Genomic DNA, 56,035 nt, shown 5'->3' on the forward strand with positions numbered 1-56,035 from the left:
ACTTGAATATTTCATACACAGGTGGAATACATGCTCAGTTTCTTTGACTCTCTGTAACAATACACTTTAGTCTTTGCAAAAAACCATTAAAAACAATTCACATTTTTAGCAGGCTGTGGCCCACTTTCAAAAGCATTTAAGCACTAAGACCCGTCTGTGTGTCCTTACTGACAGCAGCTGTGCTTTGTTGAAACAAGGAAGGGGTTTGCTGTCTATTTTTTGTTTATATGTTGTATGGATTCACATGCTGATGTATTGTTGCCTGTTCGTAGTGCAGAAGTGCTTTTGGGATGCCAGGCTTTGTTACAGCAGAGCTCTTTTCACTCAGTTAACAAAAATACTTCCTTATCTATCTGCAATCCTGACAAGCATAAATGTCATGTGAACACACATCCGTTCATTTCCAGTGCAAATGATTAAAATGGAAAACAGAATAAATTAAGAACACAACAGCAACTGAATGTATGTATTCATCACTCCTTGAAAAACAATCATGAACACTCATTGTCATGAGGAACAATAATAAATGCTATGTCTAAAATGTACTGTATACTCTCAAATATCATACAACTGTGATTTTTAGTGCAATTTCACTTATTATACACCACAGCTTGCTTTTTCTCCCTTCTCCCTAAAGTATGCACTGAGAAAGGAAGGTCTGTCACAAAATGTTAATCTGTAGGGGGCAGTTTGCATTAGCTTTTTAATTTGGCAAATTCGGTCAATCTACACAATATGAGCACTTCTTTCAGTTATACAAGATCGTCTTTCTTAGCATATTTCACACTTTTCCTCAGACATGAAAACTTCAATAGCAACCATGTTTACGTCAGAGAAATTCCTTTTCCAACTTTTGCAGAAGCGCACTATACCCAATGTGGATACTAAGTTACAGCATTATGAATTCAGTAGTTCTAATATTGATGATGAGAAAGTTATACTAGTTGGGATCATAATGAATAGTAGTGGTAGTACACAAAAGCTTCAAAAGTACATCATGGAGAAAATGCAGTGCGTAGCGCTTTTCAAAAAGCTAATGCAAATGACCGCCCTGCTAGCAGCAGTATGTAGCTGAGGTGATGAGGTTGCTGCTCTGCTGGTTCAAATCCTTTTGGTCTAACTTGCAGTAAAGAACTAGCAGGACATTTAAATTCACACGGAGCATTTTTAAAGCTGAATTTAAAGTTCTGTGTCAAGGAATCAGGGTGCAACTGCTCACACGTGTCCAAGCAGGTGTCTCACCAAAACTGCAACTACAAGTCGAGGCTTTTGTCCGACTCAGCATAAAGAGCTAGCAGGGCTTTAAAAACTACAGACTAACATTGCCCTTCTGCAGTGCATCTGACTATGGTGTCTTCCAGTCCACCATTCACAGTTGCTGTTTCCTACATTCCCATGGTCATCCATGTATTGCAATCTTGTGAGTTCTCACAGTTCTGTACAGTATTGCACGATTCAACTCATCTCCAGGAAGTTTCCCAGAGGAATATTTAGCGCTAAAGTTAACTTTTAAACTGTTGCCTGCAACCAGTGATGAGGACTCATTTTTGACATTGAATGAATCAGTGAGTTATTAATGATTTTTAGTAATCCAGAGAATGAATTTGCATTTTTCAAGCAGGTATTCATGGTTCTATAACAGATTCAATTCTCAAGCAACCACCCCACCATACATTTTATGAAATGCATTCAACCATACTGAAATCTTTTTTAAAGACTGGCTCCTGGACAGTGGAGTATTTTTTATCTATTTTTTTAAAGTATTAAAAGCAGCATACCACTGTCTTGACTGTTTATCAGAGTTTCTACGTTCTACTCACACTCAAGTCTTAACTGAACGCGTGGCCTTTGTTTCCAAATGAAAACAATAGTAACTTTCAGAGACGTGATGTCTCCAACACTAAATTTGGCTTTCAAGTTTTGGAAAACCCTGTTCTTGAGGCCAGCATCTGTTTTAAACATGCATGTGTAGAGCAACAAAGTGCTGGTCATCTACAAACAGAAAATAAATGACCTGTTGTCATAACTATATATAACTAATGATACAGATTGTGCAAAAATGCAGTGGTGTTCATGGTTTGTCAAATGAGAAGTCTATCTTTTTATATTTCCTTCAAACTTCACATTTAAATGGACAGAAGAGAAGTAACTCTAAGTCTCTGGCTACATGTCAGGCCTGTGCAAAGATACATTAGATGGGTGCTTAAGTGTGTAAAACCTCCTCTTGTGATATGCTTCCAAAAACCAAAGGGTTCTTCATGGATTTTAAGAGTGGCTTGAATCCATATGTCTGCTGGAAGAAAACTTCATATCACAGAAGGCCAACTCACCTCAGATCTATCTCAACACATTTATCATGATTTGAAATGTATGAAGTATATAAGGAGCCCTTTAATTTTCTGACACTCTCACAGACTGAAAAAATTCACATAACTTGTAATATACATTATGCTACATGGCCCCCAAGATGCTTTTTCTTTTTGTTTTCTTTTTTGCCAAAGTTTTCTCTTGTATACAAATACAGCATTTTGTAATAAGGATAAAATAATAAAAATATTCATTTGTACATCCGTAATAGATTCTTTACACAGTAGGAAGAAAAAGTCACTTCCACAAGCAGGAACTCCCTCTCACACAAAGACTAAAGTGCTGGAGCCAAGAATGCAAGTCTGCATCCAGCTGGCTTAATACTGGAGTCTAGATATAATCCTGTCTTAACACACTTGTTTGTTTGGGTAACTGTGAAAAACTTAGACCAGCGTCTTTCCACGTGCAGGTGGCGGTCATGCTCACAGAGCTGGTACCTCATAGGACCTCTGGCAGTCAGCTGACCAGGAAATATAAGGATACAGGCTTTTTCATTTGTAGGTACGTGAATGTAAAGAAAGAAAATAAAGCCATGTGTAAGAAACAGCCTGGCAGGGCCATGGGATCAAACTCATGTAGAGTGGAAGAATGAGAGGAAGAGCAGCTTTTGTGGCCTGAGGAGAGAAACAAGAAGAGATGAGTGTCAGCAGGGAGGCACTTACAGCCCCTCCATATTTACACATAGAGGAATGGAGCTGAGAATACAACAGTTAACTGAATAACCTGTGACTCTTGGATGGATATACATGAAGAACGCTGATTGTCTGATTGTCATCAGCAAAGATCAGTGAGAGTACAGTTTAAATCTCTCAATACGCAAATATAAAAGCACACTTGTTCCCAGTGTTATGCATGTTATTAGTTATCAAATAAGTTAGTTACTAGTTACTTTTCTCAAAAGTAACTGAATTACTTTGTCAACAACTGCATATAAAAGTAATTACAAAGGGAAGCAAATGTGTTATTTTTAAATGTCTATTTCACTTCTCCTATTAATGCACTCAGAGCTATATTATTTGTGTTACTGTGGGAGTAAGAATCCCGACCACTAGAGGGCAGCAATAACCAGTGTTTCTACCTGTAAGCTACGCTTGTAAAACAGTAGGACCAGGCAGAAGAAAAAATGATGCTGGATGTACATGTTAACCGAGCTTCGCTACAGCAGTTAATAAATAATATCTATTTGATCTACTTGATTTGAACCCAAGTTTCTTCAGTTTATATTAGAAATGAACAACAGCCTTTGGTACTGATGGGGGCTGAGTGCCACATACTGAGTGCCACCAAAAATATATGATATCACCAGCTGTATCCTTTTAATGTCTTAGCAATAGTAATGTAAGATGATTATACCAACTTCACTAAGAGGTTAAGTCACTCATTGTCACCTTCCGCTTCAGAAAGGACAGTCCACAGCACAGATCGATCACTGTTCCTCACAGCCTGTAGCTGGAAAAGCCTCTGTTTCCTGGTTCTGGAACATGTACTGTGGAGGAAAACACACACACACATAGACGTTTAACCTCTAACCTGTAATTTTATGACAAATGTTGTGTCTATCCTATCGATATGTTTGATATCTGTTAGCCAAGCTGGCCTGCCCACACATGTGCCAGCAATATCAACACCCGACCCTTGTACAGTGCTTGTGGCTCAACTTTGTTCATACAACCCTGATTCTGATTCCTCAATTGGAAACAGTACAAAGACAATAAATTGAATGTTTTACCTCATCAGCGTCATTGAATTTTGTAAATATATGCTTATTCTGAATTTGATGCCAGCAACACAGTCAAGTCATTGTGAGGGCAAATCACTTCTTAAATAATATTCATTGTATAAAGTCAGCCAAAGGAAGACATAATGGGGCTGGTATATGTTCAGTAAAAGAACCAATGCTTTGCTTCCCATATCAGTTTTGCCTCATGAGCAAAAAGGTCTTCAAGCTGTGCCTAAGCCTCCAAAGATGGTGACTGAATGTCTTCGGGTAAATTGCTCAGAATGTATGATGAATTACAGAACATGAGGCAAACATGGCACACAAAGACTCTGACTGGAAGTGGAAAAATCTGCAGCACTCTCTAATTACTGGGAGTGGTATTGACAGTCAGCTGCACAAACAAAACCAAACAGAGACGTAGGAGAAATGGGCTCTCCTTTAGATGAGACGTTACACTAAGCAACAAGATGCACAACCACAGCTCTGGATGACGGATGGTAATGACTTTTTCTATGTATGTAAGAGCTGTTGATATGTTATGATCCACGTTTCCAGAGCACTCACAAAGACATGAAAAGGAAGACAGCTTTCCCCACACAGCAAAATGTTCTTCTCATCAGATATGTGCACAATGATGCAGAAAAGGATGAATGAGAGATCACTTTGATGGAAAAGCAGGAAATGAAATAGTTGTAAGAATCAAGAATTGGTCATTACATAACCAGGGTGTGACATTGAGAACAAGTTTTTGTTTTCAGGTTCAAAATATCTCTCTAGCTGGTGTTTAACTTCCACCAGCAGGACGCTTGCACCTCTCATATCCTTCTTGCCAAGAGAAGATGGACACTACTTCCATGATTGTCTGTGGACAATGCAGCTAGAGCCAGCGGACAATTCGCTTGTTTAGCATAAAGACAGGAAGAAGAGGGAAACAGTCTGAGCAGGGACGCCCAGACTTCCCTCTCCCCGGACACTTCCCCCAGCTCTTCCGGGGGGATCCCGAGGTGTTCCCAGGCCAGCCGAGTGACATAGTCACTCCAGCGTGTCCTGGGTCTTCCCCGGGGCCTCCTCCCGGTGGGACATGCCTGGAACACCTCCCTAGGGAGGCGTCCAGGGGCAATCCGATAGAGATGCCCGAGCCACCTCAGCTGACTCCTCTCGATGTGGAGGAGCAGCGACTCTACTCTGAGCTCCTCCCAGGTGACAGAGCTCCTAACCCTATCTCTAAGGGAGCGCCCTGCCACCCTGTGGAGGAAACTCATTTCAGCCGCTTGTATGCGGGACCTCGTTCTTTTGGTCATGACCCAAAGTTCATGACCATAGGTGAGGGTAGGAACGTAGATTGACCGGTAAATCGAGAGCTTCACCTTTCGGCTCAGCTCCTTCTTCACCACGACAGACCGGTACAGCGACTGCATTACTGCAGCCGCTGCACCGATCTGCCTGTCAATCTCACGCTCTATCCTTCCCTCACTCGTGAACAGGATCCCAAGATACTTAAACTCCTCCACTTGAGGCAGGAACTCTCCCCCAACCTGAAGGGAGCAAGCCACCTTTTTCCGGTCAAGAACCACGGCCTCGGACTTGGAGGGGCTGACTCTCATCCCAGCTGCTTCACACTCGGCTGCGAACCACCCCAGCGCATGTTGAAGGTCCTGGCTCGAGGGAGCCAACAAGACAACATCATCCGCAAAAAGCAGAGACGAAATCTGGCAGCTCCCGAACCAAACCCCCTCCGGCCCCTGGCTGCGCCTAGAAATTCTGTCCATAAAAATGATGAACAGAACCGGTGACGAAGGGCAGCCCTGCCGGAGTCCAACATGCACCGGGAACAGGTCCGACTTACTGCTGGCAATGCGGACCAAGCTCCTGCTCCGGTTGCACAGGGACTGTACAGCCCTCAATAGAGGGCCTCCAACCCCATACTCCCGGAGCACCTCCCCATTGAATGCCTTCTCCAAGTCCACAAAGCACATGTGGACTGGTTGGGCAAACTCCCATGAACCCTCAAGCAACCTGTGGAGGGTATAGAGCTGGTCCAGTGTTCCAGCTCAACTTTCCAACTTTCTCAATTTCATGGAAATTTTAAACAAATTTCTAGGAAATGGCAAAAAAATAAGAGAATTAATGTATGTGTCCAAAAACAAATGGCAGCCTCTGGGTCTGAAAAATGAAACCAATGTGGAAGTGCCAAAAACTGCAGTTCCTCAGATGGCCACTCAAGGCTGGCTCCAAGAGCCAATTCCCATAGACCCCCATAGATTCCCGCTGCCAAGATGTAAGTTGTACTTTATAAGACAGAGGGAATCGTTGTAGGAACTAGCTGCTGCTGCTCGCACTCAGCAGTCTCTCGTTTAATTGATGCATTGCTGAGTAGATAGACATTTAGGATAATGCATCGGCTTGTCAGAGTGCAGTGGCAACGTTACAAATAGAACCAGAAATGGTTTATCAGGCAAACAAGTACCAAATTTCCACCCTACATCTCTCCACTTCAGCTGTTAAATGCAATCTTTAAAATGCAGATGCAAAGCCTTTTTTGGAGAGACACTGTTTAGTATAAGGCTGTTTTGTAGTCTGCCTGCGACAGCTGCTGGCGGCAAGAATGCTTTTCACAAGGTGAGTCACATTCAAGACTACTTAAGCTCCACAGTGTGTCAAGACAGATTGAACAGCTTCACCATCCTGTCTTTTCAGCGTGAGGGGGCCAGAAAATTGGACTTCAATGACATTATTGATTACTCTGCTAGCATGGAGGTTTATCAGTGGGCTCTGTGACACTGGAGATGCAAACAGTGAAAAGGAGGGTGCTTTTTTATTTTGAAATGTTTTTCTGTCAGAGATTTCAGCCATGCCCATGCTTGTATTGTACTGGATCCTGAATGTAAGAGTCCCATTAATCAGCTTGACCTCCATCCTCACCTTAGCCTCAGATGGGATCTTCTGTGAGCTGTGTGTGTAAAATCGCTCTTCTAGTTCACCAACTTATCCACACTTCACTTCCCATAGGTAGCCACATCTATGTATCGATGCAATCATTGGATCAGACAGGCCTCCTTGTTGACGGCTGTCTTCGGACGGACATTAACACGGCATCAAAATACAAAGTGCCCTCTCAATCACAGTAAGGACACTGTTTTGACAGCTGTGCATTCGCCCGTCAAGCATGTTGTAGATTACTTTGAAGGTTAATGTTGTAATTCTGTTTACTTCACGGCTGTCCAAACTGAAAATAAAATGACTGCCGCCATTACTTTTTTTTTATTATATCTAATGGTAGCGTAAATGCTGTGCAGTGTTTAATAATCCTTGAAAGTCATGGATCTGCTATTCAGAGTCTTAACACAGTGCTTTTTTTGCTCTGGATGACCAAAAAAGGTTAAGATCCAGCAGGCATAGTGCATGTAGGGGAGATGTCCACAGTTTTTCATTTGGTATGGGACATGAATAAATTACTTCTCAGGGAACAGCAGGTGATACAACATTGGCTTTACAAAAAGATGGGCAGGGTTGAGAGTTAATATGCTACCTGCTCAGCACCAACCAGCAGTCAGGCAAGGTTAGTGGCTAGCTGGTGAAGCATTTAGCAGCTAACAAGGAGTCTGTGCACAACAAACCAGAGCTAAAAGGAAAGTGATTATTGACTTCCATTTAGCAGGAAGATACAAACAAAAATACAAATGAATGCTAATGTTGCTCAGTATCAGCTGGATGTGTACACGGGCAACTGTTTGCAACTTGTTCACCATATCAGCTACATAAAGGGATGTCACTGTTGTGTTTACAGCTTGTTATCAATAAGCAATACACAAAGGAAGGGTGCACAATTTAACGTCTCAGGATGTTAAATAATGCAGTTAAGCAGAGGAGCTGCTGATCCATCATGATTAAAGGAGCAGGTGGTTATTTTCTGAGAGGGGAATCATCTTTCTCTGAGCTTGTAGAGGTGTCACATTTTATGGCTTACTGATTTGAGGTTGGACTCCATCTCTGTGAAGTTCCACTCAGTCAGGGGCAGGTTTAAACTGAAGGGCTACAGAGTGAGAGAGAGAGAGAGAGAGAGAGAGAGAGAGAGAGAGAGAGAGAGAGAGAGAGAGAGAGAAGGTCAGCACGAAGGAACTCATTGGCCACTGTGTGCAGTGACAGATACAACTACCACTTGGAAATGTCAAATATCAGCCATATCTGAATCTATGTGCAGTTAAACAAGCTGTCTGCCAGGCTGTGTCTGTATGAGCGTCTATGTGTGGTACAGATGTACTGACGTCCATAACAGCGCTGGCCCCAGCTTCCACAGTGCTCTGCTGATGGCTCCTGAGCAGCAGCTGCTGAAGCTCCTCCAGGCTCATATCCACATTCTCCACGGCATCTGAAACCTCCACTCTGCACACACAGGCACACACACACAGGAATGTGTAACATAAACACAGACACATGGAGTCACAACTTGTATTGTAGTGTGCAGTTTTGTGTGTGTACATTGCAGTCTGTGTGTGTGTCCACCTGCGGTCTTGCGTCTTGCCTACCTGTCCAGGGCGGGTCTCTTACTCCTCCTCTCTACCATAGAGGCCACAGAGCCCCTCCCCTCCAGAACAGACTGGACCATCGCCACGGGGAGGACCGGAGGTTCTGAGGAGCACACCTCACAGGAGGAGGTCAATGCCACGGCCTCTCCTCCACCTACACTGCCTCCTGTCCCTGCTCCTCTCACTCCCGGACTCACAGGCTCCTCTTTGATCAGCATCATGCACTTCTCCCTGTTGGTAGAGTCAAACACTGTCACTTAGAAGTGGTGCAAACTACCTGTAGTATAAGGTGGACTGGGAAAACATGAAAACAAGGCCGGTTTTGTTCACTTTGCCACCAACTGTCTCATTATACTCACTGTTCACAACTCTGAATACACTTCCTCAGCATAGATCACACATTTCAAGGCAGTTATTTCATGCTACACATTACCTACAATAAAAGATTTATGATCCAATATCCATGATCTCTTTCTCAATATTCTTGAAAAAATGGCTGTTAGATGCTGCAGTAGATGTAGAGCTGATTGCAGAGTAGGCTTCTATAAAGGGAGATGTGTTATATTACATCACTTTAGTCCACTCACCCGGTCTCATCAGGCTGCATCTGGAGGGCCATGCTGGCCTGAGACATGTCAGTAACATCTGATATGATTGGCCCTCCTGTCAGCCCACTAGTGGAGCAAGAAGCAGTATCACTGGATGGCTGAGAAAGAAGAGGAGCGGAGTGTGATGAGTGTTTGCTCTCGGTTTTCGTCTACTCATGTAAACACGCTTTTGCAAACATTTCACTCCCAAAAGCTGACGGTAATGTAACATCGCAGATTTACTCTACCAGACTACATGGAAGACATACGTCGTCAAAGTTGTGCAAAAGCCAGAATCTGACTTTTGGATATTTGTTTTAACCATTTAAAAAAATGATGAGACACAGTGATATAACTGCAAAAGCTTGGGTTTGTGCAGCCTGTAATAACACACACTCCAAATCACTGCACACTGCCTCCCTCTAGTGGTAATACAACATAACAGCTTGACCAACGGCAGCAGGTTGAGGGAGATTTATGTCCAGATAATATATTCACTATGATGTAGTGAATATGTCATGTTTCAAGTACACTTTTGAATTAGATTCAAATAAATGTCTTGAACTGCTGCAGTGAGTGATTACTTCTGTATCAGGAATGGTGTGTGATAAATCAGCTAAATCTAATTTAAAACCACAACATGGCCGAGCACTTAGAGAGGACAGCCAGCGCCTTCAAAGCTGATGTTTACTGCCTGTGGCTGCCAGCATCGTTTGTGCTGAATGTGGAGGGTCAGCAGCACAGTAGTTCTCTTATTATACCTCCCATCAAAATGTGTCACGTGTCACCAAAATGAAGATAATTACAATGACTTTTACCTCAATGCAATGCAATGCTTACTGGACTTTAGGGGTTATAAAGCAGTTATGAAGAGCGGTAAACACATTCGGTGTCACATTAGGTTCGTATTTCTCACCGACTGGATGTAGAAGGGCTCATGCATGGGCTCCATTGGGTGACTATGGCTGAACTTTGAGGCGGGGGGGCTGGGAGAGCCATCGTCCAACATCAGAGGCCTGGAAGGAACATTAGTGTTCAGTCAGTTGCAACTCTGGAGTCATGACAGGTGTGCACTGTCAAAGACAGCAGGGCATCATCAGAGCATTAATCAATTAATCTATTAACAGAATCTGTTAGCTGCGGATGGAAGCTTCATCTGTTCAGTTTACCCTCAGCATTTCTGCTGTTTTTGAAGGTGCTGAATGGCACAAATGTGGGTTTTTTGTTTACTCTGTAAGGACTCTACTACATCTTCTCTCTCACTCCTACACTACTGCTGTGTATCACCTCTTACACTCAGTTTCACTGTCATTTCAAATGCATGACAGCACTTTTGAAAGGTCATCAACTCTGATTCCTTTTTTTCTTTTTGTGGCAATTGTACGCTGCAAATTAAAGGTTGTTACATTCAAATTGTCTGACTAAGGTACGCATGTTGGTACACATTAATGCCTAAGTACGGCCTCACACTTTTTTTTTTTTCTGAGCAGTTTTACCTTTATAGAAGTTAATGGGATATATGACAGGGAATGCTGGGTCTGAGCCATGAGACCAGGATGATAGACATTCAGAGAGAGTATGAAAACAAGAAGGCCATACATGACTGCCATTAAAACATGGGGCAAAATTGCACCTTTGCCAGGTAGCACACTGACCCTGAAATACAACTTTCTATGGCACTTTTGTGTTCCAGCATGCCTTTCTTTTCTCGTGTCGGCCTTGTTCACACTCAGCAGCAAAGCTGAACCAGCATTTTTCACACACAGGCTGTAGCAGGGTCATGCACTCTGCTTTGCCTTCACTGTGTGTGAATATGTGTGTGTTTGTGTGTATGTGTGTCTGACTGACTGATTCAGCACTTGTCTCCATTCACAGCGCTTGTTGAGTTAGATTGTTCAGTTTGTCAGCTGAGCCAGCCCTTCCCTCTGCCCCACTGCGGCCCTGTTTGTCTCACTTTTGTTTATTGCTCTGCTCTGTGTGTGTGTGAGTGTGTGTGTGTGTGCGTGCGTGCGTGCATGCATGTACTCACAGCTTTCTCTTTAGGCCCACAGTGCTGGGTGTGTTAGACTGCATCTGGCTGAACAGAAACTGAATCAGCTGGCAAAGAGAGAAAAGGCACAGCATGAATCAGCATCCTCCTCAAACACACACACAGAAAACACACTCTCACTGACCCATTATTTCCTTCTTGAAACATAACAGCGGGAAAAGGAAAGTAAGTTGCATGACCCATAAGTGTGTCATCTTATTCACATGATACACACTGAAACTTTTTGGATTCTATCCAACCTATCCAAACACACCTGGAACAAAGAATGGAAATGACTTTTTGAACATTTTCACACATTCAGTTTGTAGAATTTATGGAGCTAAACAGTGTCATAGCTGCCAGTTCTAGTTTTGAGTCAATAATATAACACAGTTTATGCTTTTATGAACTCGCTCTCCTCTTTGTGGATCAGATATGCTGCAGAAAACATGGAAGTTTTAAATGTCCACATGAAAGTTTCCTGACTACAATCTGAACACTCCAAGACAGGAGCTAATGTTTCAAGTGCCAACCCAGTAAGATGTCCAACACTGGTAAAAGAGTGGGCCATAAAAGTCATGAAAAAAAACCTATTCAGATCTTTTATTTAAGTAGAGGTCTGACAACCACACTGTAAATACTGTCCTGTACTAGAATAACAGTACAAAAGTATTACATGTAAAATCTAGTTAAAGTTAATTAGTACCCAAGCAAATTGCCCCTTTCAGAATATGAGCACCAGAGCTCCCAAAAGTTTGCATCTTTTTATCAAGAGTTAAAGTTTAAAGAAAATAGTACATTTTCTTGACTTCCTCCTAATTTTGTTGCAGAGCAAATAAAACTTCATCATTCTCATTAATACATGGTAACCTCATGCAAATCCCAGCATAGGAAACTTGGCAGAACTCCAACCTGAGTAGACCTAATCAGAAAGCCTTTAATATATAATAATTCATGATATTTTCTAGATTTATCTGATTGCATATTTTCAATTTTAAATCAGTTTTTCCTGCTGTGCAAGGTGTAATGTACTGTAAGCGTTAAGAACTAAGAACAATGGGTGATATGATGGAACACACAACTAAACAAGGTTTGATGGCACACACACGCACGCACGCACGCACGCACGCACGCACGCACGCACACACACACACACACACACACACTGACCTTGTTCATGACTTTCTGTTGCTGTGTGTGGTTCTGTCTCAGTGAGACCACCTCTCGCCACAGTACTTCGTTTTGCCTGCAAACAGCAGGAGGAAGATGATGGAGGGAGTTGGTGAAGAGCAAAGGGAGAAACAGAGAAAACAAAGTCATGTTTCATAGAAATTGTCATTTCTTGTAAAACTTGTTTTCACTTAAAAAAATGAAGTTTATGAGCATTAAAACAAGAACATGGTCAGGTCCTTTTTTTCTATTTCCTCGTGATAAAACATACCGTGCACAAACACAAACTGTTTAATATAATCTAAATCTTTTCCTCTTCACAGTTCTGGCCTTGAATTTCAGTGCAGCCAATCTCTGGGACATTTTTAATACAGCTGTCATCCGCTAACTTGCCACTGACGAGTGTGCCCATCAGCCCTAACTCAGACAGAATACTCCAGCTTTAACACTGCACTCCTCCAACATTGTTGGGCTCATGATGGACAGTTTCAAGTATGAAACTGATCCAGCACAACCAGAGATATCATCTTCTTTATTCCATGGATTCTTCTTCCTTGTCTAAACCTGGAGCCTATGTTACCCACAATGCAACTTGACAGCTGTCTGTTAAATGGGAGTTTTGTATTCTGCTAGCAGTGGCTAATGTTGTCTCAAGTAGCCTGTAGAAGAGATGAGACATGGGCTACAGAGGTCAGATTAGCTCCCTTCTTTCTAACACCACACCCCCAGGATTTATTTATTTTCACACTTGTGTTCAGATCCAGTCAGCACTGACTCATGTGACATCACTTGAGGACATTTATCATACTGCACACAGCTCGCAAACACAGAGTGACAAAAGGCTTTATGCAACTTTCTGACATATGCAGTAGTACTCTCCAAGACCTTTGATGTGTAAAGCCCAAGCTGATACAGTCAGACTTCATCTGTCAGACACCACTATGCAAAGAGTAGAAATGTTTGAGGAAAAGACGGTGTATTTATAATCGTCCCTGTTTTAGCCCTCTACTTCAGCACAGTCCATCCCCAAGGCGGTGCACATGAGTGCCTTTTGTGAAGAGATGTAAAGAATAGGCAAAGAGTTATTTGGGTTTTTCCACTGTGTGATGGCACCATGGTACGTGCAAATGACTCAGCTGCCACAGTAACTGCACCACCTGGCTAATTCACCAGTATGCTATTCAGGCTGTCTGAGGGGCAGCGGTGGAAAAAGGGCACCAGCTGCATGCGGTGGGGCACCAGCATGCAGATAGTGGCGATGCATTCATGGTGAAAAAGTTCCAAACCTCTGTTAAGAATTGAAATTTTTTAATTATGTGACTCACCTTATCATGTGTTATGTACCTTAGGGGCGTCCAAGAGGACACCCTCCTGGATCACAGTGTTTGCAGCAGTTCAGTACATTCTGTCTCTTTTAGAAATGGAGAACTTTAATCAGGTTTGCCTCATGTGCACACTGATATTGTATATGGTAAATACTGTGTAACAGCATATCTGCATATTTAACAACTTGTTAACAACTCCTCTCCAACAGGAAGATCGTGGTCCATAAACCATCCCTGCCTCCACTTCACTGCTACCACTGGGTTAAACAAAGCTGAAGTAGTTAAAGAGGATCTTTACACTAACTTATGATCATTTCACTGTACGCATAATCACGTAGATTAGTCTGGGAGTAGCTCCTAAGGCCTGATTAGCTCTGACCACTGGCTCTATCTGAGTGTTGGTCAGTCAGTTTCCCCCATGTCCCCAACCCTTGGTGTCATACACTATGTAGCCCTAAGGAAATCAGTCATTGCTGGATTTGACGGTGTATTTACTTTTTTAACCTGCCGCTGGACAAAGTTATTTTACTGAGGCTCAGTTAAACAGCAACATTTCAAGTTAGAGAAACTGGTAACAGTTTCATAGCAGTCACACAGTCAAGCAGGGTCCTGCCTTAAGTTTGATGAAAGCTAGACACTAGACTGAAAAACAAATAAAAAATAAATAAAAAAAAATCGATGAGGGATAAAAAAAAAAATCCAATCCCGTAATTGCATCACACTAGTCCAACCTGCTCGATACAGCAGCCTGCATCGGTTTCTCTGTTAAAGCAGATTTAATGGCAAACCCCACATGAGCCCACACCACAGTTTCTTGCTTGTTGGTTTGGGGTAAGTCCAAGGGAATTTAATGTTATGACCAGTTTGTCTCTCTTAGCTTAAGAACCTATGACTGAAATTTCAATTTTATTCTGGTCGAGCTGTAAACAGTTTGTGACATCCAGACATGAATATCTAAACATTTGAAAACGGAATCAATTGTTCCTCTGTCATCAGGAGACATGGCCACATAGAGACATGTGATATTAGCTTATGGAAAGAGATGACATTACTCCTGATGACATCACCAAAGGGTAACATACATTATGTATATAAAAAGAGCTGGCCCTAAGATTGACCCTTGGTGAACCCCACAGGTTATTTTGGAGGTTTAAGAGAAGTTATTATTGAAATTGATTGAGTAAAATTCTGTGAGTGAGCCAGTGAGTGATTAAAAAAATGTGAGGACCTCCCCAGGTGCTGAATTAAAAACATTTTTACAAAATAAAGTTGGGGCTGGGTGAATGGTCTTCAGTGTTGTTATCACTTCCCTGAGAATGTCAGCATCAACAAGGCTAAAACTGTTCAGCTATGAGTTGTAACAGGGTTAATGAGGTGATCGATGATGTTGCTTCTGTTAGAATTTGTGAGGTTAGAAAAATAAAATTGCCTAGTGGTCTGAATTGCTCTCTGTAATCTGTCAGTCTCTCTTGAATTTACATTTAATGTACCTGCAAGTCCAATGAGCTTTGTTGGAGGGAGAAGCCTGCGTTCATAGATCTAAAGTTACATTATTCAGCATGTAACCAGCATTTCTGCTCTTCACTCTGAAATGTGTGTGTCACGTAAAGCAATTTAGAAACACACAATAAAAGTACTTTGGTGAGATGTGTCTCTGGTGGAACATTTTTTAAGAGCATTGTCCATGCCTGCATGCATGTCCGGACATGTGTACATGCACACATCTGCTCACCCTTTCTAAGAATGCCGTTATTGGTGTGTGTATGTGTGTGTGTTAGTCAGGTGAGCAGGTGAACATTCTCTCCTCTCATTAGCAAACAATAGAGCGCACAAAGCAGCTTCACCACACAATAGACACACAGCAGCTATTTTCAGCAACAATAGCCTCGAGAGAAAAAGTCAATTCATCCACTGGGTGATTTGTTCCAACTTAGCAAGAGGAATAATAGACATGCCTGTTGCTCCTCTCACATTTTAGCCTGAAAGTATGGTTGAAAAAAAGAAAAACAAGGAGTGGGCTGAGGGGGCATAAATTTGAAAGCATTGTAAATGTATTTTTTTAACAATAGCAAGTCTAAACCCATGTGCAATTCTCCATTATACATTTTTTTCAATCTTTTCCCTTAGCAATAACATTTTATATACTGCTACATACTTTCTTTCCGATCCAATGTGCAATACTGGAATACACTGTACTCCCTTGTATAGAATGTATTTATACAGTTTTTAGATTTTTTTTATTTTATTTTATTTTATTATTATTGCTACTGCCTGTAACACCCAAATTTTACCTATGGGGGATCAATAAAGTGTAGTTTTGTAGTTTTGTAGTTTTGTTCAGTGTTTTGTAGCTACTACGCAGTAATTCAGTCACATGTCAAATTGAAGTGAGAATTTCTTAAATTATTTTTTTTGTTTTTGTTTTTTACCTTCACACTATAGCCGTACTAAAGTGTAAGGGGGCTCAGGGGCAAACGTTTGTTTGCAGCCCCCTTTTGACCCCACACCCCTCACTTGTGCCCTCTCTGCATTGGGCATATACTCGATCTCATTCAAGTTCCCATCGAGTGCATGTTAAAACTGCACAAGGGGCTGTGTTGATGAGGGTGCATTGTTTCAGGTGCTGGCGAGATAATGAAATAAGATCCAGGAAGTCCAGTTTGATTGCTTGATCTCTGAGGTTGGAGGTTTATCAAAAGGCAAAACACTGTGCAGGACCTGTGTTAGTCCATTTTGCATATTAGCCTTACAAATCCCGAAACAAATTTGCAATTAACAAAATAACATACAACTAAGTGAAATTGAATGTGACCTTGGAACTCCAGTGTAGTTGTCCACTTTGCCAAGTTGGTAATCCAGTCTTGTTTCATATTACCAACTATCAATAGTTATTGTAGTCCTATTCACAGTGTTGTGCCTTAAAGCGTTCATTGAACGATAGTTCATGAACTCGTTCATATTTTGGGCGAATGTGAACTGAACGTACTGTATCACTGCCTGATGAACATTACTGTGAACTTGTTCATTCTGGTGTCTGTGAACGGCACGCTCTCTCACTTTAACTTCGTTCAATAGGGCGCCAGATTTCTATAGAGCCTTCCAGGCGAAAACCCAGCTGAAACACACCGTAAACAGGCCTTAATATGTAGTGGAAAAAACACCCAATCTGGCAACACCAGCCACCAGTGTCGTACTGGTGCATGCGTCATCAAAACAAAAAGCAGCATGTAGGCGACAAAGCAGCATAGAGGCATCGTATGATCATTTAAACAAGTTTTATGACAAGGTCGGTGAGGATGGGGAAAATCTGGCATTTCTGTGCAAACTTTGCCTGCTGGCTTTCAAAAAGAAAATCCACACTTCAGTCACATGGGGTGAAAGCTGCAGCTGCTACTAGTGTGGACTGAATGGACAGCAACAAAGCGTTAAAGCAACATTGGGGAAATGCTGTCCCCCTCAATGCTAATGTAAACCCTGGTTGGATAGGGGTTCATTTTCAAAATTTTGAATTATGAACTATGAACTGAACTAGTTCATTTTAAAATTTGTGAACTGAACTTTTAACTAGTTCATGTAGAAAGCGAACTTTCCCAACACTGTCTATTCAGATGGTTGTGGGGTTGCTTCAGGGGAACAGTTGTGAGTTGAGCACTTTGCTCAAGGGTATTTTGATGATGACTGTTCTACCAATAATGCAAAAACTAGCAAAACCTCCATAATCTACATGGAAGATGTTAACAATACGATGAAAATAGAAGATGTCACTGATGTTCAATTGTGGTGCCCATTGCACCACTGCCCCACATGAACAGCAGATGAAGTGGATGGGCTTTGTTGGAGAGCTGAAGGCTGAGGGTGAGACCATGGCACAAACACAAAACCCCTGTACTCACTGTTTCATGTCCTGCATCTGACACTCCATGTTGTCCTGTTGTGTTCTGAGAAGCTGAACTTCATACAGGAGTTTACTGAGGTCCTCCTGACGAACTTTGGTCTCCTCACTCTTCACTATGGAAACCTGAGCACACAAAATACAGCCTGATTCAGTAATTTACACAGATACATGTACAACCACATATTCACTTTGCTGTGTTGAGACCTCAGTGGAATTTTTAGGGATGCAGTGTCAGGAAAGTCAAAGCCACAAGCCTCTGCTCTATGAAATCATGAAATTCTTATGTTATGACGAAGTCTTCAGCCTATGTGGGGCCAATGGTGAGCTGCTACCCTGCATTTCTCTTGCTTGGTTGGTACTCTTACATTTTCTGTCTGAAATTACACTTTTACATTATGTGTTCCATCTTTTTTTGTTAGATGGCACATTTGGTCTGACTATAATGCAATAAATGCAGGAGTTTGATGACTGAAATCATGATCTAGCAAGTAATTCCTGTTGGGTTTAATTAGCTACTCTGCATGGCTCTTCTCATGGTTGGGAGATGCAGTGTTTAGACACAGAACAACTGCATTCACACAGACTATCATGATCTTGAACCTCTTAACCTCTTTATCCTCAGACAATAGATATACATTTTACTGTGTAAACACACAACGGTTAGTCTCTGACACATTGTGTATGTGTGCATTTTTGTGTGCGTGTGTGTGTCCATACCTTCCTCTTGATGTGTTCTAGCATGTGCTCATGTCCCTGGAGGAAGTACAGATGTTGGAACTCTGTGTCGTCTCTCTCAGGCTTCACCAGTCCGCTCTGCTCAATGTTGACCACCTTACGGAAACCATCTAAACACATACATGTCAGAGCAAACACACACGTAAAGTATAAACATATGCTGTAAATAAGAAAAGAGAAGAGAAGAGAAGAGTGTACTCACACATGTTGAGCTGTCGAACAAAGCTTGCCATATTATTGTGTTTAAAGTATTTTGGCAGAACTTCCTTGGCAAAGCGTCCTTGGTCAAACACATGGAAACTAGTCCCAGTCTGAAATAGAGAATAGTCAGGAATGAAGAGTTAGCTAACAACATCTCATACAGTGTGGAGAGGGAACAGGAGAAAACAGAGCCCTGCAGCCTGTAAATGAAGGATGCAGTCAAACTATTCTTCTGTTCAGTCCATTCTAATGATAGATTGAATGGTTTCACATTCATGATCAGCATAACAGCTTGACATGTGTGGTCACATGTTACTTCCTTCTCATTGCAACTGCTCCGTGTGACTGAAAACACAAACATTAAGATGCAAAAACCTCTCAGTCAATGATGTGTTACAAATACTCATCAAGAAAATCACTCAAACACCAAAAGAATCATTCCTTTCAATAATAAATACCAACTTCTCATGTCGTTTTGAGGTCAAAGGCCATAACTTAGCACAAGTAGCTGCAGTGAGGTTCCAGCTGCTAAAAGACAACTGTGTGGAAACCTGCTGTTTATTTGAATCTGCTTTGGAAATAATGAAAGAAGTGCAGTTTACAAAGTGCGTGTTTTAAGAGATAGACACATGCTTTACTACAGGACATATAGCACTTAGCTTCCAGTGAGGATCTTTACAGTGATAAGATGATGATAAGATAAGATGATAATTCCTGCACAAGTCATTCCTTAACAGAGATAATCACAGAAGGCCACACATGGTCTCTGTTTGCTATCATCTAGCAATGACAATGCCATAAAAAGTCTCTTAGAAAATCAGTTTTGTTCAGGTGAAAGGATTCAACAATGATTAAGTACTTGTAGCCACTTATCCTGAGTCAAACGTCAAAAGTAAAGTGCTAATGAATGCATTTTTAGTACCACTGAATGCACAAAGGTGATAATTAGGGCTGTCAGTTTAATGCGTTAATTAGATTAATTAATTACGCTGCAAATTAACGCGCTATAAAAATTAACGCAATTAATCATGAGTGGCAAGTCAATGCGCAAGCATTTTAAATTTGGCCCTTTGAGTGACCCGTAGGCTGCAGTGGCAGGTCGCATATTACCTGCGCTACTAGTCAAAAGCAGGGTGACAACAGACATGGATGCGACACCGGAGAGCGAGGCAAGCCTACTTGGACCTTTGAACGGCAAGTTTATTTATAAAAAGAACAAAGACGGGACTATTAACAAGAACGCAGTGATTTGTACCTTGTGTAAAAAAGAATTTTCCTATCACCGTAGCAGCTCCAGCCTCAATTATCATTTAAACGCTAAACATGTAGTTGCTGCTTGTGCCGCTAGTGCTACCGTGAGCTCACTCCGCCAACCCACACTTGCTGAGTTAGGAAAACGAATGAGCAAAGCCACGACAGAAAAACTGACAAACGCAATCGCAAAGTGGGTTGCTGCTGATTGCAGGCCGATTTCAATCGTGGAAGACGAGGGCCTAAAAGAGGCGTTTAAGATAGCGTCATCTGACTCTAATTTCCAGCTACCGTCGAGAACTACAGTGAATTGTAATGTCCTAGAATTCAAATTCTTTATTTGGGGACCTTTAGCAGATATGAGATTAAAATGCGATTAATTAGATTAATTAATTACAAATCCTGTAATTAATTAGATTCATTTTTTTAATTGCCGGACAGCACTAGTGATAACACTTCTGCATTTTCACCGAAGAACTTTAACAGCAGAACTTTTCTTGTAAAGAACCATTTCTACATTGTGGTATAGGCACTTTGAAAGGGTCTGAGTAAGTTTACATCTTCCACCACTGTTCTGGGCTTAATGCTAACGGCCGCAACTGATCACCATCGGGTCAGCAAGACGGTGAAACAACCTGCCCTGAAAGCACAGGCCAGCTAATTCTTTATTTTAAAACATCAGTTGTTTTGTGTCATTGATTGCTATATTGTAAGCATTACTGTATTTATATTATGAAAGAGAAGTAAGACCTGCTGGTAGCTTTCCTTTTTCTCGTACACTTAAACATGCAAATTGTTGGTAAGCTAAACAGGTGTGGAGGTAGCAGTTTTCTCATTAGCAAGACAACCCTGCAGCAAAAGCTAATTAGCAAGCTAAACAACAGCAGGGACCCTTGATAGTGACCCCTGAGCAGGGAACAGACGTCCTGTCAGACAGTTAAATTGGTAGCTCAATAAGTACTCACAGTATTCACAGTCATTATCCTCATAACATTTGTGATTTGCTCATTGAAACCTGCGTAACCCATTGTATGATCAGCCCTGTGCATCATGGTCTCATTTTCATCAAAGGTTTCTTCTTCTTGTCATAGCAAATATGGCACTTCTTCTTTATGGGTTGTGAGATAGAAAATTGTTTGGTGCATAGTCACAACTTATTCTTGACTTCTGTAATGCTGTGACATTTGCTGCCGATTACCAAAATGGCCTGTTACTAAATAAAGAACAGCGGGTCGACGATTAACACGAGCATTACATAGCACGAGAGTGTTTTCACTGAGGAAGACGATGATGGCTTAAGAGGACATAGTTCTTGTTAGACTGAAATCACATTCCTCTCAGAGTTGTCATGTACAGTAAGTTCTGAGGACTGACTCACAGCGCTCCAGCAGATGAGATGGTTGGTATCTGGATCCTCCACTAGGGTCCACAGCTTTGTGAGGAAGGCTGGAACATTGCTGGCGTAGCTGCCATCTACACCCATGGCACCTGGAGACTCCTGCATACTGGCACTTGTCTACTGCCAAGACAGCTCACAATATGAAACCAAATGTGTTTGTGTGCGCGTGCGTGCGTCTGTAAGGTCAGTGTGTGTGTGTGTGTGTGTGTGTGTGTGTGTGTGTGTGTGTGTGTGTGTGTGTGTGTGTGTATGGATGTGCAGACTCCCAGACTAGTCCATGTTTGAGAAACTCCACTTCTGATGATCCTTTACTGATAATCCCAAGTTTGTCTCAGTCTCTTTGATTCCATCTCAGTCCTTGTCGACACAAAACCACCTTTTCTCCAATTTTCACTTTGTTTTTTACTTAGCTGCTTCTCTTTTCCCGATGTGTCTGTTTGATATATCCTCTGTTAATCTAGCCGTGTGACCAGCTGTCAGTTTCTTTTTCTCTTTTGCGCTCCTCTCTCAGTCCTCCGTGCCACACGAGTCATCCAACTGAATGCCATGACAGAAGGTCCACGTCAGCACACACACACACACACACACACACACACACACACACACACACCATTCAAGCCCACTCCCCCATCTCTGGCCTCCAGCTGACAATCAAGAGACCGCCCATTAAAACAATACAGCCTCAACACAAAAGCTTGAATAATACACCACAGTCAAACCATCAAAAGCTTACTGGTTAAACTGAATAGTGCATGGTTCAGTGTAGCTGTACCTGTAGCCAGGTAGAAAAGACAGGTCTTTAATCATTTCAGAGAATTATCATAGATGTCTTCATGTTGTTATGAAGTGGACATACTGTACCAGTTGTGGAGTAACACCAAGTCAACCATACTGACCTACTTATTCAACGGATTCCATCACAGAGACGTTAAAATGTCTCACATTATAGGCTCTTTCAATGTGGGGAAGTGTAGGATCCTACTAGAGAGGGGACATAACAGGATAAATTCACCTATGTCTATCAGTCTTTCCAACACCACTAGTCAGTGGTGGAAGAAGTATTCAGTGTCTTTACTCAAGCACAAGTATTACAAGCAGAAAAAAAAAACTTCATTGCAAATAAAACTATACTTATATTTTTTTTCTGATAAATAAGTATCAGAAGTAAAGGTGTTTATTGTGCAGCTTCTGTCCAAGTCATATTATGACACTTCGCTATCATTATTTATGCAGTAACATGTCAGTAGCATTGTAAACTTGAACCATTATATATTTTACTATACTATACTATACTATACTATACTATAGTCATTGGATTTCTTATACATAAAATCTTAATCTGAGAAATACCTAGTACGTACAGCTGTTAGATGTAATATTATACAACAGTAGTGTAATAAAAAGGTCAATATTTATCTGAGAAAAGCAGTGGAGTAGAAGTAAAGCATAAAATGGAAATATTGAACTCAGAGGCACCTCAAAAAATTACTGCATGCAGATCCAGTACAGCATTTAAGTAAATGCATGAACTTGTTACTTTCCCTCACTGACTTTGGTGTAGAACAATCAAGACATCTTTACAACCAAATTTATCTGGATATCTAGAATCCCCAGAGATTGAATTCTGGTGAATTCCCTCTCCCTCTGTCTCTCCCTTGTCTATCTATCAACTCAAACTATGAAATTTCTTGACTGTGTAACCCACATAAAAAATATGGTTACTAAACTCATCCATGTAGTTTAGAGATGTAGTTCCATGCCCGCCAGAGTGAGGTGCAACCACTCTGTACTGTGCCTCTCTCGGCTTGGTTTGTCCTTTCATCAGAGACGATGAGCGCGCATTGAGCAAAGATCCCCTGTATGAAAAACGATGTAAAAATCATAAATCCATGATTAAGCCTCATATATTGTGTGTTAATAAGTTGCTTGTTTGTTATGACAAAGTCCTGTGTGTTTAACTGAAGGAAGGAGCCGCTTTCATCGAGTGAGCTCTCTCACTGTGAACTTCGGTAAGTGTAGCCATTGTTGCTAAGAGGCTAGATCTCCATGTTGCTTGTAATGTTGGCTGGTTGCTTATCACACCATACTGTTGCTGATTGATATTTTCTGTAAACCAATCGAAGTCATAGAGCTTTTGATACCACTGTGGTACAGATTGTATTATTGTTAACTGTTCGAGACGATGAGGAAAAAGATCGCTAATGACGTTAGCCGCGAGCTAACGCTAATCGCACATGGCGCTAGCCATTATGCTAACACTAGCATTACCTATTACATTTGGGTGCAAAAGATACAAATTCATGGTTGTTAGTTGTTGTTGCTAGTTAAAAATATAGTGTCTTTTAAAGGTACATGATTTTATTGTGTCATTAAAATACAGGTTGTGAATTCATAATAAATTAATTTGTTTACACTAAAATACTTTTATTGTGATGTATGTCAGTTCATTTCACAATAATTGAAGCTGTGTAGTTATTTTATATGAAGAGATATGATGAGTGATGAAAGTAATTTGAGGTCATTTGATAAACAGAAAGATAGTAATAAGAGATAGTAATGTATATTTCTACACTGTGTGTGTAGATTGGTTTTTCTTGTGGACTAGGAATTGATATGTCTGATCCTGAACCCTGGAGGGTTCAGTGGCGAGCCAGAACCAGAGAATTGACCGTCTCCTAAGTGAGGAGTTCCAATAATTAAAGGTATCCAGCTTTCCGAGCCTAGAGTCAATGTTGCTGTCATTAGCATTGTTGTAACATCAAGTAAGACTAAGGGCGCTACAGCTGCTTTTGTCTGTTTTTGACAATAAGGGAAATCAAAAGACATTGAACCTTTTCCCAGTCTCTGTCCTCTCTGCTTCAAGTGTGGCACATGTGTCCAGTATTCAGTTAAACTAAATTTTTTATTATCTATTTGATGTTGCATAACTCATGTATTTGATAAAATGTTGCATAATGTTGCAATTTAGATCATCTATGGGTAAAGAAGGAATATTGAGTCATGTTTTATGATTATCATAACATCTATCTGAACAGATGACAAGGCTACACATGATTTGAAGTTGCACAACTTATTTATTTGATAAAAAGCTACATCATTTTACAACTTCAATTTTGTACTGGCAGCAAGGAAACATTGAGTAATAGGGTAAAACTAATAATAGCAGACCTAATATAACATCCGGCTGAAAGTCTGTGAGAGTTTCATCTGATAAAATCAAATCTTGCCTATAACTGACAAACTGTAAAATGCAAATGAAGAGTCTGTAGATTTGTCACTGCCAGTGAGCCCCCTCATGTACTCAAAGTCAGTTTGATCTATTACTCAGAAAAATATTGATGAATGTAACTTATGTTGAAAAGTTGAATTTTGTTCAATGATTCAGTAAATTGTAGTATTAGGCTGATCTCTGCCTGAATTGTTTCTTTCAGTAGTCTATCTGAGTTGGAGCTTGATGGAATACGGTTTGGGGGTCTGGGTCACTCCAAAAACAGGAGTGTAGTCTGGCTCTCCTGCATCCTCAGGCCAGATGAACTTAAACCTCCTCAGCAGAGACACTACGATGAGGAAGAGTTCCATTCGAGCCAGACCTTCTCCAAGACACGTACGAGGACCTGCAGGTAAAGATACTCACATGTATATTTTCTATGACCTAATGATATTTCCTCAGTCCAACCTCCAATTTATCTTTCAGTCTATCTCATGTACTCATTTTCGCTCACCGACAGAAAGGCGTGAAAGCCTCTGGCTTCACAAACTCGCCCTTCTCATTGAGGAAGTTTTCAGGGTGGAATCCGTGGGGGGATTTCCACTGGCCCTCCTCATTCAACACTGAGTGCAGGTTGGGGATGACAACGGTTCCCTGAAGAGCAATAAACAAAGAGGAGACGAAGGCTATTAAATGTAAACACATAACTATGACTCTGCTGGATATGAAAATCAGACACATTCCCTTCATCCTTTCATTCACACGTATTCCTCTTTATCATATGCAGCTGATGTAATATTGCATTGGGTTGCCTATTTACACTTCATCACAGTACTAATTGAACTGTTGTTAGTACTGGACTGTACTATGAACTGTTCTACTGTAACAGCACTGGATTTCACAGTGTTAGTACAAAATTCTAGAAGCTAGATTTAATGTTAAAAATGTATATTTTTGCAGAAGAATCATTCTTGCAAATATTTATTTTTCAGAGATGGTTTATTTCTCAGCAAGTGGTGACAGAAGTGGAGACTCTAGCACAGAACAAACCACGGGGAGGTGAGCATTTCTTACACAGTTCATTTAACTTCTTATACTCTTGATTACACCTTTAAATGAAATGCATTGTTATGGCCAAAATTTCTTTAACTTTTGAAAAGCCTTGGTGGTATTTTGTGGAATATACTTAGTATCTGCTTGTTCTAACACACCACTGAAGCAAAAACAAGATGGATTGATGAAATGAACCTGAACCTAATGTTAATATGTAGTTCTGTAGCTTTGAACAGTGCTTCACAGAATGACATGTAAATATGGTTGTAAGGATGTACTCACCACTGGGTATACAGGAACATTTAGCACCAGTTGTTGTCACTCAAGATCGGGGAGAGAATTTTCAACTCTTCCTTCCTTTTATGCTATGAGGGATATTACATTGACAATTGATATTTCATGCTTACCCTGGGTATGGAGTATCCCATTAGCTCTGTGTCTTTAGTGGTGCAGTGGAAAACACTGAGAGGAACAGTGTTAGCCAACCTCTGGACCTCATGAAGGACGGCCTTGCATGACAGAGACAGCTGTCAGAGCGTCACACTGTCGCAGTGTAACTCCCACATACGTAAAATAACTGATTTCACACGTCACGGGATTTTAAAATTCAAAATATTACACACAAAATAGAGGTCTAAATATTGATTTGAATATGACCCAGTAATTTTTATACCTGCACATAAGGCATCTGGTTCCTGCATTCAAAGCTGACGTCCCTCCCATTCAGAACTTCGTCGATTTCCTGCTGACATCGCTCTGAGGATTACAGACACAGAATGGATGGTGGGAGACAAAGAGTGAGACAACAGGAGAGAACTCTGCAAGATTTGTCTTTATGTGCTACATATCAGCCTGAACTGTTGAGGCCAATGTGAATGGTATTGCAGGTATTTGGTCATAAACCAAAGGAATTGGGAAAATTAAAATAAGTAAATGATAACAATGAAAAAAGATATTTCACTCAAAACTACAAATGTCAGTCCAATGGTGGCGCTAGACCAAAAGTAAGGGTTCATCAAAGTCATTAGAATACATCATCTGCAAGCTGCAAACCACAAAAATGTTAAAAATACTGATATTATTCAGACTGATATTTCAGATTGCTGGACTCATCTGGAGAGCCATGCCTCTTGCAGGGCTGCGTCAAGTGCAGAGTGACAGATGATGGATAGACATACCCTGTGCCTCTGGATAATTCATTAGGTAGAGGAAGGCAGTGAGTACGGTGTTGGCGGTCGTGTCTGTCCCAGCAAAGTGAAGATCCACAAGATATGTACAAAGCTGGTCTTCAGAAAATGATGAGCCATCATTTCCTCTCTTTAAAGACAGGCAGAGAGAAAGAGTGAGTGAACACTGTTCATTCTGTCAGCACCACTGCAGCTAAAATGACTGAACGGTCAACACCATGCTAGACACACACACCTTATCAATTTCATCCAGGTAGCAGTCAATGAAATGTCGTGGTTTACCAGGAACTCTGGTCTTTTTGGTCTTAGCCATCATCTCCGAACGTTTTTCACGTGCAGACTGGCAAGAGAAAAAATGTTTTAAATAAACAATTTAAGGGTTCTCAAGGACACATAGTGATGCGTTGTGAAGCCAAAAAATCTTGATATTCAGTAACATAGTGTTCACTGCAGTACATTCATTCTTTCTCTCCTATTCGTTTCATTAGTCGATGTCTTTTTCCCTTAACTTTTCCTTCATCCTACCATCCGTCCTTCCCATGCTAAGCTTTTCACTGTGAGCATTTTGGCATGCTAACAGTAGCATTTAGCTCAGAGCAGCCTTAAAAAGCCACTTGCTATCAGTTTAACCCATCAGTCATTGTCTGCCTTGTAGCAGACTTTGAAGTGTTTGGCAAAACATACCCTGAACATCTGAAAGACTTTGTTGAAGGGCAGTGGCAGGTTGCGTACCAGGGGAATAGTGTCATAAATCTGTATGGGAGAGATAAATGAAAAATTTAGCTTTAAGTATTAACATGCACTTTTCCCAAGCATCTCACACGTGATTCAAAAACAAGACATTTTCCTGCAGTGCTCAGCAGCAATTGAGAAATTGGTTGATTGGCGAAATGACTTAATAAAAAAAGCTACAAAGTTTTGAAGTACTGAGACCCGAATCCACTTCTTTTTGTTCTTGCACATATTATAAATCTAAGTAAATATCCTCATCAGTAATCAGTATAAATTGGGAGCATGGAATTGTCCAAAATCTTTTGATATCCTGAAGCATTCAGAGTTCCTTTCACTGGAACTAAGGGTCCAAGACAAGCTCCTGAAAAACAACCCCACACTGTAATCCCCCTCCACCAAAATTTGAAGTTTGCATGTTCTTCCCATGCATGCGTGGGTTCTCTCTGGGTACTCCGGCTTACTCCCAGAGACCAAAAACATGCTCATTAGGTCAACTGGTGACTCTAAAAATTGTCCTTAGGTATGAGTGTGAGCGTGAATGGTTGTTTGTTTGTATATGTTGCCCTCTTGCCTGTTGACAGCTGGGATAGGCTCTAGCCCCCCTGCAACCCCAAAAAAGAATGGTCAGGTATAGACAATGGCTTGTCTGACTTTGTAGTCAGACAAGTACCATTCTCCTGGCAACCGTTCTCCATCAGATCGCCAGATGGTGAAGAGTGATTCGTCACTCCCGAGAATGCGTGCTGGCGTGGTGGCGTGCTTTACACCATTGCATCCAATGTTTTGCATTACACTTGATGATGTATGGCTTTGATGCAGCTGCTTGGCCATGGAAACCCATTCCATGAAGCTCTCTTGAGCTAATCTGAAGGCCACATGAAGTATGGAGGTCTGTAGCGATTGACTTGACCTCTGCGCAGTATGCGCCTCAGCATCCACTGACTCTGCTCCGACATTTTACATGGCCTATCACTTTGTGGCTGAGTTGCTGTCATTCCCAATCACTTCCACTTTGTTATAATACCACTGACAGTTGACTGTGGAATATTTAGGAGCAAGGAAATTGCACGACTGGACTTGTTGCACAGGTGGCATCCTATCACAGTACCACACTGGAATTCACTGAGCTCCTGAGAGCGACCCATTCTTTCACAAATGTTTGTAGAAACAGTCTGCATGCCCTGGTGCTTGATTTTATACACCTGTGGCCATGGTGTTCAAGTGATTGGAACACCTGACTTCAACTATTTGGATGGGCCAGTGAATAAATTTGGCAAAATAGAGTAACAGTTCAGTATTCATCATCTGTGTCACACTGTTTCAGGGAGAAAGTTTACATATGATATTAACCAAGATTTATAGTAGTGATGCTTTTTGTCCCATGGTTTTGTTGTCGAAAATGCGACTCACCATATTCCAGGGCCCGTTGATCATTTTGGAGCTGTCACAAAAAAAGTTAACAAAATCCTTCAAGACGTCATCATCATAGTTGAACTGCATTCCAAACAGAACTCCGCAGATGATGTTGGAGGCTGCACTGTGGAACAGCTGTTTAGGATTCATCGTCTTACCTGGTAGAACAACATGAACAGTGTTAGATCCTACATCCTAGAAGATGTCTGTTTCATATGTTTAGCCACATTTGTATTGCGTTCATAGAGTAGACATACCGACACTCTGCTCCAGATCCTAGAAGATGTCTGCTTAATATCAGTGTTTAGCCACATTTGTACCGTGTTCGCAGAGTAGACATCCCGACACTCTGCTCCAGTATCTTCATGATGCGTTGTGTTTCATCCAGGATGCTCTGCTCCATGAGCTGTTTCCCAAGGCCAAAGTTTCTCAGGGTCATCAGACCAAAGCGTCGTTGCTCTTTCCATACATTGTTATAATCTGCCAGAATCACTCCGGGAGCATCAGCTGCATGCAAAAGGGTCAATTTAGAGCTTAGAAGGAAAGACACGCTCGCTTTCATGCACCGAATGAAGTTTCAGTGAAGTTTTAATGTCCACATTATTATTATTATTATTATTATTATTATTATTATTATTATTATTATTATTATTATATGCAAATAAAAAGTTGACTCCAATGAAGTCTGTTTCCGTAGTTAGTAATAAAAGTAAGTAAATGTAACACACTGCAGGTGCATGTGTTTACTTGTTGATACAGTTATATGTATAGGTAAGACAGTGTAAGAGTGGCAGGACACCATATTTATTACAATGGAATATGAATATACATTACATGTATATATTATATATGAAAATGAGAAATCCCTCTGCAGAGACAAACACACAGAAAGTCAAATGGTCCCTCTGTACCTTTCACTTGTGATACATGATTGACCATTAGGTTTTGTGGTCTGCCAGAGAAGTCAGCAGCTTTGTTGACCAGGGCTTCTTTCAAGGCCTGCACCCCACTGATGATGACTGCAGGCCTGGGACCAATGAACATGCTGTAGACATTACCATAGTGTTTGGCCAACTGAGGACAGAGGCACAGGAGAGTATAATTACATGGACATAGGTGATTGACCTTTATTTAGCACGATCATCAGCCCCTATAATGAGTCAATTATTAACAAGTTATCATTAATACGAGTAACAGCAATAGTAGCCATTTTCAATTATGCATTATTGATATTGAAAAATCTTAAGAATAGGCTATCAGAAAAGTATATTTACACAAATCAATGACGTTGATGAGTTGATGTAAATTTTAAACATTTTCTTTTCAGTTGAGTATGTTATCACACTCTATTCTATTTATGTTTAACACAGCAGCCCACCTTTTTAGAATCGGGCTTGTATGTGATAACAGTGTCACCATGACCCAAGTCACCCAAGATGAGTGTCTTGGGTCATTTTGGGTTAAGAGCACTGGTGTGAAACAAAGGCTATTACCTTAAAATTATGCCATGAGTAAAATCCACAATTTTCCCAATCTCTAGCCTAAAAACTATAAAAACAGAGATCATGTAAACAACACATACAGTATGAACACAGAGCAAAAGCACAGAGGCAAAAATAATCACCACTTTTTCAATATGATGCTCTGTTGAATTTTACCAATTCAGGTTATTAAATCTTAAATAATTCTGATGGTAACAATCACTCAACGTTACCCTGTTCAGATCTGCAATGGGGTTCTCCAGGTTGAGTTCCAACAGGTTTCCAATAATGGGGATGGGCCGGGGGCCTGGAGGGAAATTTTTGGGCCTGCGGTTCTGACCCAGGAGCAGTAAGAGCAAAACAACCACCAAGAGTAGAGCCACAGATGCGAACATGATGAAGCTGTTCTCATGATCCTACACTCTCCTCTGCCAGTATTTTAATTCTACAAACACACAACCTTTGCACAGTCATGTGACCTACAGAGAGGATTGCATCAAGTTTATTAGAAAACCTGATTTGACCTGTGAAGTGTTTTTTTTGTGAAACATTGTGATTTGTGAAATGTCATTGTATTTTGACCCTCAGAGCCACCATAAATATCTGCAGCAGCCAGCAGATAAGAGACTCAATATAGCATAACTCTCACCACCCATATCACTCTTTTAAGATAAGATAAGATTTTATTGATCCCACATTGGGGAAATTCAGTCGTTACACCCAGCAAATATTCCAAGGAGCAAGCACGGTGGCATCAAGGGGTAAAAATAAAAAGTATACAGGATACAGAATAGATAAACCACTATGTATGTGTACATTTGTACAGATTATAAAAAATAAAAATAGTAAATGCCATAAAAATTCTTCTGCCATAAAAAAGTACTCTTGCCAATATTCTTATGAGAAGCATATTAGCATTGATAGTAGTAGTGCAAAACAAAGTGGGTTTATGATGTAGAATTGAGAAAGACAGCATCAACACAGCTACATTACATGTGTAGTGTGTACTACCTTAATTTGATGCTGCATTCGTTGATAAAATGACAGGGCACCACCTTCCTCAGCTAAGAAGGACTGCAGAATTTAACTGCTATAACGCTGATAACATACTAACGAATGAACTAACAGTAAACCAGTCTGATAATCTGAAGCTTAAACTCTGGATACAGGGATCGTATATATTCAGTTCAAAAGGACACCGTCTAACCAGGACTTAAATCAAAATATAATTTATTAAGCAGAATTATGGATAATGGGTGATATATCATGAATAATACAACAGAAGATATGAGGTGATGTGACAGAACACAAAAGAAACTTATGGCAACACAATAGGAAAAACAAGTTTGGCGATAGTGAGAAGTAGTTGTAAAGGGAATAATGGGGACGCGAACGTAAAGTTAAGCGATTAAACGAGCAGTCGAGAGAATTTGGATAAATTAGCAGTATCTTAACCTCACGGACCAACGTGAGGTTAAGATATTCAAACCCGCTGAGCATGCCTACTGGTTTGATGGCGTCCCGTTGTGCTCTGCTCCGAACTAACTCGAAGATGCCCAGATGGTCGTCCGTGGCTCGATCTGCTCAGTGGTCTGGTGAAGGCCAAGCGCACCAAGGTGACGAGCTGATGTTGGACGGTGACGTCTCTGGAACTGGTTCTGAGGTGTCGGTTACAGATGAGGGACGGCTCCGGATGGTCGTTAGTCGGACCAAGGATCAGCAGCTGGCTGCAGGGTTTTGGTTCGGTTGAGACCGTGAAGAATTATTTTAGACTGATAGTAACAAAATTGATAGTCTCTTCGATGGCCGATCGAAGAGGGTCTACAAAATTATTATTATTTGACTAAAATTTACAGACTAAAACAAAAACGTGTGGCTTAGAAAAAGGAAGGTTTACGGCAAACTATAGAAACACGTCTTCGGAAAATTAAATCACGCTACTTGGTATGGCTTTTGAGTAGCTGGAAGACGGGAAAAACTTAAAGAGCAAAACGACTGTACAAGACTAAGACAACTAAGAAGTAAAAGACAAAACTAAACATAACGTAACATAACTTAAGACAAGACTGAGTAACGCGCACTAAACTAGAACATAACTTGACAAGACAGAGTAACGCGCACCGAATTCATGCTGCGGCTGCAGACATTTAAATCTCGCTCCAGGGGCGTGTCTAATGGGCAGGCCGTCGAACATGTGAGATGCTTTGTGACGCGCAATCGCCTCAAGGAGCTGAACTAATCAATGATTCATACGAGGGGCTCGTCTGCTTCTCACTATGGTCAATCACATATAATTTCAATGACAAATTTTCAATGACATTTCAACATTGTTCACAGCATGCATTAGACACTTCCTATGGTTGGGTGGCAACATTAAATGATAATCCTGGTACAGTTTCATCCCAACATGTATAATTACTCAATGTATAACTAATACCAAAAAAATAAAGAATAAAGAAATAAAGAAAGGCAGACTATATTTGCCAAAATGATTATCACGATTACGGTTACTTATCGATAAATGTGTCAAGTCAAGCATATTCAATCTGACGGTTAGGAACCTCTGGATAGCAGTATGGTTTTATGGTGACAATTCAGACAAACTTTTATAAAACCGTTAAAATCACAACTTTGTCATACTTCAGGTCAGAGATACTGGGACAACACCAATATTATGCGTACAATGAGTCCTGTAAGGTGAAAACATCAAAAGTTAAGTTTAACATAGTAGTCTGGTTATCCTGGAGTATTGAGAAAAAGCACACAAGCATGTATCACCGGTTGCTTAAATGAATGTCCAGTTTACAACCCATCAGCATTTGCTGATGTTTGTGGATTCCTCTGAGGCATGTCATTTGTCTCATCCAGACAGTTTTATTGTCTTGAGCCCTTAGGGCTATTGGGGAAGAATTAGCCTTAACATGGGACATCCTGGGTAGGAGATGCCCATGAGGTAAAGGCGTTGACCTCTTGGCTCTCTTCCTTCAACGTGTGAGAAGAGTAGTAGTTGAGCCAGACATCCTGTCTCTCGCCGAAATCACATTTCATTATAAGTAAACCAGATGGTCTATAATTCAATCAGTTGGCTGGTTTACACCTCCATTTCTCATGAGAAGTCAGAGAGGGTAAGAGAAGGTCAGTTAGAGGCCAGTTCTGCTACACACAGTCTGACAGCTGTTGGGATGAAGGACCTGCAGTAGCATTCTTTCTTACACAATGGATGCAGCGGTCTGCTACTGAAGGAGTTGCTTAAGCACCACTGAGTTTCCTAAAGTGGATCAGGAGCTCGTGGAAAATTTAGCCAAACCAATCTCAACAACTGTGATCATGAGGGTGATAACTGTTGCAGAGTGGAAAGTCACAGGGTCCAGATGGATTCACAGTAGAATTTTATTAGAAATTTGGCTCACTTCTCTCCACAGATCTATGCTATGTGTATAATGAGGCTTTGTTGCTTGGCTGACTTCCCCCAACATTGACTAATGCTACAATTACTCTTACCCTTCCTACAATCCGACCCATATCATTATTAAATGTAGATCATAAAATTCTTGCCCTCCATCTTCAGCAGGTTCTACCAGATATCATTTCATCAGATCAAACATTCCATAACAGGAGACTCCTAAACATTCTGAATATGCCCAGCTCCAGCACCCCTGAGGTGGTGGTGTCGCTGGATACTGAGAAAGCTTTTTGACGGGGTGGAGTGGGAGTTTCTTTTGGCAACATTCTATCAGCTGAAGCAGAACATTCTGTGGCCTTCTGCACCTTGCTGGCCAGGCGCTTGATTTTGCTGAACTGGAAGCAGGTCAGCGTCCATCCTATGACAGATTGATTCAAAAAGTTCTATATAATCTAAATTAGAGAGGCTAAGGTTTTGATAAAATTTGGAACCCCTTGCTCTCCATCATAGATTCATTTGAAATTTTACCTGATGAGTCAGACATCTGAGCCCTTTTGATTTGTCACTATCCACCAATCCATTTTTTATTTTTATTTTTTTGTATTTTTTACCTTTCACATCATGTTTTGTGTTTTTTCCCCTTCTGTATTGTGTTTGTCATCTAGAGACAAGTGGTGGCTGGGGTCTCAGGAAGGGGATAGGGAGGGTGCATTGAACAAATTGAAAATGTGAACACTGTTTCATGTTTTTCATGTGTCCTCACTTTGTGGACACCTTGTACACTTTGTATTGTTGAGGCTCAATAAAACATCCATCCATCCATCCATCCATCCATCCATCCATCCATCCATCCATCCATCCATTTACTATACCGTCTATCCCTTTTCGGGGTTGCGGGGGGGCTGGAGCCTATCCCAGCTGTCAACGGGTGAGAGGCGGGCTACACCCTGGACCAGTTGGCAGTCGATCGCAGGGCAACACACAAGACAGACAACCATTGACGCTCACACTCACACCTAAGGACAATTTAGAGTCACCAATTAACCTAATGAGCATGTTTTTGGTCTGTGTGCCCGGAGAGAACCCACGCATGCACGGGAAGAACATACAAACTTCACACAGAAAGGCCCCGCCTGACCTGGGGATCGAACCGGTGACCTTCTTGCTGTGAGGCATGCGCGCTACCTGCTGTCCACCGTGCCACCCTCAATAAAACATATATAAAAACACCAAAAAAAAAAAAAAAAGTATTTGGCAGAACTCCCTTGGCAAAGCGTCCCTGGTCAAACACATGGAAACTGGCCCCAGTCTGAAATAGAGAATAGTCAGGAATGAAGAGTTAACATCATCTCATACAGTGCAGAGAGGGAACGGGAGAAGACAGAGCCCTGCTGCCTGTCAATGAAGGATGCAGTCAAACTATTCTTCTGTTCAGTCCATTTTAATGATAGATTGAAGGGTTTCACATTCATGATCAGCATAACAGCTTGACATGTGTGGTCACATATTACTTCCCTCTCATTGCAACTGCTCCGTGTGACTGAAAACACAAACATTAAGATGGTAAAACCTCTCAGTCAATGATGTGTTGTGTGATACTCATCAAGAAAATCACTCAAACACCAAAACAATCATTCCTTTCAATGAAAAAGACCAACTTCTCATGTTGTTTTGAATCAAAGGCCATAATAACCAGAAGTAGCTGCAATGGGGTTCCAGCTGCTGGAAAGAAAACTGTGTGGAAACCTGCTGTTTATTTGAATCTGCTTTGGAAAGACGTGAAAGAAGTGCAGTTTACGAAGTGCGTGTTTTAAGAGATAGACACATGCTTTATTACAGGATATAAAGTACTTCCAGTGAGGATCTTTGCAGTGATAAGGAACTTAGGACGACACTATAAAATGAGTCCAGACAAAGATACCCATGTATTCTGAAGTCCAACAGCTGTCGAGTTTAACACTTCACTGGGACATGCTCAAGCAGAAATTACAGTATTTCTGACAGCATCTGAAGGCTGTTGTTGGTGAAAGTTGGCACAGAAGGACAGAAGTGAAGAAAGAGACGAAATGTATTTGAGATGCATACTAAACTGATAAAGGTTTTATTGCTCTGGCTGGGTTATCCCAGGTTTATGGTCATCTTTTTTCCTTTCTGCACAGGTGTGTTTTGGACTTATTATGTATTGGGGAAGCAGGTAAACAACAAATAGGCAAGGCAAGGCAAGGCAAATTTATTTGTATAGCACAATTCATACACTAGGCAATTCAAAGTGCTTTACAGAAGCATAAAAATCATACATTTTGATTAGAAGAGAACAAAAAAATAAAAATAAAATACAATTAAAGGAAAATTAAAAACAGACACCAGTAAAAGACAATAATTTAGCATTTAAAATGATTAAAACCATTGAGCAAATACATTTACTTTAAGTAAAAGCTGAAGCAAATAATAATGTTTTCAACCCTGATTTAAATGAGCTGACACTTGGTGCAGACCTCAGGTGTGCAGGAAGAATGTTCCACAGGTGAGGAGCATAATAACTGAAAGCTGCTTCACTTTGTTTGGTTCTGATTCTGGGAACACACAGTAGACCTGTCCCTGATGACCTGAGAGGTCTGGATACTTCATATGGAGTCAATAAATCTAGAATATATTTTGGTCCTAGACCATTTAATTCTTTATAGACCAACAGTAAGATTTTAAAGTCTATTCTTTGACTCACAGGAAGCCAATGTAGTGATCTGAGGACTGGTGTGATATGGTCCATTTTTCTGGTGTTTGTAAGGACTCGTGCAGCCGCATTTTGGATGAGCTGTAGTTGCCTAATTGATTTTTTGTTTAGGCCAGTAAAGACTCCATTGCAATAGTCCAACCTACTGAAAATGAATGCATGAACAAGTTTTTCCATGTCTTCTTTGGACAGACAACCCTTGATTCTGGTTATATTTTTCAGGTGGTAGTAGGCTGATTTGGTAATCAGCTTTAAATGGTTGTTAAAATTCAGGTCCGAATCAATAATTACACCAAGATTTCTGGCTTTATCTGTTGTTGTCAGTGACATGGAGTTAAGTTGAGCACTGATCTTTGACCTTTCATTTTTGGGGCCAAAAACAATCACTTCTGTCTTATCTGCATTAAGCTGAAGAAAATTCTGGCACATCCACTCATTGATTTGATGAATACACTCACTCAGTGAAAGTAAGGGACTGTAGTCATGTGATGACACAGAAATATAAAGTTGTGTATCATCTGCGTAAGTATGATAAGAAATATTATGATGCTCCATAATCTGAGCTAGGGGCAACATGTAGATATTGAAAAGAAGTGGTCCGAGAATGGACCCTTGTGGCACCCCACACATCATCTTCCTTCGTTCAGACACATGCTCACCAATTGACACAAAGTAGTCTCTATCTTGTAAATAGGATTTGAACCAGTGTAGTACAGTGCCAGTGAGTCCCACCCACTTTTCCAGTCTGTCAAGAAGTATGTCATGATCATATATACAGTATATTGAATATTGAGGGAATATTGAGTCATATATTTTATGATTATCATAACATTCAATTCAATTCAATTCAATTCAATTCAATTCAATTCAATTCAATTCAATTCAATTTTATTTGTATAGCGCCAAATCACAACAGAAGTTGTCTCAGGACACTTTCCATAGAGCTGGTACAGACCAAGCTCTTTTATCTACAAAGAAACCAACAATTCCCCCGTGAGCAAGCACTCATCTATCTGAACAGATGAAAAGGCTACACATGATTTGAAGTCACATAACTTATTTATTTGATAAAAAATTACATCATTTTACAATTTCAATTTTGTACTGGCAGCAAGTAAACATTGAATAATAGGATTATACTAATAATAACAAACGTAACATAAAGCTGAAACTCTGTCTGAAATTAGAGTTTCATCTGATAAAATCAAATCTTGCCTATAACTAACAAACTGTAAACTGCACTATTACATCAATTAGCAGCTTTATCGCACTGAAAAAAAAGGTCACAGACACAGAACAGTTAGGATTTTCTTTTTCTCTCTGTGATATTTAGAGCTACATTAATAACTTTTGAGGGTTCGCTCACAATCTTGTAATTAGCTTAATGAACCACTGAACAGTAAGTTGACAATAATAACTTTTAGTTGATGTGCTACATTTGTTGTCTAGCAGATGTTTATTGACACAACTGTTGTTGTGTCAATAAGATGTGTTTCTGGTATCCTGGTGAATGTCCAAGTCCAATGCTGACTCTTCTTTTAGTTCTGTTTTTGGTCTCTCCCAACCCCTGAGGGAAATATTTGACTCTTCAGCTGCTAAGTGCTCCACTACATTCAGCAACCAGTTGCTAACTCTGGCTATTTGTTGTCTGGTGCTGGACAAGTAAACGGCTGTAAAGAGCAGCTGTATGCAGTAAACTAGGGTTGATGAGAACCGTGGGACTGAAACAAACAAAGTCATGGGTTGTAAAACCAAAACAACAAGCTGAAAGACACAATAAAGCTTGGCAAAGCTGAAGGAAACTGCAGCGTTGGTTAAGATTCTCTGTAGATTTGTCACTGCCAGTGAGCCCCCTTATGTACTCAACATCAGTTTGATCTATTAATCAGAAAAATATTGATGAATGTAACTTTAATCAAGACTGGTTTTATGTTGGTTCCTTTCTACATTGTACCTGGCACTGTACCAAAGTGAGGCCTTTCTGGTATGATATCTGTTCCACTTTAACCAGGATCACAGGAGTTAGTATCCCACTGGACCCAGAACTGTGTTTATTGGGGAACTTTACATGTACTCGCGGTTCTCTAAACAATGCACAACTCAAATTTATGGAGATTGCTCTGTGTGTGGCCAAGAAGTGGATTGCAGTGTCATGGAAATCTGATTCCCCTCTTTTTATTGACAGGTGGTCTTCTGAGATGAATAGTTGCATCCCCCTGGAAAAAATCACATATTGTCTCGGGAAACAATACAACACGTTTTTGAAAATACCTTACCTTACCTGTTGGTATATTGATATGTTTGTAAATATTGCAAAAATGAAAATAAAATAGTCCAAAAAAAAAAAAAAAGACTGGTTTTATGTTGAAAAGTTGAATTTTGTTCAATGATTCAGTAAATTGTAGTATTAGGCTGATCTCTGTCTTAACTGTTTCTCTCAGTAGTCTATCTGAGTTGGATCTTCATGGAATATGGTTTGGGGGTCTGGGTCCCTCCAAAAATTGGAGTGTAGTCTGGCTCTCCTGCATCCTCAGGCCAGATGAACTTAAACCTCCTCAGCAGAGACACTACGATGAGGAAGAGTTCCATTCGAGCCAGACCTTCTCCAAGACACATACGAGGACCTGCAGGTAAAGATACTCACATGTATATTTTCTATGACCTAATGATATTTCCTCAGTCCAACCTCCAATTTATCTTTCAGTCTATCTCATGTACTCATTTTCGCTCACCGACAGAGAAAGGCGTGAAAGCCTCTGGCTTCACAAACTCGCCCTTCTCATTGAGGAAGTTTTCAGGGTGGAATCCGTGGGGGGATTTCCACTGGCCCTCCTCATTCAACACTGAGTGCAGGTTGGGGATGACAACGGTTCCCTGAAGAGCAATAAACAAAGAGGAGACGAAGGCTATTAAAATGTAAACACATAACTATGACTCTGCTGGATATGAAAATCAGACACATTCCTGTCATCCTTTCATTCACGCACATTTGTTGTAGTTGCTGACTAAGCAGGACAATGTCTCACACCCACTTAACGTAACGTAACGGCACTGGATTTCACAGTGTTTGGACAAAATTTTAGAAGTTAGATTTAAAGTTAAAAATATATATTCTTGCAGGAAATCATCCTTGCAAATATTTATTTTTCAGAGGTTTTAGCAAGTGGTGAAAGGAATGGAGACTCTAGGACAGATATTACATTGACAATTGATATTTTATGCTTACCCTGGGTATGGAGTATCCCATTAGCTCTGTGTCTTTAGTGGTGCAGTGGAAAACACTGAGAGGAACAGTGTTAGCCAACCTCTGGACCTCATGAAGGACGGCCTGCATGACAGAGACAGCTGTCAGAGCATCACACTGTCGCAGTGTAACTCTCACATACGTAAAATAACTGATTTCACACGTCACAGGATTTTAAAATTCAAAATATTACACACAAAATAGAGGTCTAAATATTGATTTGAATATGACCCAGTAATTTTTATACCTGCACATAAGGCATCTGGTTCCTGCATTCAAAGCTGACGTCCCTCCCATTCAGAACTTCGTCGATTTCCTGCTGACATCGCTCTGAGGATTACAGACACAGAATGGATGGTGGGAGACAAAGAGTGAGACAACAGGAGAGAACTCTGCAAGATTTGTCTTTATGTGCTACATATCATTCTGAACTGTTGAGGCCAATGGGAATGGTATTGCAGGTATTTGATCATAAACCAAAATTATTGGACAAACAAAAATAAGTAAATAATAACAAAAAAAGAGATATTTCACTCAAAACTACAAATGTCAGTCCAATGGTGGCGCTAGACCAAAAGTAAGGGTTCATCAAAGTCATTAGAATACATTATCTGCAAACTGCAAACAACAAAAATGTCAAAAATACTGATATTGTTCAGACTGATATTTTATATTGCTGGACTCTGTCATCTGGAGAGCCATGCCTCTCGCAGGGCTGCATCAAGTGCAGAGTGACAGATGATGGATAGACATACCCTGTGCCTCTGGATAATTCATTAGGTAGAGGAAGGCAGTGAGTACGGTGTTGGCGGTTGTGTCGGTCCCAGCAAAGTGAAGATCCACAAGATATGTACAAAGCTGGTCTTCAGAAAATGACAAGCTATCGTTTCCTCTCTTTGAAGACAGGCAGAGAGGAAGAGTGAGTGAACACTGTTCATTCTGTCAGCACCACTGCAGCTAAAATGACTGAACGGTCAACACCATGCTAGAGACACACACCTTATCAATTTCATCCAGGTAGCAGTCAATGAAATGTCGTGGTTTACCAGGAACTCTGGTCTTTTTGGTCTCAGCCATCATCTCTGAACGTTTTTCACGTGCAGACTGGCAAGAGGAAAGTTTCACTTTTAGAAATGTTTTAAATAAACAATTCAAGGTGTTTCAAGGACACATAGTTGTGTTTTGTTTTCTGGGGCCACAACCTTTGTATTTTTGGAACGTACTCATTAATGTGAAGCCAAAAAATCTTGACACAGGGATTTCATATTATTCATATTCAGTAACATGACAACAGTGTTATTCAGCAGTCTTGTGAAGTTTTGCTGTTTTTAAGCACTTAAAGATGTAAATAAACTCATGTTGTAGTCCTTATTCAAATCTCTCTGATCTCTCTGCAACCCCATTAAGTTAGAACTGTGTCATTCTGCAAAGTCCCTTCACTTTACTGCAGAGCCTGACTCAGTCAGTCAGGCATGATATGCTAATAATATATCATCCTGCTGCCAACTTCACAACAATACATTCATTCTTTCTCTCTTATTTGTTCCATTAGTTGGTGTCTTTTTCCCCTTAACTTTTCCTTCTTCCTACCATCCGTCCTTCCCATGCTAAGCTTTTCACTGTGAGCATTTTAGCATGCTAACAGTAGCATTTAGCAGCCTTATAAAGCCACTTGCTATCAGTTTAACCCATCAGTCATTGTCTGCCTTGTAGCAGACTTTGAAGTGTTTGGCAAAACATACCCTGAACATCTGAAAGACTTTGTTGAAGGGCAGTGGCAGGTTGCGTACCAGGGGAATAGTGTCATAAATCTGTATGGGAGAGATAAATGAAAAATTAGCTTTACGTATTATGACACATTTTTTCCAGGCATGTTACTTGTGATTCAAAGACAAGACATTTTCCTGCAGTGCTCAGTAGCAATTGATAAATTGGTTGATTGGCAAAATGGCTTAATAATAAAAGGTACAAAGTTCTGAAGCACTGAGATCCAAATCCACTTCTTTTTGTTCTTGCACGTTATAAATGAGCTAATGCTGACCATTCAACTTAAACATAACAGTTTATTCATCATGTCACACTGTTTCAGGGAGAAAGTTTACATATGATATTTACTCAAAATTTATAGCAGTGATGCTATTTATTCAGTGGTTTTATGGTCAAAAATGCGACTCACCATATTCCAGGTCCCGTTGAACATTTTGGAGCTGTCATAAAAAAATTTAACAAACTCCTTCAAGACGGCATCGTCGTAGTCGAACTGTATTCCAAACAGAACTCCACAGATGATGTTGGAGGCTGCACTGTGGAACAGCTTTTTGGGATTCATCGTCTTACCTGGTAAAACAACATGAACAGTGATAGATCCTACATCCTAGAAGATGTCTGTTTCATATGTTTAGCCACATTTGTATTGCGTTCATAGAGTAGACATACCGACACTCTGCTCCAGTATCTTTATGATGTTTTGTGTCTCGTCCAGGATGCTCTGCTCCATGAGCTGTTTCCCAAGGCCAAAGTTCCTCAGGGTCATCAGACCAAAGCGTCGTTGCTCTTTCCATACATTGTTATAATCTGCCAGAATCACTCCGGGAGCATTAGCTGCATGCAAAAGGGTCAATTTAGAGCTTAGAAGGAAAGACACGCTCGCTTTCATGCACTGAATGAAGTTTCAGTGAAGTTTTAATGTCCACATTATAATTAACAACTGCTTGAGCTGCCAGTAGATGCTGGGAATGTGATGGCATCAAGAGCAAACACCTTTATTCTGCAAATAAACGACTGACTCCAATGAAGTCTGTTTCCATAGTTAGTAATAAAAGTAAGTAAATCTAACACCATACGGGTGCATGTGTTTACTTGATAGAGTTGTAGATAAGACAGTGCATGTTTTAAAAGGGGAAGGGGGAGGCTATGTGTGTATGGGCAGTGTTGGGAAAGTTCACTTTCTACATGAACTAGTTCAAAGTTTCATCCATCCATTTTCTATGCCGCTTATCCCTTTCGGGGTCGCAGGGGGGCTGGAGCCTATCTCAGCTGTCAACGGGCAGGAGGCGGGGTACACCCTGGACCGGTCGCAGGGCACATACAGACAACCATTCACACTCACACTCATGAGCATGTTTTTGGTCTGTGGGAGGAAGCCGGAGTACCCGGAGAAAACCCACGCATGCACGGGAAGAACATGCAAACTTCACACAGAAAGGTCTGACCCGGGAATCGAACCGGCGACCTTCTTGCTGTGAGGCACGCGCACTACCTGCTGCGCCACCGTGCAGCCTAGTTCAAAGTTCAGTTCACAAATTTTAAAATTAACTAGTTCAGTTCATAGTTCATAATTAAAAATGTTGAACTAAGTTCACCGTTCCAAAAATGAACTAGTTCATAGTTCTTTTATACATACATTCTTTTATATGTAGATCTGGGATCTGGCGTCCCATTGAGCGATATTAAACTGAGAGCATGCCGTTCACAGACACAACAATGAACGAGTTCACAGTAATGTTCATCAGGCAGTAATACAGTACGTTCAGTTCACGTTCACCCAAAATATGAGCGAGTTCATGAACCATCGTTCAATGAACGCGTTCAGGCACAACACTGTGTATGGGGCACAGATTTTGGTGATACGTCACTGAGTATAATAAAATACTATTTGACTGTTTTGATTACAACACCATTGACATTAATCCAAAATGGCACGGAGTGACAGGACACCATATTTATTACAATGGAATGGCATGTACCATGAATCAGAAATCCCTCTGCAGAGACAAACACACAGAAGGTCAAATGGTCCCTCTTTACCTTTCGGTTGTATTACATGATTGATCATTAGGTTTTGTGGTCTGCCAGAGAAGTCAGCAGCTTTGTTGACCAGGGCTTCTTTCAAGGCCTGCACCCCATTGATGATGACTGCAGGCCTGGGACCAATGAACATGCTGTAGACATTACCATAGCGTTTGGCCAACTGAAGACAGAGGCACAGGAGAGTACTGTATAATTACAGGGGCATAGGTGACTGACCTTTATTCAGCACAATCATCAGCCTTCATAATGAGTCAGTTATTAACAAGTTATCGTTAATACGAGTAATAGCGTCCTTAATCAAATCAATGACATTGATGAGGTAAAATATTAAATATATTGTTTTATATTGAGTATGTTATCACACACTATTCCAGTGGTTCCCAACCTGGTACCAGAGATCACAAAGGATGCGCACAATTTTATCTGCACTGAGGTTGTGAGTTACCAAAATTATATTTGTGCACATTAAATTTATAATATACCAATAACACACCCATTTGGAAAAGAAAAAAAACCTAACTGCTTTTTATTTTTGCAAATAAAAGTTTGTAATTAATGACTTTATTCTTTTAGTGCATGTATGCAGGTAGGAGTTGGAGTTGGGGGGCCTGGCTTGTATTGGACAGAGGCAAGGAGGGCTTCAAGGAAAAAAGGTTGGGAACCACTGGTCTATTCTATTTATGTTTAACACAGCAGCCCACCTTTTTTAGAATTGGGCTTGTATATGATGTATGTGAACAGAGTCACCATGACCCAAGTCACCCAAGATGAGTGTCTTCGGTCATTTTGGGATAAGAACAACAGCAGCATAGCATTTTCTGCCACTGGTGTGAAACAAAGGCTATTACACTAAAATTATGCAATGAGTAAAATCCACAATTTTCCCAATCTCTGGCTAAAACCTATAAAAACAGAGATCATGTAAACAACACATACAGTATGAACACATAGCAAAAGCACAGAGGCAAAAATAATCACCACTTTTTCAATATGATGCTCTGTTAAATCTTAAAGAATTCTTATGGTAACAATCACTCAACGTTACCCTGTTCAGATCTGCAATGGGGTTCTCCAGATTGAGTTCCAGCAGGTTTCCAATGATGGGGAAGGCCTGGGGGCCTGGAGGGAAATTTTTGGGTCTGCGGTTCTGACCCAGGAGCAGCAAGAGCAAAACCACCGCCAAGAGCAGAGCCACAGATGCAAACATGATGTGATTCTAATGAACCTACTGTCTCCTCTGCCAGTATTTTAACTTTACAAGCACATGACCTTTGCACAGTCATGTGACCCATAGAGAGTTCAGTCAAGTTTACTGGATTGATTTGACCTGAATACCTAGGCGTAAAGATCAAAACTAAATGATATTTTGTGTGCTGTGATTTGTGAAATGTTGTCTTGTGAAATATCATTGTGTTTTGACCTTCAGAGCCACCATAAACATCTGCAGCAGCAGCCAGCAGATAAGAGTCTGATCACAACAGTTATCAGGAACACAACAAATAAAGCAATAAAAGTTCTGGAGATATTTTTGTTCCTCAGTCCTCATGAATATGAACAACTTTCCAGGCTCCTAATGTTGAATTTACCATCAGTACCCAGCACACTGCATTGCCATCAAAATATTGTTCAGTTTCAGTTGTGAAGAGCTTCCCAAGTTTCTGAAAGGGTCAGGTATCGACTCAATTACTTTGATGGATCATTTAGACTTAATCTCGTACTCATACAAAAAATGGATTCCTTCAATTTTGAGCTGAAGAGAACAGTCTGGTTTGGTCCTGCTTTTGAGATCCGAAACAATTCAAGAGAGATGTAGAACAACCATAAAGCAACACAAACTACCAATAAAAAAAAGACATAAATGTCCACAGAGATAGAATGGCCACAAAGAGACACACACACAAAAAAAAAACCTCAAAGAGATGCAACACGACCACATATGACATGGCCAACTCCTTGGAAATGTAAAATTTATCCAATAAACCGAAGGAAGAGTCATCCTTAGTTTGAAGAGGACCTCTTGTATTGTAGCTTTGAATATTGCTCAAAACCCCTTACTGTTAGGGCTATACAGCCGCCGAGTATTAGGACCCAGAGATGCAGAACCAGAGGCAGGGATTGTGTAAAACCAAGTAATCAATTTATTAACAAAACGAAGAACAGAAAACACGCTCAACGAGCGGAATGATGAACAAACAAAAGGCGCCCTCAAACGGAGTGGAGGACGAAGAAAACAAAAGACGCACTCAAATGGAGTGGATGAACTAAGGGAGCACCGACGAAGCGGGTATGGCACGAGGCACGCGTGGAAGCGGCAGACAGGCACTGAAAAAGAAAAACACAGCACGTAAGAGGCTGGAAAAAACGAAGGACTAAATAAAGACTTTTGATAACCAGAGAGAAAGACAAAGAGACTTGTACTTACGGACCAACAACCAGAATTCGACATGGGGATGAGGAATAATCCGGCGACGAGGAGCAGGAAGTCCACGTCTTAAATACTCTCCCTGATGAGGGAGAGTGACTGCAGGTGAGTCGCAGTGGGAGGAGCTGGCAGCAGGTGAGGGGCTGCCCAGCCATGGATCCAGGGGTAGACAGACAGACACACACACAGGGAAAAGGGAGAGGAGACACACAGGGAGAGACAGGAAGCCGGGATCGTAACACTTACAATTCACACAATATAGTATAACTCTCACCACCCATATCACCCTTTTAAGATAAGACTTAATTGATCTCACACTGGGGAAATTCAGGCATCACAGTCAGCAAGTATTACAAAGAGCAAGCACAGTGGCATAAAGGGGTAAAAATAAAAAGTATACAGGATACAGAATAGAAAAACCACTATGTATATGTACATTTGTACAGATTATGAAAAACAAAATTAGTAAATGCCATAAAAATTCTTCTGCCATAAAAATGTATTCCTATGAGAAAACTACTGATGTCATATGTTGTATTGCACTGAAGAAATACTATGGGATTATGTTTATGCACAATATATACAGTTTATAAAAGTACTGTTGACGATATGGATAATAAATAGTGTCATTGCACAGTTGAGACAAATATACAACTTAGAAATTGCACCAGATGAAATGGATAATGTGAGCATATATTAGCGTTGATAGCAGTGGTGCAAAACAATGTGGGTTGATGTAGAATTAAGAAAGACAGCATCAATATAGAGCTACATTACATGATGCTGGAGTTAAACAGACAAAATAAAACAAAGATTCAGGCACAGTCTGGTGCAATTCTGTAGATTTGGTTGTATAAGCATGCAATACAGGAAAACCTTCATCTCAGGAGCCTCCCTTAACCTTCTTTTTTATTTTGCCATACCTGGGGATTTACACCATTATATTTTGCTTGGGGTCTACTGTTGGCCTGTTGCCAAGTACTTCTCCTCGGCCACCTGTTTATTTGATGATGTTTTCTGTAACTATTGGTGTCCCAGCCCAGCTAAGTTAAAAAAATAAAATATAGGAATATGGGCATTGTATGGCCATGTCTAGACTTGCCTGAACTTGCTGCGACTTTGCTGGACATGACTGGCAGTCTGCCTGTTTACTCTGGGCGTGCACTTATTCTGAGCACGTATTTACCATCAAATCTGCCCCACTGTCCTCTCCCACTTCTGATTACACCTTGTACTTTGATCTCTGGCAGGTCATGCAACCTGCAGGAAATTTCTGATGACCCTGCTATCGTGGGATGTGCTAATGGATAACAGAAGGAGGAAAATAAGCCTGGTGGATGACTTTTTTGGCTGGTGCAGATTGGACCCTCTGCAAATAAACATAACCAAGACAAATGTGCTGACAAGGGGCCTTATGCAGGACTTATGCAGGAGTTCACCTGGAAGACAGGCTGGAGTCTGTTGGATGACACAAGGACCAGAGTCAGCTCTACTTTATATAGTCTATGATTAAATCAGGATAATTTTAATTTTGTCACTGGCTTCTCGTAATTACGAGAAAAGGTGGCACATCGGTATGGAAGCATAGGGAAGCATTTCAAATGCATGAATTCGTATCCATGAAGCATCCCATGTTGGTTCAACTGCTCCTGCAGGAAGAGAGCTACAACCAGCACGTCAGACTGGGCTTTCCGCCTGAACAATCCTAACAACTTGAGATGCCTGCGCAGTGTTGACAGACTAATATTAATACCATCCTCATTTTTAAGAAACATCAGTATTTCCCAGTGTCTCAAACTGAGAAGGTAGTAATAGCAGATTAGCTGCAATAGCACCATCATTGTCAATGAGAGAGAATTTACAGATGTTTCCTTTTTCTTTATCTTATCTCTTAACTACAAGATCTTTTCCTGATCTCGTAATTACGAGATCTTTTCTCGCAATTATGAGATTTTTAATTACGAGATCTTTTCTTGCAATTATGAGATCTTTTCTCATAATTATGAGATAAGGTGTCTAATTATTTTTTTATCCAGTGAATGCAATGCGCTTCCGTAGCAGAGAATGTTTAACTTTTTAAAATGAATTACATTCATCAGGTAGCCTACATCCATTAGAGCAGTACAATTAGACAGTACAATTAGTACAGTTATATTAGAGTACCACCGTAAAACTGCAGCACATTTATGAAGCCTTTGGTCTCCCATTGTACATGCCTAAAAAACAAGTTTACACAGTTTTACTGACTGTGACAGAGAGCCATTTTGTTGAATTTACCATATGGTCATGTTTTAGAACATAGTCAAGTCACAGTCACAGTCAGTCATAGTTGAGACCATAATGCCTTTCCACTGTATCCATTTATTTATTTTGTCATTTGGTGTATAATGTATAGTCTCTTAAAAAAAAAAAAATGGGAAGACTGATAAGATTTTGTTGAGATTATATTTTATTTTTTCATACAATTAAACACACAGTTAAATCACTGTTCTATTCTCACTAGTATTACATTTTTAAAAAGGAATGTGACACACCAGACTAAAAACATGACAAACTGGCCACAATGGCCTTCATTATATAAATTCCATACGAATCAGTTACATATCTATTAGTGGTGTCAAAAATATCACGTTATTAACACATTAACGCAAATCAATTTTAATGTTATCGCTAGCTGTAAAAAAGTAGGCTACCGGTTTGTGTGGATGTCAAGCGCGAAACACCAAAATGGATGTGAACAAGATTCTGAATGGAAAGTGTAGTTTCAAGAAGTTGCCAGATGGGTCGACTGACAAGACCAAAGTTATCTGTGTGTATTGTTGGTGTGAACTGAATTATCACCGTAGCACATCCAGTCTGAAATACCACTTGATGGCCAAACGCACGGCGAATGCGAATTCTCGGCCGCCTCCTTGTCAAAACCAGGCAGCAATGGATGGCTTTCGACAGAGGCGTATGGATGCTGTTATGTTCAAAGGAAACTTAAGAAAGGAAAGTTTAAGCCATGGTTTAACTGCACTATAGCCTGAGTCCTAGTTTATCGATAATAGCGATAACGTGCACTTTGTAACTTTATCTCGTATCACCCTGTTTTGATCCCTTAGAAAGGGTTGTTGAAGGGGCTTTTTTTGTAACCAAGTATTTATTGACAGTGTTAAATTGTTTGAGATTTTGATTCATTCAAATGTGAATGACTACTCAAAGTGAGAATGTTAGTGTGAAATATAACACTACACGCTGTTTTTTTCAATTAAAAAACATTTGCACAGAGCAAGCCTATCCACTTTTCCAAGTTGATAAGAGCATTAAAATGATAATTAAAGGGACATTTAGAATAGATAAAAGTGTGCGATTAATCCCGAGTTAACTACGACTTTCATGATATGGATCGCGATTGACAGCACTAATATCTATACATGCCAGGAATACATGAATCAGCCAGTAAATATGCATATCAAAGATCATAACACTAGCCCAGTCCATGTTGGCAGAAACTTATAATGTGTGTCCATCTCCCCCAAAGCTTACCAAGTGAATTAGTGTGAAATTAACATGTCCTTTGTGTTCAGTTATAGCTTCACTTCAACACATTCTAGTTATCATGTGTTTTTAGCTAGCATGTTGAAAGCAGATGGCGTGAGCTGGTGATATTAGAGAGAGGGGTGTATGTTACTATGGTAAGTTAACTGAGGAAGATGGTTTGATTGTTGTTTGATGGGTCAAGCAGCATGCAAAGGTTGCATGCTAGATAGCTTAACATGTTAGCTTGTTGTTGTTAGCCAGCATGTTGTTGGCTCCTCCTTACTGTGCTGCCCTGAGTTGGATCTTCATGTGATAGGGTTTGGGAGTCAGAGTAACCCCATAGACTGGAGTGTAGTCTGGCTCTCCAGCACCCTCAGGCCAGATGAACTTAAACTTCCTCAACAGCGTTACCATGATGAGGAAGAGCTCCATACGAGCCAGACCCTCTCCGAGACACATACGAGGACCTGAGACACAAAGAAGACCTCACAGTCATCTACAACAGTTTGGTTATATATCTGGGCACGCCACTGCAGGTGGGATACAATGAGAAACATACTGTTTACCTGCAGAGAACGGCATGAAGGCTTCTGGTTTAACAAACTCTCCCTGGTCATTGAGGAAATTTTCAGGGTTGAATTCATGGGGGTACTTCCACTGTCCCTCCTCATTAAGCAAAGATGTCAGGTTAGGAATGATCAGTGTCCCCTGGGGAGAAATTAAAGCAAAAGAAGAAAAGGCACAGAGGAAGGCAGAAAATATTTGTAAGAGATTAAGATTTACTTAAGTAAAGGTAATGTTTGTGCTGTGACTCAAGAATGGTACAAACAGAATGGTAATTTGTTGCCTGCATTGAAAGACACCACTGTTTTCTTCCAATCGGTGAAATATAGTAAATTGTGATTAAATATGAATTAGATTTGCAACATTTTTACAAATTAAGTTTCTACAAAAAAGCCATACAGTGTTGTGAGGCTTCTTACCACAACACCTAACTCTACTGTCACCATTGCCAAAAACTATTCAACACCAGCTGCTTCTTACCCTGGGAATGGAATATCCCATGAGCTCTGTATCTGTAGTCGTAGAGTGTGGGACACTTAGTGGGACAGTGTTGGCTATCCTCTGCACTTCGTGGATCATTGCCTGCATGAAGAGAGATTTAAAAAACATTCTTATGCTTGATCTGACTGCAGAAATGCAAAAAAGCAATGCAGGCTCTCAGTAGCTCAACCGCAAAAAAAGCAAACCAATAACCAATATAGGAGGCTGACAGCAGTATGTTTAGAGTAATGATCACACTTGATCTCCAAATTTTTGATTTGCTCAGTGTATATTAGAGGGCCTCTAATATAAGCAAAGTAAATGCATAACATGAAAGCAAAATCTGAGAAATCTGATATACCTGAACATAAGGCATGTGGTGTCTGTCGTTGAAAGTGGCTTGGTCCTTCCCTTCCAACACCTTGTCTATCTCCTGTTGACAACGTTCTGAGAGATACAGCAGAGGGGGGCAGAGGAATATGATAACTGTTAGCATCACCTTATTTCTGTTACAGAGGGTTATAAGGATTTTTTTACACCTGTACTTTTCATACTGTGACATGTGAAACTGTCTTCTGTGAAAGAGGCCTATGTTGGAAAGACAATGCTACATTGCTGGAAAGGAGACTCAAGGTAATTATTGGGCCTTAGATCAAGGATAAGAAATGCAGTTTTTACTCTAGGGATCTCTTTGTTCTTGCAAGAATCCTGGAGGGTAATGAGAACCCTGCCAATACATGTGCTTTGTGGATACATCACACATACAACAGATACATTTAGATACATGATTGTTATTGGAACTGTGGAATGTGACAAAGGGGACAAAGCTTTTGCCAAATGGACTGCAGGATTTACAGGGTACCTGAGCTATTTCTATGACTCACAGTGCCTTTTTATACTTGGAGTGATTGCTTTGTCCATATTCTCATTAAAAAGTCAAATGTATTCTTTGATTGGTCTTGAGCTCTTCGTATTGGTCTTGTCATTGATAGGCCTTTTCCACAGCAGATATTTTGACATGTCTTCTCTGAAAAATGTCTGACCTTGGTAGAGCTATGGAGCCAATGACAGTAAAGTAATAACCCATATTTACAGGTGCAGGCATACCTTGTATGTGTGGGTAGGTTGCAAGGTAGAGGAAACCCGTAAGCAGGGTGTTGGAGGTAGTGTCAGTACCAGCGAAGTGAAGATCTAGTGCGTACATACTCAGCTGGTCTTCTGAAAATGAGGAACCATCATCACCTCTCTAAAAAGAGGGGAATGATTTTTTTTTTAGACAGACAAATATTAAATGTAATTATACCTAACTGATGAACACACACACTCAACACCAAACATGCAAATGTTTTGTAGTGAGCTGAGTCTTTTAACCCCACATGCACACACATGCACACACCTTTTCCATTTCATCCAGATAGCTGTCAACAAAGTCTCGTGGCTCTCCAGAGACTCTGGTTTTCTTGTGCTCAGTCAGCAAGCCTTTTGCAATTTTCTGACAAGTCTGAAAGTCAACATTCATAATTTGCGTTAATCATTTTTTCCACTGAAAAAGTGTGTACGTGGTGGTTGTCATCATATGTGTGTGAAGTTGGAAAAAAAAATATAAAAAATATATTATAAAATATATCTAAATAAAAATATCTAAATTTAATTTTTAATTCAGGCTTTTTTTCGAGATTTTTTTTTCAGTTAACATACCTCAATATTCTTAAAGGCCTTGTTGAAGGGCAGTGGCAGCTTACGAATCATGGGAAAAGAGTCATAAATCTGTGAATAATAATAATAATAATAATAAATCATTAGTTTATTTGTATTCAAACATGCAGATTCTGCTGTCTGGTATGAATTGCTATAAACAGATAAGCAATAATTAAATGAGGTGACAAAGTCCTCTAATCAAAACTCTAATCTTCAATGTGCTCTGGTGCGCTGTGCAGGTGAGTATGACACACATATCAGCACCATGTTCTCTCTCACAAAAAATGTTCCACTCAATTCCAGAAGTCTCAAGTGCAGGAGTTCAGGTATCTTAGGTTTTTAAAACACCTGATGTCTGGACTTTTCTTCTAATGCCACCACAAGGTTCACATTTGTAGTTTTAAGTGACAATTATTGGATGGATTGCCATGAAATCTTGTATAGAGATTCTGTTCCCCTAAGGATTGAATGTAATAGCTTTGGTGATCGTCTGACTTTTGCTCTGGACTCATCGTCTGGTCAAGATTTGTCTATCACTTTCAAATACCTAACACAATCAAAAACCTGCAAAATGAATGGCATTCCCATCAATTCCATTCCCGACAATTAACAAGTTAGCATGCTTAGACACTATCTGTGCTAAAGATCAGCATGTTAGTATTGTCACTGTGAGCATGTTAGCATGCTAAACTTAGCCTTCGAGCCAGAGTTGGTACCCTCTGAACATGCTTTGACTCACCATAGCCCATGGTCCATTGGCTATCTTGGAATTCTCAGTGAAGCACTGAACAATTACTTTGATGAAATTGTCGTCATACTCGTAACGTCTACCGAACAGAACCTGACAGATGATGTTGGAGGCCGCGTTGTGAAACATAACTTGAGGACTCAAGGTTTTGCCTGTAAAATAGATCATGTAGATAAAGTATGACACAGCATCAAACAAGAATAGAAAAGAACATTAAATTAACAATAACACAATACAAAATTCAATGTGGCAACACAAGCTCATGCAGTGAGCAGGGAGTGGGAAGAGGGCCTCTTTAAAAAGGACTCTTTAACATCCATTTCCATCCATCACACATTTCCATTGATTAACATCAATGGAAATATGTGATCAAAATACACCTTGTAATATTCTGAATTAATATTAGAATATTTGTGGTGCCCAGATGTCAGTGTCACTGAATATAGTCAACCTTGGATCTACGGATGATATACCAATGCTCTTTTCCAGTGTTTTAATGATGTATTGTATCTCCCCATGAATCCTCTCCTCCATGGAATTCTTCCCCAGACCAAAGTCCCTCAAGGTCATCAGAGCAAAGCGACGATGCTCCTTCCAACTAGAGCCATAATCTGCCAGAATTACTCCTACAACAGGCATAGTTTCACAAAGAGCATACAGTGTGAGATTTCAAAGACTAGGAAGTAGGATCACTTGAGGCAGAAAAGGCTTTTGATCAGTAGTAACATCATTAGCTGCTAACCTAGAGGAAATTAACCCTAACCCTAATTCCTAGGTGTACTGGGGGGCCTTGATGGTGATGGATGCTATCTCTCCATTCCCATCTGATGTATTCCTACTCTCAATAATGAACTTTGACAAAGTTATGGCAGACAGACTGGCATCCAGATGTTAAGCAAAACAGGTGCTCCCCTTGCCAACATATTAACTGGGATCAAGTTGAGAGTTGCAGTGACAAGAAAAGTCGGCCTATTAGAACGATGTGTAGACCTGCTGGATAGGGAGTGGTCAGATGTTTTTCTCAGAACTGAGAGTAAATATTGCATAAATTAATTTCTCTATGCAAGCTTGATGACTGATTAACTGACTGATTGTTAACAGTTATCAGTTACAGCCCTACCTCCCTTTTTCTGGCAAAGTGAGTTGCATATTGCACAAACAAATATTGCTCAAAGTGAACTCCAACGAACTCTAACTCTTGCTTTCATTTTTTTCCTCTTTCCCCACCTGTAGATAAAGATGTATTATTATACTGGTAACAATCCCATCAATGCATACAGTAAAAAAACATAGCCCTACCTCCCTTTTTCTGGCAAAGTGAGTTGCATGTTGCACAAACAAATATTGCTCAAAGTGAACTCCAACAAACTCTAACTCTTGCTTTCATTTTTTTCCCTTTTTCCCCACCTGTAGATAAAGATGTATTATTATACTGGTAACAATCCCCATCAATGTATACAGTACAAGCACACAAAAAAACACATTATTGACATATATAGTGTGACTGTCCAATGGCTTAAAAAAAAAAAAAAAAATAGGTTGAACAACACATTCTCTGCACAATGACATATCATGTCTATTGTACCTTTCCTCTGGGTGGCATCACTGACAAATATGTCTTGGGGGCGTCCAGCAAACTCATTGGCATTGTTCATCAAAGCTTCCTTCATGGCCTTCACCCCATTGATGACTACAGCTGGTTTGGAACCCAAGAACAGACTGTAGACATTTCCATAAGACTTCCTCAGCTGGGACAAAGATGACACATCAGAGGTTAAAATATATATATAATCACATAAGTTCAGATGGATATTACTCTTTAAAAGAGGCAATTCACTGAAATCACAAATACATATTTGCTCACTTAGTGCAGTTCAGTTTTCATTATCTCACATGGGAAATTTGGCTTGCGGCATGGCAAAAGAAGACACCAGAGCAGACTCATCAGGTAAAAAATAATCAGACACTAGTATAACCATTGGCTACTACAAAGGGTGCAGATTAGTTGCTGGAGCGCCAATTAAGTAATTTCATTGCACAGACTAAAAATTAAGATCTCCATCCTGAAGGAGGAAGCTCTGAGTCATTGTTTGTTTTCAAGGTGGCAGGTATCAATGGACATTATGGAGAGCCTTCTGCCAGACACAGCTTGTGTCCTGTAGCCTTGAACTTGGTTTTGTTTGCCCAGCACTGAGATAACTGCTGAAACTTTGGCCACCACCTCTGGACTTTTGGGGTGGAATTTTATTTGTAGTGCTCACAGGAAAACAAAACAAAACTACATTTATGAATAATCAACAGCAGTGTCCCTTTTGACATTCCCTCACATTGGAAATCTTAAAATCTCCTCACAGATATTGGCTTAACAACACCTTTGAGTCATCCATTAACACCCTGTGTGCACAGCTTGTACCTTTGGCCATGAATCAAGGTCACTGGCAGTCAACTCTGTTCAGACAACCTATGATATATCACACATCAGCAATAGTGCTGATTTGAGTGAACCTTGCCTGGTTCAGACCTTATTTTGCAGTGCAAAGATTTTAGTGGCTTTCATACATGCTTTTATTTTACACTTACAGCCAATAGGTTAAAAAGGTGTAGTAGAAGCACCAGAGGACCAACATCATTTATTTCAGTGATTTTCTTACCTTCTCAAAGTCTTTCAAGGGGTTCTCAAGGCTCAGGTGCAAAATGTTCCCCAATATCGGCAGAGCAGGGGGCCCTGGTGGAAAGTTCTTTGGCCTCCGGGATATGAACTGAAGGATGACGTAGAAGACGCAGAGCCATAGCAGAATAATTGAAGCAAACATTGTGGAATGGACTGTAGAGGCAAGCTGACTGACTTGCTTTGAAAGTGTAGTTCAACTCATAGCCCTGCCTCTTCCAGCACTTTGCTGTGCACTTTGCTTGCCTGTGTTAAAGGTGAATGAGAACTTGAACAAAACATTCACTGACCATGAGAGGCACAAATTCTGAAATGCTTTGGCTTCAACAATCTATTATAAACTTTGACTTTATTTGATTTGTTCCCATTAGTTCCATGGGGGTACCATGTGTGATTTCTTGGGTCTGTTTCTCCCCCGCTCTGTTGCCTGTGAGTATGTGCCTTCTGATTAGCTGCACAGATTAAT

The 56,035-nt window shown here is 40.5% G+C and overlaps 4 protein-coding genes across 6 annotated transcripts; all 4 read right to left on the reverse strand.

Moving 5' to 3' along the window:
* Nucleotides 1–3,793: 3,793 nt before the first annotated feature.
* On the reverse strand, nt 3,794–21,310 carry hsf4 (heat shock transcription factor 4). The gene is made up of 12 exons (XM_070972903.1): nt 21,185–21,310; nt 18,557–18,665; nt 18,337–18,464; nt 17,618–17,742; nt 12,400–12,475; nt 11,230–11,297; nt 10,117–10,216; nt 9,201–9,319; nt 8,614–8,844; nt 8,353–8,470; nt 8,055–8,120; nt 3,794–3,853 (listed from the first exon to the last, which is right to left on the reverse strand). The coding sequence occupies exons 1-12, from the start codon at nt 21,308–21,310 to the stop codon at nt 3,794–3,796; spliced, it is 1,326 nt and encodes a 441-aa protein (XP_070829004.1).
* A 3,316-nt stretch (nt 21,311–24,626) lies between these two features.
* LOC139337495 (cytochrome P450 2D15-like) lies at nt 24,627–30,674 on the reverse strand. The gene is made up of 11 exons (XM_070972097.1): nt 30,513–30,674; nt 29,710–29,872; nt 29,143–29,305; nt 28,796–28,958; nt 27,338–27,406; nt 26,889–26,993; nt 26,645–26,783; nt 26,140–26,222; nt 25,874–25,975; nt 24,932–25,067; nt 24,627–24,834 (listed from the first exon to the last, which is right to left on the reverse strand). Exons 1-11 carry the CDS (start codon nt 30,672–30,674, stop codon nt 24,641–24,643), a joined length of 1,479 nt encoding a protein of 492 aa, XP_070828198.1. The 3' UTR covers nt 24,627–24,640.
* Nucleotides 30,675–38,781: 8,107 nt separating this feature from the next.
* On the reverse strand, nt 38,782–44,674 carry LOC139337525 (cytochrome P450 2D15-like). Of its 3 annotated transcripts, XM_070972148.1 has the most exons (12): nt 44,513–44,674; nt 43,465–43,627; nt 42,720–42,722; nt 42,094–42,243; nt 41,834–41,994; nt 41,400–41,468; nt 40,657–40,761; nt 40,413–40,551; nt 39,905–39,987; nt 39,640–39,741; nt 39,146–39,287; nt 38,782–39,037 (listed from the first exon to the last, which is right to left on the reverse strand). In XM_070972148.1, the coding sequence occupies exons 1-12, from the start codon at nt 44,672–44,674 to the stop codon at nt 38,859–38,861; spliced, it is 1,458 nt and encodes a 485-aa protein (XP_070828249.1). In that variant the 3' UTR covers nt 38,782–38,858. The 3 variants fall into 3 exon arrangements, with proteins under 3 accessions (XP_070828249.1, XP_070828248.1, XP_070828247.1); XM_070972147.1 differs by lacking the exon at nt 42,720–42,722 and having other exon boundaries at nt 42,094–42,258; XM_070972146.1 differs by lacking the exon at nt 42,720–42,722 and having other exon boundaries at nt 40,657–40,737; nt 41,376–41,468; nt 42,094–42,258.
* A 5,016-nt stretch (nt 44,675–49,690) lies between these two features.
* Nucleotides 49,691–55,714, reverse strand: LOC139337516 (cytochrome P450 2J6-like). The gene is made up of 11 exons (XM_070972127.1): nt 55,553–55,714; nt 54,487–54,649; nt 53,375–53,527; nt 52,893–53,053; nt 52,154–52,222; nt 51,852–51,956; nt 51,563–51,701; nt 50,817–50,902; nt 50,456–50,557; nt 49,978–50,119; nt 49,691–49,878 (listed from the first exon to the last, which is right to left on the reverse strand). Exons 1-11 carry the CDS (start codon nt 55,712–55,714, stop codon nt 49,691–49,693), a joined length of 1,470 nt encoding a protein of 489 aa, XP_070828228.1.
* Between the last annotated feature and the right edge of the window lie 321 nt (nt 55,715–56,035).

Source organism: Chaetodon trifascialis, chromosome 10 (genome assembly GCF_039877785.1).
Source record: "Chaetodon trifascialis isolate fChaTrf1 chromosome 10, fChaTrf1.hap1, whole genome shotgun sequence".
Taxonomy (NCBI): Eukaryota; Metazoa; Chordata; class Actinopteri; order Chaetodontiformes; family Chaetodontidae; genus Chaetodon; species Chaetodon trifascialis.

Excerpts from the sequence above, each read along its gene's own strand:
- hsf4 (XM_070972903.1), bottom strand. The coding sequence starts at position 21,310 with ATGCAGGAGTCTCCAGGTGCCATGGGTGTAGATGGCAGCTACGCCAGC. Across the intron at positions 18,465-18,556 it reads TGTTCGACAGCTCAACATGT|ATGGTTTCCGTAAGGTGGTC; the intron begins GTGAGTACACTC and ends GTATGTGTTTAG. Across the intron at positions 11,298-12,399 it reads AACAGAAAGTCATGAACAAG|CTGATTCAGTTTCTGTTCAG; the intron begins GTCAGTGTGTGT and ends TCTCTTTGCCAG.
- LOC139337495 (XM_070972097.1), bottom strand. The coding sequence starts at position 30,674 with ATGTTCGCATCTGTGGCTCTACTCTTGGTGGTTGTTTTGCTCTTACTG. Across the intron at positions 29,873-30,512 it reads CCATTGCAGATCTGAACAGG|TTGGCCAAACACTATGGTAA; the intron begins GTAACGTTGAGT and ends CTCTGTCCTCAG. Across the intron at positions 29,306-29,709 it reads TCATGTATCACAAGTGAAAG|CTGATGCTCCCGGAGTGATT; the intron begins GTACAGAGGGAC and ends TTTTGCATGCAG.
- LOC139337525 (XM_070972147.1), bottom strand. The coding sequence starts at position 44,674 with ATGTTTGCATCTGTGGCTCTGCTCTTGGCGGTGGTTTTGCTCTTGCTG. Across the intron at positions 41,995-42,093 it reads GATACTGGAGCAGAGTGTCG|GTAAGACGATGAATCCCAAA; the intron begins GTATGTCTACTC and ends TTGTTTTACCAG. Across the intron at positions 39,988-40,412 it reads GAATTATCCAGAGGCACAGG|AGCGATGTCAGCAGGAAATC; the intron begins GTATGTCTATCC and ends TGTAATCCTCAG.
- LOC139337516 (XM_070972127.1), bottom strand. The coding sequence starts at position 55,714 with ATGTTTGCTTCAATTATTCTGCTATGGCTCTGCGTCTTCTACGTCATC. Across the intron at positions 50,903-51,562 it reads AACCTACCCACACATACAAG|AACGTTGTCAACAGGAGATA; the intron begins GTATGCCTGCAC and ends TGTATCTCTCAG. Across the intron at positions 49,879-49,977 it reads CTTCATGCCGTTCTCTGCAG|GTCCTCGTATGTGTCTCGGA; the intron begins GTAAACAGTATG and ends TTTGTGTCTCAG.